Source organism: Populus trichocarpa, chromosome 9, assembly GCF_000002775.5.
Source record: "Populus trichocarpa isolate Nisqually-1 chromosome 9, P.trichocarpa_v4.1, whole genome shotgun sequence".
In the NCBI taxonomy this organism is placed as follows: Eukaryota; Viridiplantae; Streptophyta; class Magnoliopsida; order Malpighiales; family Salicaceae; genus Populus; species Populus trichocarpa.
The window spans coordinates 7537155-7608117 of record NC_037293.2 but is presented as its reverse complement, the minus strand read 5'-3'; the positions used below and the strand labels follow the sequence as shown (position 1 = coordinate 7608117).

Below are 70963 nucleotides of genomic sequence, written 5' to 3'. Positions count from 1 at the left end.
TGCAATGTCACAGAGGCAAGTATTAGGTGTGGTGCCAGAGTCTTATACTTTGTCCATGAATATGGTGCTAAAAAAAAACCCTGTTCATAAATACATAGAAAGTCTGGTAGCTTTTCTTTTCTGGCGGATGTGGCGTCAACTGTGATCAATGATATGAAACATTTAGAGATATTTTTGCCAGTAAGGTTACACGGCTGTAAGTTTTTTGATCAGACAAGCCTACACATCATCATTTGAAATCCAGTGGTGATGTGTTGTTGAGATCATCTATTGAGAATATTGGGTGATTATTAACTTTACCGATGGCATTCTTGCAAGTATTGCAGTTCCTTCCTCAAGCTTGCTGCCTCCCTTTGCCAAAACTAAATGAAGCACACATCATTTGACAATCAATAATTCATGTAGAATAGAATTTGATGAGAGCTGCATTAAGAAGTGACTGCCTTAGAAATTTGAATGTCACGCAACAATCTACACACAACACTCGGGGTGTATTTGTCATTTTGCTGCCAAACCTCCATTTCAAGAATATTTTATTTTATTTTTATTTTGCTCAAACTTAATTTTTATTTTGTATTTTTAGATGTGCATGTTAAAAAAAATTAAAAAAAATTATCATGATATATTTATAAATAAAAAAACATTTTGAATCACAATTACAACAAACAATATGGTTATTTGTGTGCAGGGTTTTGCACACAAGGTAATGAAATGTTTTAAATTTGTAGATGTTCCTGTATGGTGATTTACTGCCATAATTGGTTGCAGAAAGTTAAAAGTGGACGTTGCTTGGCCCGTTACAAGATCGTATCATTTATGGTGACCCTCATGCATGTTATGATAATGATAGCTCAGAGTTGATGATCTTCTATGCTTTTTTATTGTATATGACTTGGAACCACAATGATGCCATCCGATGTTTAGCCTTGGAGCCATCTCCTTGGCATACAATTATTATAATCTATCTAGTGATTGTGAATGACGGGTGCCTTAGATCCAAATCCCTAATATCTGGCTGACTGTGCTCTATTTGTGGAACCAACTGCTCTGAGGCCTGTTGATGCCAACTTTTGGCGTTCTTTTTTTTCTTAAGAAAAAAAATCAGGGGCAGATTTAAATCCCAGTAAAGTTCCCCTATGGGAACGGTGAAAAACCGTGTAACTAGTTATAAATTTTGTTCCTGTATAGATTGACCTTTAGAGCCCATTGACAGCAATCCTCCTGAAGTAATTCAACTACTCAAATGCATATGCCACTATGCATGCTGTAAAAGCTGCCAAGTGATAGGGGTGTTTGGTGGGTACATACCTTGACTTCCGAAGCAGGATTTAACAGCTGCTGTTGCTCCTCCTTCTGTTTGTTGTAGCGATCGATGATGGACTTCATACTGAATGAGAGCAAGAAGTTCAAAAAAAAAAGTCATGGTTTCTTCTTTGTGGTGATAATTCTTCGAATTTGGCATCCAGGAATTTCATGAACTAATGATACTAGTAAGGTGCAATCCACAAGTTAGAAGCGGGACGAATGCTCACAATTGAAAGAAAACTATAGCGCATCTGATGTTATGTAACTAATTGATGCCCCCATCAATGCCTTATCAAATTTGCATGTGAAATTGGGACACTGTCTCCATATTTTCTGGTCACTGTTCGAATGATCTACAGTTTAGATCCAAGTGAACAAATGAGAGTTGCTGGCGCACCCTGTCTTTACCTGTCACCTCTCAAGGCTGTAACGGAAGTATGGTGTAGAATATTGCCCTTTACTGGCCAGGGTCCTAGGACCTTGGTCTCAGTTACAGGCAAAGAGAAGGTACTCAAATATCTTTCTTGTGGCCCCCCTCGGTCTTCAGCGCTTTGATTTTGTTTTCAACGAGCCCAAAAATGAACAGTTGCCAATATTTTCGTTTTTTTGTTTTAAGAAACTAAATTTGGCAACTGATTGGCTTGATTTTTTAAATAAAAGAGTGATTTTACTAACAATACCTGATTTTATCAACGTTATTCAATTTTTCATCGCTGAATACAGACTTATTATGTCAACTGGTGACCGCCGCCACTGGGCCCACCTAGCCAACGCCACGATTGGCGGGTTGCAGCAAGCTAAACTGCGACCTTCCTATATGTTACAATTTTCACCGGTCACCACAGTTAACCACGCCAGCATTGACGCTAGTAATCCAAGGTTAGGTGCTTTGGTGAAGTGTTTGGCTGGTTGCTACCACAGCCAAAGGTCAGTGGGGGCTGCCATCACCGCCATCACTTGGTGACCACTGCAATTATATCGTAGGCTCGTTTATTGTCACTACTACAGATATTCAAGGGGCATATGGCCCAACTACCGGTGCCACCAACCAGTATCTTACTAGTTGTTACCATCACCACCATATTAGCACCCGTCCACCACCAGCAACACCAATAGTCACCACCACCTTTGGCGAGTATGCACCGCTATGAACTAATAACAACAACTAGTAATTACCATCACTTCTGGAAATCAAAAACTAAAAATTAAAACCATCATACTAAACGAGTTGCTGCTTTTGACAAGACAAAAAAGAGGGGGGGGGGGGGATCAACATGGTAAAGGAGGGAAAAAAAAGGAAGTGATGCAAAAACAGACCGTTAAAGTTCGCAAATATAAGAAATTGAGGATGCATATACTCTCTTGGATATTGGTATTATTATAACTTGCTAGATATGGGAACGACATTGATCTTCATGGAAGAGGTGGAAGCGACACAAGGCACTCAACGTCAAAAGCCCTTTATTATTCTTCTTTATCTAAACAATTTTCTTGATTCCAATCTAAATTAAATAAAGTTGCACATACATGTCTATATATCTTTTAAGTGAAAATCAAAGGCATCCTTTATTTTTCGTATAAACTATAAAGACAATTAAGTATCTTGTGGTAAGTTTTATATATATTTTGAATCTAAATTATGAGAAAATTTTGGAAAAACAAGCAGCAGTCGAAGGATAGGTTAGTTATACTTTTTTTTTGGTACATGAAATATAAATATTATGCATATATCACATCACTCTTAATCACTCCTATTTAGAGACCAAAGCTTAAAGGACATTTTTTTTTTTTAGAGAAGCTACAATTAGACGTGGGGATTAATGTGAGACTCCAACGCTCAGCCTCATGGATGAGTGTTCCATGTAGGGGTTATAAAAAAACTGATAAACTAAGAAAACAAAAAAAAAATTATCCAAAAAAACCGATCATACCGATTAGAATATTTAGAAAAAATCTCGGTTCGGTTTGGTTTTCGATTTTGTAATGCAGAAACCGGTTAACCCGAACCGAACTGGTTCAAAAAACGATACTATAGTATAAATAGAAAATTTTGCCCCCTCTCGCCTCTCCGCTAACCCTAACAAAGCACCCACCCCCTCTCACCTCTCCCTCTCCAATCTCCTTAGACTTAGAAAATAGAAACACAAAGATCCAAAACAGTTTTTGTTTCCATCATCACTTACAAACACAAAGATCGTTAGCTTGATTTGCCCAGTAACCCTAGCTACCAGCACCCGCCCCCTCTCGCCTCTCCCTCTCCTTAGACTTAGAAATAGAGAGATCCAAAACAACCAGACACACCAAATAATTGAAATTTGAAACCAATCAAGTCTCTCAAAAACAGATCGACGTTTTTCATAACCTATCCATTATCTAGTTGGCCTTTCCTCTTCATCTACGTAAGATCACATGGTACTCCACAGTCTCCACTACTCCTTTGTTGAATCAGTTCTATAACAGTGAGTTTTAATTTTGTTTTTTACTTTTTAATTAATTAATTAATTAACTAATGGCTGCTCCTATTTTGCCGAACTTTATCATCTATTTAATTTATTGTATTTGCTTTTTTTTCAATGCAGAGGTCAAAGATACAGTTGCTGTTTTAAATGCTCAAAAATCCATTTATAAGGTAACCATTTGTATTTTTGAATGCTCAGCATGGTATAGAAGGTCAAAGATACAGTTGGTTTATTTTTAATTTATTGTATTTTTTTTGCGTACACTATACAGTTGCTATTTGTGCTTGTTTTAATTGGGTTTTTATTCTTGAGCACTAAAAGGAATGTATATATTTTGATTTAGTGCTTGCGTCTTTGTTTGAGTCACAACTTGAACTGATAAGAAACAATGTTTTACTGGGTATGCTGTGGTTTGCGTCTTTGTTTCTGAAACACAGTAAACTATTCATGTTTGATCCTGCTCTCAATTCAAATTCTTAGGATTATTTAGTTTCACAAAAGTTGGGTTACAAATTTGTTTTACTAGGTATGTTGTGGTTCATGGCCTCCTTTATTTTTGTCACAGTTGATTGTTTTCTTAGGATTATTTAGTTTCGCATTGCTTTTAACCTGCCTGTTGTTGTGGTCTGGCATCACAACACAATTTCTATGAAGCAATAATAAAGCATTTTCTTTTTATGTAATTTTATCAGTAATTTTAATTTCCACTTAAAAGCAACAATCAAAACTAACCCTTAATTAATAAATAGATAACAGACAGTTGACTCCACACTTCACTCACTCACTCATCACCCTATCGGTTTTTTAACCAGTTGACTGTAGTGTGTTTGTTTTTAAGTTTAAAACGTGTTTTTAAATCCTTTTTTTCAAGTCCAATTGACTGTCTATTACTTCTTCTGGTTTGTGCAGTTTAATTTCAGTTTGGTTTAATTTCAGTTTGGTTTAATTTCAGCTTAGCTAAATCTATTACTTCTTCTAGCTATTTTTGGGGTTCTTTTACCTATAGTTGTTGGCTGTTGCATCATTGCTATATACTGCATATTCCAACATGCATAAATATTAACATGTTTGCATTTGGTAATTACAGATGGAAAACCTTCAAAATCAAAATGCTTTATCCACTGGCACTACCCCAACATCAACCAATGTCTCAACTTCAAACACTAACCCAACATCAACTACTGCAGGATCCGCCACGGATAATAAAGGTAAACAACTTCAAGTCCTTACATCAAGGAAAAGAAATGTTGATGATAAAAAAAAAATCACAAATTTGGGATCATTTTACAAAACTTGATGGTGATCCTACAACCCCTAGAGCTGAATGTAATTATTATGGAAATGATTATGCATGTCATACTATTATTAATGGGACAAGTAATATGTGGAGTCATTTAAAAGTATGCAAAAAGTTTTCTTTTGTGGTTGATAAGAAGCAAAATTTTTTGATATTAGAACCTAATAAAGCAGGGGGTGAATCAGGAGATCGAAGTGTGGGAACTCTTAAGGCAATAGGTTATGATTATGATGAATGCACACAAGCACTAGTAAAAATGGTTATAATTGATAAGTTGCCTTTTAATTTTATGGAGGGTAAGAGATTTAGATTATTTTCTAAGACCTTGCAGCCTAAATTTGACATTTCTTCTCGTTTCACTATTATGAGAGATTGTTTGAAACTTTATGTTGAAGAGAAGAAAAGATTAAAGAGAGCTCTTAAAGGTCAACGATTATGCTTAACAACAGATACATAGACATCAATCCAAAACATTAACTATATGTCCTTAACGACTCATTGGATTGATAATGAGTGGAATTTGCATAAAAAAATTCTGAATTTTTGTCATGTTTCCAATCATATGGGTGAGACAATTGGTCAAGTTATTAAAAATTGTTTGTTATATTGGGCGATTGATAAAATTTTAACTATTACAATAGACAATGCAAGCTCTAATAGTGTTACTATTTCATATTTAAAGAATGTAATGAAAGATTGGCCAACTAATATATTGCCAAATGAACATTTGCAAGTTAGATGTTGTGCACACATTGTAAACCCTCATTCTGTGTGATGGTTTGAATGAGATTAATGTTTCTGTTGTTAAGATTCGAAATGCAATTAGGTTTGTGAGATCTTCACCTTCTAGGCTACTTGTATTTAAGAAGTGTACAGAAAAGTTGCATATAAAGTGTAAGAAATCATTGTGTTTGGATGTTGCAACTTAATGGGATTCAACTTATTTTATGTTAGAAGCTGCTGAAAAGTTTGAAAAGGTGTTTGTGAGGTTAGGTCAAAGTGAACCTAGGTATATGAGTTACTTTTTGGAGGTTGATTCAAAGGAGAATAAAAAAAACATAGGGCCACTTAGTTTGGAGGATTGGGAAAATGCTATAACTTTGCTGAAGTTTTTAAAGATTTTTTACATGATTACATTGAAATTTTCTGACTCATTACATGTCACATCAAATTCTTTCTTCAATGAATTGATTTATATGCATACAAACTTGTTGCAATTGTGTAAAAGTAGAGATAATCTTTTGAGTGGAATGACGATGAACATGATGAGTAAGTTTGAAAAGTCTTGGGGTTGTGAAGCAAATCAAAATTTTATATTGTATGCGGCTAATGTTTTGGATCCACGTCTTAAGTTGAAATATGTAAAATTTTGTTTTGGTGAATTGTATGATTATGACAAAGCACAATTGCTAACAAAAAAAAGTGAAAGATAATTTGGTGAGCTTGTATGAGTTTTATTTGAAAGCCGATAAAGTGGTGGATGATAATAGGCATAAACAAGATGTTGATGATGCTATTGATGACATATAGGTAGATGTTAACACTTTAGCTCGATTCAAAAGGCACTTACAGGAGGAAGATAGTGTGAAAAATAGAAACAAGGTTGAGAGGTATTTGTTTGATGGTTGTGAGTATCCTAATGATGCTAAATTATATATTTTGGGTTGGTGGAAGATTAATGCTTCAAAATATAAGATACTTTTGAAAATTGCACAACATGTTCTGGCTATTCCTATATCCATAGTGGCTTCCGAATCAGCCTTTAGCACAGGCGGTCGTATACTCGACCAATTTCGAAGTTCTCTTTCTCCAGCAACAGTTCAAGCACTTATTTGTTGTCAAAATTGGTTGCATCATGGTTCAATTCCAACTGATAATAGAACCTTGATGAATGATTTTGAAACCTACGAAAACCTTGAATCAAGTAATGTTTTTTAAAAACTTACACCTTTTATTTTATGATTTATTAATTTTAATTTGGTAGAAAGTTGCATCTAGCAACGGATGATAATTAGTTCGCAAATTGTGATGCATTTATTGAAAACGTGTGGTAAAAATACTATTTTTTTCTTTTTATATCTTCTAATTTAATTTATCATGTTATAATTTTATATTATGAATTTCAGGAATCAAAGTACAATGTTCTTGAAGTGTTTTTTTATTGAGACGATGTGCAAATGGAAATTTATTTTTTTTGCTTGGAGTGTTTTATGATAATGTTATTTGTTGTTTTTTCTTTAAGCCCTTTGAAGGCAATGGTTTGTAATTTGAATTTTAACATATTGGTGTGTGACTGTGTGTTATTTAAACTTTTTTGAAGCAGAAAAATATTAGAAAGGTAAAAAATATATTGAACACAAGATTGACATTAATAATTTAATATAAATAAATATTCAGTGGCCAAAAAACTTAATAAACACAAGATTGACAATAACAATTTAATACAAATGAATATTTAGTGGTAAAAAAATTAAATATACTTTGGAATCTTTAAAGAAATTAGACAATATCAACATTAATTCCAAGCCCATCATAAAGCTCATTACAAAGCCAAATAAAGCCCAAAAAAAGCATATGGGTTTTTTCGGTTTTGGGCATCAAAAACCAAACCGAAATCAAACGGAAACCGGTCGGTTTAGACCGGTTTCGGTTCGGTTTTTTTTTCGGTTCGGTTGTTTTTTATGGGTAAAAACCAAACTGAACTGAACACCTCTAGTTCCATAAGGTGTTCACTCATTCATTATCATTAATTATATGATTATTATTTAGGAAAAATTACTATTAGGCTCTAAATTCTAATTATTTAAATTACTTTTAGTCCCTAAGCTCTTTTTATTTCTTTATAAATAAGGAGATTTTCATCATCCGCACGGAATATTGATGAAACAAATCTCAATTATGCTTTAACTTTGTGTTCTACAGGTTTATTTATCTTGCCTTCTAATTTCTTAAACGTACGTTTTTCTTATACCTGTTGCTATTCAATTTTCACTTCTAGTATTACTTGACAAATATGACCATCTCCTTTGAATTTGACTGATTGATCGTTGTCTATCCTTTAAATTTCATAATTAATTCAAGTTCATGAACAATTTCTATATATACTGAACCTAGCTCGCAAAGGAAACTAAAGAGGAAATATAAATATGAATAAACATAATGAAAATGATAAAGAAGCGTAGGTATCATGAAGAAAAAAGGTGTAAACTATGAAGCCGACAAAGCGTAATTGAAAATTTAAAAGGTGTTATTAAAAAAAATGTACGTTTGATTAACATTCAAAGATGATAATTTTATTACATAAAATTCTCTATATTTATTTTAATTAATCCTATGCAATTGGTAAACTTGTTTAAGGGTTTGATTCGGTTGATGTACGTGTATATACTATATTGAAGGTGCATATATATCATTGTTTCCCAAGTCCCAGCACACAGGTGTATCAACAATTCTTCTCTTGAACCATGCACCCTATAGTCCTGGGTAAAAACTTCATTCTAGGACAATTTACTTTATACCTCTCAGTTAAAAAAAAATTTACTTTATATCTCGATAATGGTTAGGCAAAAAGGCCCGGAATCCTCACTGTCATCAAGGTTCTTTACCGTGATGCAAGTTTTCGATTAGCAGTTCTGGAAAAACCTAATGCTACGCATGGTAACTAAGCTAGCCCATGTACGTAAAAGCTTTCTCACTATTAGATTTTACACACTGATACACACACACGCAGATATATATATATATATATATATATATATATATATATATATATATATATATATATATATATATATATATATATATTTGTGTACGTTGGTCTTCCAAGAAGCTTTTGTGTTGCATACCGTTGCTATCCTAGCAAGAAAAGAGCATTGCCTAGCACAATAGTGAAAGAGAAGGTTTGCAATCTAAATATCCAAGCAATGCAAATGATCTTGTAATTTAGTGGCACTCTTGCAAAAGAAAGTGGGATTAACAAGAGCTGGATTAGGATTTATAAGCCTTGAAGGCAAAGATGTAAAATACTATAATCGAATTGAAACAACTACAAATCCCACTTTCTTTTGCAAGAGTGCCATTACATACCGGAAAAACTAAACATGAACCACCCCTTCACTGTTCATAGAAATAGTGAAGAAGGCCCTCTTTTCTCTTTTTTTTTATTTAATTTTATTTCTTAATGTTAAGTTTTGATTCATTTTTGTAAACCACTGTAATTGAATTGAACTACAAATCCTACTTTCATTTGTAAGAATGCCACTACATACTGAAAAAACTAGGAATGAACCACCCTTTCATTGTTCATATATACAGTGAAGTAGATTTTTTTTTTCTCTCTCTCTTTCTTGTTTTTTTTTTTAATTTTATTCTTCAACATTGAGTTTAGATTCACTTTTGCTTTATTCTTCAATATTTAGTTAATTTTGCATTAGTCTTCATAATTTATTTCAGCTTGTTTTTTATGAGATTATCACAGTCTCAAACAAACATCCTTATGTTTAGTCTATGCTCGATTTTACGAGCATCCATTTTTGTTATCGTATAATTAAGTAAAAAATAATTTACAATAGTTTTAAAAAAATAGTTACAGTAAGTTATTAAATTCATAACCTAAGTCGCGGGTTAAGCTGCAAAGTCTAGTTGATCTAATATATTATTATCTTATATAATATTAAAAAAAATTATCACCACGATTTTTTTTTAAGCCAAACCATATTTTTTATAAATTATTTGGGTTGTTTTTAGACCTATCAAATCAATTGATTCAAGTTTAGATAATCTCTATATGATTTAATTTTAAACTTGGATAGGGTAAAAAGATAAGAATATCAAATAACTTCCTACTACCTAAACACCTTTTCTTATATTCATTTTTTTTATTTTAATCCAACCCGTAAGTGTAGCACGGCAAATATACTAGTGTAGTCTATACTATATGGACGGATGAACAAACTCTCAAAGAATAAGAGGGTAAATGTTTAGATACGACAAGGGTAAATTTGAAGAATTAAGATTAATTTAAGTTATTATGAATGTTTTTAAAAAGAGGGAGGGGCTGTAAGGAGTCACATCTAAATATCAATTTAAATATTTCCCCACAACAGAGTACTGTTTATGCTAGGTATTTCTGTATGGTCTTGTAAAATTATACTATATGATTAATTGAGAGTTTAATATATCTTAAGAGGTTGATTCGATGGTTAAAAATGTGCGCATTCCTTAATTCCTCAGTAATATTTAGATAATTTATTTTTTTAGTACATTGAGTCGATATATATAAGAAGTGCACTCTTAAAGTCATTTAAAGAGAAATTATTATTGATTGACATGTAATTAGTTGGAGAGCAAAAATCGACTCTAATATTAATGTTTTTACATCATATATATATATATATTCACTTGTATCTCCTCCTCGAGTGAAAGTGAAATCCACCGAGGCTTGAGACATGCATGATCCAACATACCTGATATTGAAATATTAATTTAATTAATTTGAAGAAAGAATATGGGCAGTATCCAAAAACCCGGAGCTTGGAGTCGAAGAGTTTGATTCTTAGATGAAAAGTGAAGAACGTATATTGATTCTCATGGAATTTGTTATTGTGTAAAATTAAGGGATATATAGAGGAGATTTAATCTTAATTGTTGATTTATCTTAACAAAACAGATGTTCGTGTCAGTATTGAAGCCAATATATACATAATGTATATCTAAAAAGTAACTGTTAAAACACTATTGATCTGTACTGTGGCTATACAGTATCTAGCCAGTAGATGGTGAATAACATTAAAACCTAGTAAATATAGGTTTCCCTTCCTGGTTGTATGTTGAATTGCAACCTAATTAAACTTTTGATATTTTTTTAATTTTAAATTATATTTTTATATGTGTTTTTAGATATTTTAATATGTTGAAATTAAAAATAAAATTTTAAAAATAAAATATTATTTTAATATATTCTAAAATAAAAAAAATATTTTAAAAAACAATTTTTACCGACACTCGGAAACAGTGAAACAGTGTTCATAAGCTGCAGCTCCTTATTTTTCAGACTCAAACTACAGCCATTACCATCTGCAATAAGCTGCTTATGTGCCTAAACAAAATGAATGTGAATCAACAATAACCTGCAGGCTGATCACCTTGAATCCCTGATGAGAAAGGTGTCGGCCGGCAATAACATGCATGCGTATGAAAAAGGTGGTCTTCGGGTTGGAAAGCTCTCGCGAAACAAAGTTGTAACTTTATTTTATGCAATAACCTTAATTATCTCTATGAACCATATTTTAGAAGCTGTATTTTATGTAAAAATTAAATTCTAATTACCTGAGCATGGGAACTGCTTATCTTGTGAAAGAGGAGGAGAAAAGGAAGATAAAGATGGAGATGGAGGACAAATTAAGAGCAAGCAAATCAATACATGGGAACTAATTACTGTTAATTAAATCATATATACTGTATAAACCAAATATATAGAAATAGAAGAGGGGAGAGAGAGAGAGGTCTGACCTAGTGTTTGCATAGTCATAGAGTTTGCCTGTGCTGGAGAAGATAATAACTCCAATTTCTGCATCACAAAGGATTGATAGCTCCTTAGCCTTCTTGAGCAACCCATTTCTTCTTTTGGAGAAAGTTACTTGCCTACTCGTCGAATTGTCGATCCTGCGTATCACAATCTTTCCTCTCCCCATCTTGCTGATCTTGGGGTTTTCTCACTCTTCTTTTATTGCTAGGTAGATCCAAGATCTGAATTCACAACTAGGTCAATTGTCAAAAACATTACAGGAAAAATCCTTCTTGAATTAATATATTGATTAGTGCTGATATATAAAGAATCTCCAAAAAACAAATCGATGGTATAGATCAATAAAAAGATGGGATCCTTCCAAAAAATACTCCACAAAAAAAAAAAAAAACCTAAAGTGAAGGGGTCACAAACTATAGGGAATGAAACAGTAATTTTTTTTTCAAAAATAGAAATGAAGACGTGGTATTAATTAGTCTAGATATAGGAGAGTAATTGGTCTATTATTAAGCGAGAATAAACGGAAAGTAATTTCATGTAAATAGATAATTAAAGAAAAGTCTATAAATAGGGAGTTTACAATTTATCAGGGGGAAAAGAGCAAGAAAAAATAAATAAATAAAGGAGAAAGGAGAAAGGAGAAAAGAAGCATACTTGTGCTGGAGGAGGTATGATGGAGAATGGATGGAGGAAGAGCAGCTGCTGCTCCTCTTTTGGAGAAATGTTGAGGATGCCAATCTTTTGCTTTATGTGGAAAGTTGAAAGTGGGTGTTTTGGCCTTTGATGAGAGATTAAAACAAATTCTTTCTTTTAATTAAGTGGTTAATCCAACCAAGGTGTCTTAATTGACCATTCTTCAGGGTCAAGAGAATCAAATGAGGGGTTAAGAAGAGACACGAGATTGTTAAGGACAAATGTCGGTAGTTGAGAGCGAGTATGATTGATAGCGCTACACCATCAAGTGGAGAATATGATTTCCTCGTACCTGGGTCCCCGATTCCCTGCTTAGCTGTCTATCTAATAGATTATCGACACGTGCTGTTACCAAAACCGGGCCTTGCCTTTTTTTGCACTTTTTTCCTTATCTTTGTATATATTTTTTTTCTTATTTTAGGATAGCAACTGCTCAAGTATTCTTCCTCGGTTTAGACCCTGTATTTGTCCCCAATCAGTAAAGTAGCCCTTGAGGAAAATAATCTTGGAAATTTGACTCGATCTTCTTATTCAAACAAATTAGTAACAAATCTTGAATTGCTCTTGCTTTCAGCCATTTACCCTATCTTTATCTAACCTACAAAAAATAATCATTTAGTTTATATTACTTCAAGCTCTTTTTATTTTCATGTTCAGATTTCTGCGCTTGAAGGGGGCCAGCATGAGAAACATGCAACGACCAATATGAAAATAAATACAAAGTAGGAGATAAGGCTACAGGTGTAACAAGTTAACTTCTTAGAAGGTCTTTACCTGAGAAATCACAAATATGAGGGTGGAAGTTAATTTAGTTTCTTAAAGATCTGGGAGGCGGCCATCATGAATCCCTCGCCGCCTAAGCATTGAAAATTACATTCCGTCACTGCAAGTCTCGATGAGTATTAAAGAACAATAGACGTCCTCGCTCTGTTACCAAATGGTTGGAATGGCCTGAAATTGACAAGTATAGGGTTAAATTGACTGGATTTTCTCACAGGGTCTCATTCTTTCAATTCATACAAACACAACGGCTACAGTGAAGTGTTTTTCTTTCTTTCGAGTATCCGTTAGAATATTACACAACACGATAGGCTTAATCCCCCCCCCCCCCTTCCTCCTCTCTAGTATGGACTCGCATTTAAGTCTCAAATATTCACTAGTTTTTTTATCATGCCTTCGCTGGATCAGAAGTCTAGCTACTAATATTCCACGACCCATTTAGAAATATTTGACAAATATATGTTGCTTGAGCATTTCTGGCTTCCAATTAATTGGAAGCGACGAGCGGGTGTTGACCTTTCAAGAAAAAGAAAAAAAGAAGAGCTAAAAACACGTTATCACATATAGATCGGAACCAAAAGACACCAATTAGGACCAGGGATCGAAGAAGCTTGTGCAGAATGATTTACGGCATGTTTGGCGACTAATGCTCCATCACATTAGCTGTAGCAGTGGCTATACAGGAAAAGTAATGTAACGAGGCTATAGTATGCTTCGAGGGGAAAAGAATGTATTAGCGTAATTATCAAAAAGCGAGTTAAAAACGCCAAGTTGTGAGATCGATGACAAAGAATTAGCTTTGGTATGGTTACCAAAACAGGCAAAAAGATAACAAGGATACAGAAATTCGGAAGCAGAAAAGTAATCTGCTCTTTTTTGTTTCCAAGGCTGTTGGATGGCAGTTGCAACTGTCATGAACAAGCAACCGCTTGCACAACTCCGAAGCCAAAAGGAACAACAAGAAAACACACAGAGATAGTGTAGCTAAGTTCTACTCTTTTGGTCACTGCATTAAGTACTTAAAAAAGATACCCACTAGTTTTCTTTTTCATCAAAAAGGGAAAAGAATTGCTTTCTGGTGATCAGAAGATATGACTAAGGCAGAGAAGAATATGTTCTCCACACATATCTTCTGATTAATTCTGTTTATGCTCGAGCTCATTATGTTCTTACATGATGAATAAGTTAATATCTCAACTTGTTATTACATCTTTAATTCAACCATTGACATCCCTCAAGATTTCCTAGACAAATGAAAGTGTTTTGTGTGCAGATCACATAGCAAATCTCAGTGGTTTAAGAATCTTGATAAAAATATAAATTAGGAACTTGACATGCATATAAAGATTTCCATCATGCTTAATTTATTCTAAGATTTGAATGAATTAATTGACGTGTACAATATTATTTTTCAATGAACTTTGTACTTAATTTCAAGGAGACACGCCATATATAAAGTTGTAAGCAGCTTTTGGGAAACGAGGCAGATAGAATTTGAGAAATTCTGCGGTTCTTAAGATTATAAGTTATACAGTTTTCCCAGTGCTTAATTTGGAGGAAAGAGTAACTGAATATATAATAACTAATCAGATTATTTTGAATAGCTAATTAAATCACGATTCTTCTTCGAAAACGTTTTGAATCTCAGTAAGGGCTCAATTCTTTATGGTATATATATATTATCTGTGTGACTTTGTCCAGGTATTTTATAATGTTTTATCATTGAATACCATAAATTGCTTGCATGAGTCACGCTTCTCTCCCACTCTATCGGCTTGTAGATCGGAATATCGACATCATTTTTCATCCATTTTTTAAAGAAGGCCCTCCGGACTTTATGTCGATGGGGGAGGTTAGGTGTGCCTATCTGGTTATAAACAATATATTCCTCTTTTTCGCAGGTTTCATGACCTCTTGCACATGTTTAACATGGTCCATCTCGTTAATATATGATACTACTGTCATGTCTAAAGAACATTAGCTGCGTGTACCTTAATATACACAATCTCTCGTTATGATATTGTTATCTGGCTGCCCTATAGCATATTTACATTCAAATTATAGATTAAATTATTATTTTTTCTAGCTAATTTTAAGATTGGACTGGATTAAAACTGGTTCTATAACTTGTAGCGTTGATTTATCCTGGGACGTGTTGGTGTGTTTGTTTGTGCGTAAACATGAATGAAAACGCACTTAATATAAGAAGAAGAAAAGGGGAGAGATAAGCTTAATTAGAATGCTAAACCAATTCAAATCTCGAATCTTAAAAGAAAATTATCCCTCGGTACGTACCAAGAGGGATGCAAAAAGGAACATTATCGCTCAAGAAACACCGATGATCACTTTATTCAGTACCCACACAGCCTTAGGCCCTTAGGTGATGACTGCACCAACCAATACACCAAGAGATTATTAAATATGCGACTTGGTGCAAGTCTTGAGAACTCAACCTTTGATTGGATGAGACCACGTGATGGAGATTCCGCTGTCCAATAGAGATACGATGTTTCCTTAATCGCCACTTAGGTCATTGAATTAACCAAACATGGAGTACTTAATTAAAGGTAATTAACAAAGCTCCATGCTTTGCAGGTAAGAGATTAGCCAAGTGTCCATCATCAACACAATCATTGATCAGTGCATTGACCAGCTACGAACGTGCGTGCGAGCCACAACGTCTTTCTTCGGAAAGTCCCCAAACTAGAAACTTGAACTAGAAAGCCTCTTCACCCTGGAGAACGAAAAAAAACTTGAGTTCTTGCCACTTGTGGTTGATTTGCATTTGGCTGATTTCTCGAATTGCTCATCGAAGTGGAATAACGTTTTGTCTTAATTACCACATATGTAAATCTGTAAGCTGATCAGAGTTTCTTGCTCGATGGGCGCTAAGTTCATGACAAAATTAGTATTAACAGTATTATCGTTGAGAAAAATATGTTTCTCTTAATTTTGATTTTTTTATTTAAATTAATTTTTTTATATATTTTTTAATGTGTTAATATTAAAAATAATATTTTAAAATAAAAAATATGACTATGATGTATTTTCAAGTAAAAAATATTTTAAAAAACAACTATTATCACTCTCTCAAATATCTTTATCACTGATACTAATCTTTTTATTTTTTTATAATAATAAAGATATTATTGATGGAATCAATTTGCTAATAAAATTATGAGAAACACGAATTTAAAATATTAAAGGATGCATAAAATAGAATCATTGAAGAGCTCTTAAATCAAGAACACTTCACTTATTATTACGTGATATTATTGATGCTAGCTTAACATGCATTAAAAAGCCATACCACTGAAAATTAAAGATATATAGTGATTTATATTATGATTATTTTTCTAAGTGTTTTTTTTAATATATTAAAATAATATATTTTTATTTATTTTATAATTTATATTTGATATTAATACATTGAAACAATTTAAAAATATAAATAAAAATAAATAAAAGAAATCAAATCCTGCAAAAATCGCGACTGTCTAATTCAAGAGAGTGTGGGGGTAAAGTTATTATTATTACTATTATTTTATTTAGTTTGATTCCTGACGTCCAAAACTAAATATAAAGACTCACACACTACTGGATCTTTGTTTATTAGTGGGAAATGAAGGCGAAAAAGCCAATTTCTACTTCAATGGTCGGCCAATAGAATGGCTGGACAGGCTTTTTTTATGTTTTGATTAATCATGGATTTACATATACTTTTGAGATGTGCTGGGGTGGGGGGGGATTGTATGCTTGCAAGTTCATTAAAATAGATCGAAGGCGTTCACATTTCCCTGACCACTAAAATAACAAGCACTCGCATTTGAACAATTTAAAATATAGAAGGATTTAATACTAACGGATTTGAGCTTGAATTAATTATATATATAATTATAGCTTGTCACAATTAAGGTTCCCCTCCAGGAAGTGGCATTGTTAGCTTCTAGCAAAGGTCTTTGTTCAATAATGAAAGTGAAATCCTTTTTCTGACATGAGATACAAATTTATTTAACTGTTAAATTTGTTAGGATTCGTTAGTTTTAATATTCAAGTGGAGAATAGATTTATTAGGATACTTAATTTTGGATTCTATTCTATTTTTCTATTTATATTATAGTTTTTTTTTTATTTAAATGATTTTGGTAGCATTTTAATGAGATGATTTTCATGAATAAAAATTAAATATTTTGATTTATAATAAATTTTATCATTTATTTTTATACGCGGACCGACAAAAGAGGCTGAAGATGGAAACTCATCCCTTTTCATAGTACAAGAATGGTGGTTTGGAAGACCAGAATTCGAACCAGGTAAAACGAATAACCCTGAAAAAATTACAAGACCAAATTCTTCTTTCTCTTGTTTCTTACTTGCAAACAAGCTGAAAGTGCTGCCAAGCCTGGCAGCATCTAACCTTTTTTAAGGTAAATAAAAATATATAGAATAAAAAAGAATAATTAAGGTATGTTTATTTGCATGTGCATATTTTTTTATTTTTATAAAAAAATAATTTTCTGTTTTAATTTTTAATTAATAGCTCTTCTTTGATTTATCAATTTATAAAATTTTAATGTACTATACTAAATACAAACATCATCTCTTTATTTTTTTTAATTTAAAATGTTTATAATGTATCCATAACACCGATATTTTATTTTTTTTATTATAAATTAATTTTAAATTTTATTGTTCATGGCGCTACTTAGAGCTCGTTTGGGGTAACAATATAGCCAAATTTTAATAATATTTTAAATTAAATTTTTTTAATATTTTTTTTATTATTTTAATACGTTGATGTCTAGAATAAATTTTAAAAAATAAAAATAAAAATAAAATATACTTTGCCTAACATAGCCATCTTGCAAAACAAGGATAATTTAAATAAAAAAATATTTTAAAAAATTACTACATAGCCCTCTTGCAAAACAAGGATAACTAGTTGGGCTTCCTCGTTAACATTTTTGTCCATTTATTGGGACTTAAGCCCATAACAGTCTGCAATCACATATCTTTGATCAAACAATCATTGTTGGGCCTCCGGCTCAATTTATTCCTTTGTTTCCAGCTGGAGAAGGTGCTAAGATAACTCTTAAAACTCCCAAGAGTCCTTTTGAGAAGTCTCTAACAGCGTATTTGCAATCCTTTAAAATTAATTCAATTTATAAATTTTAATAAAAATCTTATGTTTATAATTATTTTAAATGTTATGATAAAATTTAATTTCAAAAAATAATACAAAAATAAATTAGAGGTTAAACTCTTTGATTTACAATTAAAAAAAAATTAATGTTAAAATTAGCTTTTGTAAAATATCTATTTACCCATAACTTCTTTTAAGAAATTTTTTAAGAAATAAGATGATAGTGACAAGGATAATATAAAACATAAAATGAATTGAATTTTATATTTTTTAAATATATAAATTCAATGTATTATCAATTAAATTTAAATTAAATATTATTATTGAATTCAATTACAATAAAAAATTACTTCCGAATAACATGTAAAAGTTTTATTTATTACATAACCTTAAAACTCATGCTATTTCAAAGGGTTGGCAAAACATCAAAAAGGAAAAAAACATGAAATGGATTATTCCAAGTCATGGCAGCCTGGTGCCCACAGTTCCTTCTATTGCATTCATTCAAATAGCAGCTTTGAAAGTCAAATGCACCTGAAGTCAACTACGTATTACATCAGTTTTAGGCTTTTAGCATTTGCGAAATAAAAATTCGTTCTTTTGGTGCTATAATGGCCGAACACAAACAGGAGATTTTTGGGTAGGACTGGAATCATCCTAACTGGGAGAGATGGTTGCCTTGTCCAAGTCATACACCCACCAGCCATAATCACCAGAGCGATGAGTATGGTAGACACAATTTCTCTTGCATCCGACTTTGCTTGCGGACACAGACATACAGCAGTAAGAGCCCAAAAACAATGTTCGATCTCCGAGGCTCTCCATTTTATTCCACGTGAGTTTGTCAACATCAAGCTGGTAAACTTCTACCGAATCCACAATGTTGGAAGATGCTTTAGAGATAAGAAAAACTAGCAAGACTTCTTCACCGGATTCGACCATTAATTCTCGAAAATGCAATGATGAGTCAGAAGGGATGGCTCTTTTCTTACCCAAAGCTGTAATCCTCAAATGAGAATCAATATTTTCTATAACTGCAAGAGTACTTCCTTGTAAACTCAAAGCGTAGAACTTTCCCTTGAACCCAATGGCATTCGTAAATCGCATAAAATGACGTCGTTCGGACGGGTTCGAACAATTGGGATCAACAATAGTGCAGTCTTCTTTTATCCATGCATGCTTTTTCCAGCCCCCACAGATTTGGTAGAAAACAAAAGCTGGATGACTGATTCCTGTCAAAACTAGAACAAAACATTCCATCTTCAGAGTATATTGCCATGGTGATGCAGACAAAAACGCACATATAAATGGATTCCTGGAATCCCATGGTGGGAGACGCCACCGTGAACCGTCAACTGGATTCCACACATCATGACCTTTAGCCACTAATATACCATATATGGGAAGATCCCAGAAAATGTAACTTAGGATATCGATCAAAATCCCAGCACCTTTTCCAATACCAAAATCCCAACTTCTTAAATGCAATGTTGAAGATGTGAGGTTGCTTTGCAGCACCTTTGTTGTCATGAAAAAAAACTTGAAGCCATGGTGGAGTAGGATTTCTTGAACTGCACCTGTAAGATTCTGCTCTCCATGACTTCGTCACACCCTTGTAACAAATGTTGCGGAATGAAGTCGACTCACGTGCTATTAATTAAGTGGAGAAGTTGCTGTGGAAGATCTGGCCATAAATTCTGGCTATTGGCTTCTTTGTTGGACAATGGAACTTGTTTGATCTTGCTCTCCTTGTTTTCCTTGAGTCCCATTGCTGCGGACAAATGTGTTTGACAGAGGGAGAAAGAGAATGATCTCATGAGATTCATGCTCTGAAAAAAGTCTTGATAAACATGTATTTTACGTGGCCTCCAAGCTCTCTGATGACCCTTGGTCAACAAGTTTACCCACCCAAAACCCTTCCACTTCCTTGCCCCCCAATCTCTAATAAAAAAACAAAAGGCCATAAAAAAGAAAAGAAGACACTACAAACAAAAACTCCAAATTCCTGAGCAATAAGGGTGTCCTGAAGAAGAGCCTCTACTTCAATGAGAGTCTGCAATGATTCGAAACAAAAACAGGACAGTAGAAATTGAGGCCATTAACATCAATTCCAACAGAATGCATTTCAATACAGGCAATATCTAACATGATTTCAAGTTTGTACAGCACTGTGATTAATTACTTGTTAGGACATTTCAGGTAAACTCGTGAATAGTAGAATAACGAGTTGTAAATTTAGTAAAGAATCTACGGGTTAGATGATGTAAAACATCTGATAGATAACATTCTGGTCTGATTATTTAATGGAAATGAAATACCAGCTATTAAAAATTGAATGGAAAAATTATTTTCCCCTGAAGCTGATTTATGGAACCTTGTGTTAATCCACAAGGTACACCTTATCTCCATTTTTATGAGATTTGAATTTAGTACACACGTATCATAATTTCCAAGTTAAATTCTTGACGTAAGATTTATTTCATTCAAGATTGTATTTAACACTGAGATAATAATGGTTTTTTTCTCAAATCGATAGTTGCATTCACATGGGATAAAGCATAAAAACACTTTTCAATATGTGGCTGCACTGGATGACTAAAAATCTGGTCCAGAATTTCATAAAACCATACGCGAAACTTGGAGAAATGCTAAGAGGATTTATCTATGGGAATTTCAATTGATCTTTCATTGGGATTAATGACAGGAATAATCAATATAACAACTTTGCAACTGCAGCATATGAGATTTATTTTTTCAGGATCGTGGATGATCCCAAGCTGGAGAAATTTCTGAAGGGCAGATTGCGATTGTGTCCAGTTATACCTATGGTCATATCCACTTGGATAGCGAGGCATGTGGGGAAGGTTGGCATGTGGGGATAGGTTGCATTTTTCAATCAAACATAATGGTGATCAGATGTCATCTCAGTGTTAAATATTCAGACCAATCATGCAAAGATTCAAAGGTTGATCGCCAAAATTAAACCCGGGCAAGAGTATCGGGTCTTGTCTCATAGAATGTGCTCGAGGGTGGGGAACCTGAGCCCTGTCCTTAACCCATGGGCAGCGTTAATTTATTTTCCCGAAACCATCACCTTCGATTTGGATAAGTTAGTTCCCTTCCTCAATTTATATTTTGAAATATTTTATTAGGGTTTGAAATATTTTATTTTAAAAAAATTAATATTTTTTAAATTGATTTGATGTGTTGATATTAAAAATAAATTTTAAAAAATAAAAAAAATATTTCAAACAAAAAACACTTTTACAAAAACAATTGTTATCACTGTTCTAAATATCCCTAAAAAGAGTTGCATCTGTTTAGTAGGGAATTTCCCTCCAAAACTATTTTTTATTTTTAATTCTTTTTATTTGTTATGTTTCTCTTCTCTTTATGTATATAGACATAAATCTATTTTTTTACATGTATTATGTTTTTACTTAACGTGTTTATACAAGGGCCCGTAATTTTTTAGTTTAGGGCCGGGACATGTCATCAATAATTCAATGGATTTTCACAAACACGATATACTAGAAAAAATTTAAAAATTGACGCATCCAAATAAAAAAAAAAAAGCATACCAAATATGTAATAATTGCTATCATATAGCAACACGCATTGACAGAATTAAAAACCAATAGAAAGATTTTCTCTAGCTGATAAAATCAATGCATTATAGAACCAATTTTGGGACACAACATTAAAGCCAAGGAAGGGAGCCAGAATATCAGTGATAAAGGCGACAGGCATATTCCGAATTGAAGAACATAGTACTGATCAGAAAGAACATATATGTTAGATGAGAAGCTCGGTACTATGATCTACAAACATGCCACACGACATAAACTCCAAATTCCTGAACAATAATAAGAAGAATATCCTGAAAAACAGTGTCTATATATTTACAGTAAGTTAAGGAGAGTCAGCAATTGTTCGATGCAACAAAAAAAAAATTATAATGAAGGACACAAGAAATTGAGCCCACGAACATCAATTAAAACAGACTGGATTCAACACAAGTAATTATCACTATGAATTCAAGTCATTAAACAATTAATGTACTGCACTGCCATTACTTTGCTGTTAAGAAATTTTAGGCAAAAATATGAATAATAGAGTAAAGGATTATAAATTTTATAGCATCTGATATAAAGCATTCTAGTCTGGTTTACTCATCCATGTTGGCTATCTGTTGAATTACAAATGAATTAGCTTAGTTTGCATCTGAAATTTAACTCCAACAATGACTAAGAGCCAGTTTAATACTATACAAATAATTATTTTTTAAAATATTTTTTATTTTAAAATATATTAAAATAATATTTTTATTTTAAAATATTTTTTTATTTTTAATATTAATATATTAAAATGATATGAAAATATTTAAAAATAATTAAAACAAAAAAAATAATTTTTTTGGACGTATTGTACTAATTAATAGCACCATTAATTATACATGTCACGAAATAGTTTAATTAGTTTTTTTTTTACTAAGGGCTGTATGGTAATTGACATAGAAGAACATACATGTGTGTGGTAGAGCACGTGATAACATAAAGCACCTGGACCCTTCAGATCATTTTTGACACGTAGAGGCAAAGGCATTGAAAGGCATCGACCTTCCCATCATGGTGCAGGCACTCTAGAACGACCCAAATCAAACATCTTCTGCTGCCGTGGCCTCCATGCAATTTTTTTTCTTTCTTGTCCTCCAAGCAATAAAACTTTACAGAATTTACGAAATACATTTTGTAGATTATAGGGGGGAATGTCCCAATGTATATCTGACGTCTATTTGCCTGTTTCTCCTTTACTTGTTTTACTAGAGATTGGGGGGCAAGGAACGTATAGGAGTCCGCATTAGATAAAGTATATACATGTACATGTACAGGATATATACGTCTAGAAGACCCGAAAATTATACTATGAGTTACGACATGAGTAAATAAGTAGGACCCACTTTCTAATTTTTTAGAAATGTTGATGATTTTATTTGGATTCGGTTCCTCTTAAGTTTCTTGATCTTTATCTGTTGAATTCAAATGGACATGGGTAAGATTTGTCTTATAGAGTAATTAGTTTAGTCAGTAGTTTTAACTAATCGAGTTTCTGTCTCTCTCTCCAGATTATTAATAATCGGTTTATTATTCAAAACATTGGTTAAGGTTGTCACGATTCAAAACTTTTTAACTTTAATTAGGTTGCAGTTTTTTTTTTTTTTTGCTTTTTAAGTTATCAACATAGAAAATTTAACTATTTTGACAGTTTAATGGAATATTGTTTTACTAGAAAATTCATGGAATTAATGAAAATATTTTACAATTTTATGATATCTATCTATCATAACAACCATTTTAAAGAAATATGGTGTGGTAAATTAAATTGAAAGATTTTATAGTGTTCATGGATAATTAGTGAAATTGTATTAAATACTTTAAGTAATTTTTTTTTTAAAAAATAATAAGAATATTTCCGTTTAGTATTTTTCTTGTTCTTGTTCTTGTATTTGTATCTTTTTATTTTTTTAAAGTGAATATCATATAATAATTATATTAATAGAATGTTATTTGTTACTTATCGTAAAATCACCAATTATATCTATCTAACATTTTTTTTATTTTGTTTTTTATGATGAAAATCTTAAAAAATATTTATTTTTATGGATAAGAGTGAGATGGGAAGGAAGGTCTATTAATTACAAATTAAAATAGCAGTGGCCTAACAGTGCAAAAAAAAACAAAAAGGCTAAGCTAACGTGATAAATAATGTTCCGAATGTATATATGAGAAGATCCCAATCTCTATTTTAGGTCCACAACCCACCATCTAGGTAATCTGTGGAAAGCCCAAGAACATGAACTTTAGATTGCATCTGAAATTGAACTCCGTCGAAAATCCACTGTGTGCTTTTTTCTTCCTCGAGAAATTATCAGCTCCACAAGGCAACTAACAAACAGTTCAATATACGTACGGGAGGATTAGAAAAAATTGCACAACACCGATAACTAGTAATTGGAATATTGGATAAGAAATTTGTTCTTACAAAAAAAAATAAAGACAGGAAAAATCTGGACATCATGTCAGTATTGACAAAAGATCGACTTCGCATTTCTTTCTCGAGTTCCGCACAGCACAAACATGAATTAATAAAAACAACAGACAAGATTTATTTATTTATTTGGTCATATTGGTTCAGCCCAAGCTAGAGACTTTTCGGAAGGACGGATCATAGTTATTAAACCCGGCTCGGGGGTTGACCTGGTCAAGGAGCTGAGTCCCGGGTTTCAGGGGTCAATCCGGGTCAACTCGGTTCAACCCGGAAAAATTAAAAAAAAAATAAAGTTTTAATATTTCATATGAAAAAATCCATATAAATATAGATTATACATATTATGAAGTTTAAAAGAATATTTTAAAAAGTTTTTTATCCCACATTAAAAAGATATTATGTTAAGCTTTTAAGTTAAAGTATTTAAACTAAAAAAGTTTTTTATCCCACATTGAAAAATCATAACTTTTTCCTTGGAAACATAGAGTATATATACTAATGGGTTTCGAATCCCACATTGAAAAAACATAACTTTTTTCATTGGAACAAAGTTTTTTATCCCACATTGAAAAAACATGGTTTTTTTCATGGGAACATAGTGTATATATATGAAAGGGCTTCAAACCCCACATTGAAAAGATATTATGTTATCTTTTTAAGTTGAAGTATTTAAACCAAAAGGTTTTTTATCCCACATTGAAAAGACATGATTTTTTTCATGGGAACATAGTGTATATATATGAAAGGGCTTCAAACCCCACATTGAAAAGATACTATGTTATCTTTTTAAGTTGAAGTATTTAAACCAAAAGGTTTTTTATCCCACATTGAAAAGACATGTTTTTTTTTCATGGGAACATAGTGTATATATATATATGAAAGGGCTTCAAACCCCACATTGAAAAAATACTATGTTATCCTTTTAAGTTGAAGTATTTAAACCAAAAGGTTTTTTATCCCACATTAAAAGACATGGTTTTTTTCATGGGAACATAGTGTATATATATATGAAAGGGCTTCAAACCCTACATTGAAAAAATACTATGTTATCCTTTTAAGTTGAAGTATTTAAACCAAAAGGTTTTTTATCCCACATTGAAAAAACATAACTTTTTTCTTGGGAACATAGAGTATATATACTAATGTGTTTCAGATCCCACATTTGAAAAAAAAAAAAAAAAACCGGGTCTCGTCCGGGTTCGCCCGGGTCGCCTGGGTCCCGGGTCGCCCGGGTTTGGCCGGGCTGTTGCCACAGCCGGTCTTTTGTTAAACCCGGACCAGTCCAGCCACCGGGTCGACCCGCCGGGCCGGGCCGGGTTTAATAACAGTGGGACGGATTGTACCTTGGCCCAGATCATATATCCACCACCCAAAATCGATGGTTAAAATAGACAATTTGCATGCCGAGACAGACATGCTGCTATTAGTTCCGAAAACAATGTTCGATCACCAAGTTTATCCATTTTAATCCAATTTAGTTTATCAAGATCATGCCGGTAAACCTCTGCATGATCAAAAAATTTAAAACTTGATTTTCTAGAAATAAGAAAGACTAGCAAAATCTCTCCCTCTGATTCCAGCACACACTCTCTAAAATGCGTAGATTAAACAGAAGGAACGGCTCTTTTCTCACCCAAAGCTGTGATTCTAAGATGGGAATCAGTGGGTTCAATAACTGCAAGAGTTCCTTATGAACTCAAAACATAGAACTTTCCCTCGAACCCTATTCCATTAGTAAATCGCATTAAATAGCGTGGACAGGATAGATTCGAGCAATTGGGATCGATAATTCCGCTGTCTTCTTTCACTCATTTATTTTTCCCCTTTGCACACACATATTGTAAAACACAAAAGCAAGATATGAGGAATCCCTGTCAAAACCAAGAAAAAGCAATCTCTCTCCAGATTCTTCGACTGGAAAGACAAGAAACCGCATAAAAATGGATCCTTGAAATCCCAAGGTGGTATCTCATAATATGAGTTTTCAACGGCGTTCCGTAGTCAACTTCCTTGAGCCACCACACTAACATGGGAGGATCGCAGAAAATGAATCCTGGGATTTCCAGAGAACGGCCACCGCGAGCAATGAAATTTGATGTGGAAGACATGTGGTTGATTATCAACACTTTCATCCGAGATTTGAAGCCATAGAGGAGTAGATTAACTCTTAGAGAATAATATAAATCATATCCTGGAACCTTATCTAACAGCTTAAGCTATTGGGTTGAGTTGGTTCTTTGACATGGTATCAGAGCCTTGATAACCAAGTGGTCTCGAGTTCGAATTTCATCATCCTCATTTATTTGATAAAAATTAAGCACAAGGTAATGTGGGCCTGTACAAGTTTCAAGCCCAAAGGGCTTTCACTTGAGGGGGTGTGTTAGAGAATAATATAAATCATATTCTGGAACCTCACCTAACAAATGTTAGTGTGATGTAACAAATGTCAGGATGAGCTGGTGATTGTGATTTAAAGTATTTTAATATATTAAAATAATATTTTTTATTTTTAAAAAGTTATTGGTGATATTAAAATATTTAAAAATATAGAAAAATATAATTTCAATCATATTATTACTAATCTTATAAATAAAACAAGTTATCATGATATTTTTTTTTATTAATGTAGGTATTCGGATCAGCTTGTGCATACCTCGACTAATTTCTACGAGCCCTGAAATTAATGATCATGTAAGCTTCCAATGGTCATGAGAAAACTCGAACTCATGATCATTGAAGAGTAAACTCAAAATTTGACCAGTTAAGTTGCCATGATTTTTTTTTTTAGATTAACATAGATGTCCGGGTCAGTTTACCCATACCTCGACTAATCTTACAAGTTCTGAAGTTAATAACTATATAAGCTTTCACAAACTCTAAAGTTTATAAAATTTAAACTAATAATTTTTTTAAAAAAATTAAAACCGAGTAAATTCTTCATAATTAATATGATAACTTGCTTAATGTTGCTCTTTTGCTTTTCGTTTTTACCCATATTTGCAGTTCTGCGCACAAATTTGTGTGTGGAAAGAAAGCGGGGATAGAGAGGAGCGTGACACTCGATATCTCGATCAGAAATTAATAACCGTATTAATGTATTGCGTGGCCTCCGAGTAAACAGAATAATGAATAGAATTTGCTAAAAGGATCATCATCATCATGTCTCCCCTCCTGTCAAAAAACCGTACTAAAGTGTTCTTTTTAATATTTTAAAAGAAAAACATTAAATTAATTTTTTTTATTTTAATATAATATTATAAAAAATGGGTTGTGTTTTGTGGTTTCAAATCCTTTTAAAATGTTCTTTTTAATATTTTAAAAGAAAAACATTAAATTAATTTTTTTTATTTTAATATAATATTATAAAAAATATTATTTTAATATAATTTTAAAATAAATAACACACTTATTCACATCTACAACACATCACTAAATGAAATCAAATGATGATAATAATTTCAGCTATAAAGATTAATTTTATAATGAGTTGATTTGGAGTTTAGTTCGGGTTAAATTATTTTGAGTGCTAACTCAATTAAATTTAGTCCATCCACTTAAATTAAATTAGTCCATCCACTTAAATCAATTTCAAGAATTAAAAAAAAAAAACAATATCATTTCATTTAAAAATTAAAATAATGTAACATTTTTTTTATGAAGCATCAATCTGGATATACAAAATTCTCCATATTATGTGTAGTTTTAAAAAACATCAATCTTGCCTTTTACTGCTAAATAACTAGCAAATAATATTGATTTTTCATATTTTTGTTTTGTTTTTTTCATGCTTCCCTCTCATTTTTCTTCTCAAATCCCCGTGTATATCATACAACATATCTTAAAAACTCTTTAAAACCTGAACAAAAGAAAAAACAAAGTTAAAGAGTCCGGGTGGCCTTTTACGTGTTCTTACTTTTACTGCTCTGCTTTAATGCAAGGTAATTAAAAGTGTTTAATAAAGATTTTAAAAATTAATTACTTGGCTAAAATAAAAGAAATTGATTTTAAAAAAAGGATTGGCTATTGTCACGGCAGTTTTTTCAAGTGACCAGCATAACCTTTCTTTTCTACTGAACTCCTAGCTAGCAATAAAGGACTCGTCATTAACATGGGCAACGATACTCCGAACTCCATTGTCCAACCAATTTGAAGATGATTGCGGACACAAATTGTTAACCACCGAGATCATGAGGATTTTGATGCCGAGTTGAGATCGTTTCGATGGGGTGGTGAAGATCAGATTTTAGTTGAATTTGGATTGAATAGCTTTTAAAACTAGAACAGTTATTTTATTTATTTTATAAAATTAAAGAGACTATTTTATAGTTCATTTCAAAATATTATGAGAATTGTGATATTATAAGTTTTGTCTTGTATGATTTATACAAATTGGTTTGAGTTATTTTTTAAAAAATTATTTTAAAAAAATCGTAATATATTTTGGAAATAATTTTAGACTTGTAATGAAAAATTGTTACAAACTTGAATAAAATTATTTATTTAATTTATTTAAAGTTAAATTTTGATGGGATTCTAATATATACTGTCTTATTTTAAGAAAAAAATTATTTTGAATTGTCTTATGAAACTCGTTTCTAATTTAACTTGTTTTTATTATAAGTTATTTATAACAAATAACTTCAATACCATAAATTGAAGTTAAAAGTTGTTCCATGTCATATGATTTCAATTGAAGGTCTCGCCCTACATAAAAAAAAAGTTACTCGGGTTGATGGGCAGGGAGTGTCCGGCTTATCTCTGCAATCGTACTAAAGCAGTGTTTGACTGAGAAGGTGATTGGTAGTGTGATAGCGGTTGCTTTTCAAATAATTTTTTATGTCAAAATACATGTCAATGATGTTTTTTTATTTTTTAAAAATTATTTTTGACATCAACACATCAAAATGATCCAAAACGTACAAACCATATTAAATTTTAGAAACAAAAATTAATTTTTTGGGAACGCTGTGCAAAACATATTCTGAAAATACTTTTAAAAAAATTAAAAATATTTATTTATTTTACTTTAAATTAATATGTTTTTTTATGTTTTCAAATCATTTTAATGTGCTAAACTTAAAAATAATTTTTAAAAAATAAAAAAAAATATTATTTTAATGTGTTTTGCAATGAAAATCATTTTGAAAAATAATCGTTATCATACTCTCAAATACTTTTTAAGTAATGAAAGTAGCCACGAGTAATAGCAATAACAATTATTTTTAAAAATATTTTGTATTTAAAAATATATTAAAATAATATTTTTTTATTTTAAAAATTTATTTTAATTTCAACATGTCAAAATAATTTAAAATTAAAAAAAAAACATTTTTTACATAAACATTTATCAACAGCAAAAACAAATTTGCTCTAGCATGTGTCACAACCACTCTGTTTTTGTCCTCATTGCATGTTCATGATGTCACTAGAGGTGAGAAGGCTTCCTTTCCTGACTACGACAATAAAACAAGCCAAGAAATGAGAGTTCAATTTGAGATCAATTACATAAAATTAATGTTATTATATGTGATAAGGATTTCTATTTTAATTTATGAGTACATTGAAGGAGTAAATGAAAAAAAAATGATAATGTTTCGATAATTCAACATCCTTTTATCCAAAAAATAAATTTTGTTTATATATATAATTCATTTTACTTTATTTATAAAGAAGGTTCGTCACAAGGAACAGATTAAATATTTTATAAAGTAAAAAACAACTATCTTTTACATGAAAAGATTTTTTGTTTGTTTAAAAAATTGTTGGGACGCCATTGTATGGACAAACAATTTTTTTATGAATTTTTGAAAAAAAATTATTCAGTTAAAAATCTTTTTATTTATTTGTTTGTGTGGACATATTTTTTTTATTTATATCATATTTTTTTGAATAAAAAATTATCAAGATTTGAAAGCAAATTTTAATTAAAAAAAATACGTGTCTTGATATGCGATTGTATGTGAGAATAAAGTAATAATTATTTGAGATAATTGTATAAGAATCACTATTAAAATATATATATATATATATATATATAATATTTTATTTTCATTGAATATCCATCAGAAATTTTATTTTGAGATTGTATGTGAGAATAAAGCAATAATTATTTTGAGATGATTGTATACGAATCACTATTAAATAAATAAATAAATAATATTTTATTTTCATTGAATATCCATCAAAAATCTTAAAACAATTATGTATTAAAATTCATATATAATTATTAATAGAGAACATTACTATTAAAAAAAAACTCTAATCTTGTTATATTACCATCCTATGATTTTTTAAAAAAATTTCAAGTATCGTTGTAATTATTTTATTCAAAAAAAATATTTAAAAATATATAAAAAATAAAATAATTAGATAAAAAACAGGGAAGGGTTAGGATAGTCGAGCCTAATTGTTCCATACTTGAAAGGAGAGGTAAGGCTCTTAGCCTTGAAAATTCTTTTTGCGTAGTTGGGCTTGGAAGACTAGGTTAACGTGTTTGACCTTTTAAAAAAATACAGCGGGCGATATATTATTTGTCGAGGTAAACATACTGTAACACTTTTCGAGCACCTTCAATGTTGAGAAATCAAGGTTTGGGTTTTCTTTCACCAGATTTCAGTATGTTTTTACTTGAAAATAAAAAAAAAAACAAATTCTAGAAACTTTTGCATCCCTATTTTTAATTCCAAGACACACTATAATTAGTCAATAAATTCAGGTTAACCAACCAAACTAAAATATATTTTTTTGGATTTTAATCTAATTTTTTATATGATTTAAAACACAAACTCAGGTTAACTAACCAAACATGAATCATAAGACCGGAATAATTATATAAAAAGCAAATCAAAATAATTTATGAAACTAAATTCACAATCAACCAATGACGAAGGGTGATTAAAAAAAAGAATTAAAAAAGGGAAATAAAAAAATCATTGAAGTCAACAAAACAAATTCGTGACTCGGGTCATGAAATTACGATAACCTCATAAAATGCAATCCGAAATAAATTATAAAGCCTGGATCTCAATCAACCAATATTTAATGATGAAATTAAATAAAAAAAAGAAAAAAACCCTAAGTTAACCGGCCTAACTCATGATTGGGTCATAAAATTGTGATAATCATATAGAAAAAAAATAAAAAATATATAAATCTCAATTCTCAATCAAGTCATTTATGAAGGATTGGATTGAAAAAATAAAATAAAATAAATACAAAAAATAACTCGTGGTGGTATGAGTTAACCTGTCAAACTAAGGTCAAAAAATTAAGATAGTCACATAAAAAGCGATTTAAAAAATATTTTAGAGTCCGATTCTCAATTAACCTAGCGTTTAATAATGAAATTAAAAAAAAATAAACAAAAAAATATTCAAGTCAACATGGTTTATGAAAATATATACCCAATAAACCCAATAATAAAAAATCAGGACCAATATATACTATCATGGCAAGATAATTAATTAAAAAAATTTACAATAATGGGTCTATAAAGCTATCATAGTCTCCTAATATAGGTTTAGTAGGTTAACTCAATTTATTTTTCTAATTGAATTTTGTTTTTAATTTAATTATTTAATAATAAGTTGATTGAGAATTTAGTTTAATATTTTTTTATTTTCCTTTTACATGATTATTAGGGTCTCATTATCTGAGTAACATATTTGTTGAATTAACTTAAATTAATCCGAGTCAATCTAATATATTACTGTTTAAATAATTTTTTTTAAAATATCATCTTAATTTTATTAGTTAAACTATATTTTTATTGACTATTCAAATTATTTTTTGATCAGTTAAATCAATCATGCTATATTAAATTAATTTTAATATGATTTAATTTTTTTTATTAAAAACATATTAATAAAACTCGGATATAAATATTCATTCAATCCACGATGAGTAGAATGATCTAATAAGTTTCTATTATTAGATTATTGGATATGTTAGAAATGGTAATTTTTTTCTCGAAGCAAAACAAAGAAAAAAAAAATCAAGCATGTGGAAATTTTAATAACTTCAATAATTGTTTTCTTCAAAAAGGAAATCCCTCGATTTTATCGCTTATAGTTCGGTTCCTGATATATACCCCTCCTTTCGCTCGTAGTCACACACACGGACACTCCCTCACTTACCCCAGCACACCAATTTCTCCCTTAGCTGTCTCTGTATCAAGGCTCTCTCTAATATAGACGAAGGTCACCAACAACAAAACTTCTACTTGCCTAATGAACGTGGTAATTTTACTCCTCAAAACACTAACGCCTTAATTACAATTTGGCATATCCTCCGTCTCTTTCTTGTTTATCATACAAAAAGGATTTCCATTTTTGATGGGCAATCATTGGTTAAATGGTCATGGTCATAAGTTTTGAGAGGTTTCGACATTTAATTGAAGGATATAGAACGAGAGGATTTTACTAGTATTGGACCCACATGCGGATTCTGGGTTGTGTTTGTTAGTTGATTGTCACTTGCTCTGTTCTTGAATTGTTCAAGGGAATCTTGCTGGCTTTTTTAGGGCTGTTTATAATGGATTGCGTATCATACTTGAAGGTTCTGACTCAAAACGGTGGATTCAAAGGTGGGTTTTTTGTGTTTAGGTATTTCTCGTCGGTTTTCAATTTTTTGTGGCTGTTTTTTATGTTTTGTTTAGGGTTGAGGTTTTTGCAGTTTACCTGGCATGGTAAGTCTCTGGTTCAGTTTCTATGTGGTTTTAGTGGGGAATCGAGTGATCCTAAAAATGGGTTTTGTTCAAAATTGGATTTTGATAAACTGTGTGATACAAAGATTCCGTCTTGCTTGGAGAATTCAAAAGCAAAAAATGAGGACAGTTCAATGACGAGAAAAGAAGTTGTGAACGATGGTGTTCTTGACGATGATGATTGTGAAAGAGAATATAGTGTTGAAGACGAGGAATATGATGTGACGGCACTGAGGAGATTGGTCAAGATTGAGAGGCTGAGAGCAGATATGGCTTATGCAGAACTTGAAAAGGAGAGAATGGCTTCTGCATCAGCGGCTGATGAGGCTATGGCAATGATTTTAAGGCTTCAGAATGAAAAGAGTTCAACGGAGATCGAAGCCAAACAGTATCGCCAATTGGCAGAACAGAAACAAGAATTTCTTCAAGAAGTGATTGAATCATTGCAATGGGACATAATCAATCTCGAGCATGAAAGGAGTGAAATGGAGGAGAATTTGAGACTGTACAGAGAAAAGCTGAGGCAGTATGTGAAGAGTGATGAAGTGGATCAATTTGAAGCGTCTGGTGCAAGGATGAACTATCTTCGTTCCGCCATGGAAGATGGTATTGAAGATGTGCCGAATCTATCTCTTGACAACATGGACTCTTCAGTTCTCTGAGTTCTTGATGGCACCTTGAATAATTGGTTAGTGCAGGTTTTCACTGACTTGTATTGAGTTGATCAGGGTGAAATAAGCCCTTTGTAGAAATGATACATGTACTGGAAAGCATTTACAATACACTTCTATTACATCTGTATTTTCTTAATGTCTTTGGATTCAATGTATTCGTGTAATTCTGTAAATGCATTTCATGGAAGCACTTGATAGTGTTAGACAATCTGGGGTAAATACATTTCACTGTCTTTTCAGCTACTGTTGATGTCATGTTGTTTCCTAATTCTAATTTAATCTGCATGGATTAATTTTCTTGATAATGTTAGACAACCTGGGGTAAATGCATTTCACTGTCTTTTCAGCTACTGTTAATGTCATGTTGTTTCCTAATTCTAATTTAATCTGCAACGATTTATTTCTTGGTAGATGTTGATGTATTAAAATAATATATATTTTTTTAAAATTTATTTTTGATATTAATAAATTAAAATAATCTAAAAACGTAAAAAAATAATTTAAATTAAAAAAATTTCATTTTTTTTAAATGCTATTAAACCGCAGTACTAAAAGTGTCCAGAAATCCTCTGTGGTAGAATAACATGCCCTGTTCATGGATCATGTGCTTCGTGCTTTCGTCCTACGTATAAGAGATCCTTTTTCGTAACTTGTGTATCATTGGAACTACAATAAATCTTAGGCTGCTCATTTTTTGATATCATTGGTACTGCAATCAATCTCGGGCTGCTAGTTTTTTGAATGGCCATGAAAGTTAATGTTGCATCCCCAGTTATAGCCCCATCTCTGATTCTTTCTCAATAATCAACTGTCTATGCCCACCGGCATTGACCCTGGACCACAATTCCTTACAAGTACTGGAATATGTTTAACTTATAATGCTCGGAAAACTCAATTACGCGTTATAATCTCAACCTGTGAAGCAATGGCTGCTTTGCAGAATGTGTGTGGATACGACTAGAATGATGTGCAAGAGAGGTAAAAAATTGCCACGCCAATGGCACCTGGGGCAGGGAAGTGAAAGCCATTTTTTTTGGTTCTTGATTTTCTATCGTCTTTAAGAAGATGGACAGCTAAACTCCATTACTGCAAGATTTTTCATTTGCATCTTAGCATGTATCGTCAGGAATCACAGGCAGGGAAGTGATATGATGCCTGTGATTCCTGACAAAATTAGCTCTCTTTCGGTTCTTAATGCTTGTGATATTTCATTTTCTTTCCACTATATGTGGCACAGTGACAGCAACTAAGGGAAGAAACAAACTGTATGGGCCAACGTTCTTGTAATGCAGAACGATGATGTACATCTTTGAATTTTTGAACTACCGTTGTGTTTGTAATTACGGTGGCATTGTTTTTAAAGTGTTTTTTTTTATAAATATATTAAAATAATATATTTTTTATTTTTTAAAATTTATTTTTAATATTAACAAATTAAAATTATATAAAAAAAATCTATTTTTTTTTGAAGAATGGTTGCTGGTAAATTGTGATGGTACAGTGTTTGTATCATGCACATTACAAGATTCACACGATCCATGCATTTTAACTGTTCATCCAACTGAAAGCCGACAATTGTGATGATTAAACACTAATTTTATTCATCTTATCCTTAGAATTTAGTCCAAGTTAATGTATAAGTTAGTAAAAAAAATTTAGTTTATAATCGCTCACAATAATCTCTTTTAGAAAGTAAAAATGAAGATAGATTTTTTTCCTTTTATAAAGTAAAAAAAAATTGCACTTCATCATTTGTAACTATAAATATTATATGGTAATTAGTAAAATTACAACATGATTGGACACAATTTCAGTGTAGCAAGAAGGTGTAACTAAGTAAATAACCATTCGTAATTAATTGCAGTAACTTATTACAAGATGGAAAACACCTCTCTTCTTCTTTTTGATTCATAACCGCACTCTATCATTCATGGGTCATCACTAATGCAACAAGAAAATGAATAATTGGCGCTGGTGATGATGTGAGGAGATGGGTTGGTTGGCGACTGTCTTCAGTTAAAATGTGTGTGGGAAGATGATGCTGGCAAGGCTGGGTGGTGTTGATCGATGACGATGGTGGTGGAGTGGGTTGATGTGTAGTTGTGGAAGAACAATAGTTGTGACTAGAGAGGTGGTTGTGCTTGTTGGAGAGGGAAGGTTGCTTTAGTGCGTGAGAGAGGACAAATGAAGATTTTTTTGGTGGGTGAGGGAGGAAGGGGGCTGATGGTTTGAGAGAGTGAGGTGGTTCTGGCGGTGGTGGCGAGGTTACCATTGTTGGCGTTGCTGATTTTTCTATAGTGTCGTTTCCTTCTCTTTTTTTTTGTCCTCTTGTTCTGTCCCTCTTGTTCTTTCTTATAAGGGTATTTTAGGTACTAGATCAATAATAATGACAAACCCTTAAATTTCAAGATTTTTTGTGGTTGATGTAATTATCAGCAACAAGTAAACCAAAACTGTGATTTGAAATGCGATGTAGAATTAGTTTTAGCGATGTTTATACATTCAGTTTCAACATATTTTTTATTAAAATTTATTTTTTTATTTTAAATTTATTTTTTATTTTTAAATTATTTTCATATATTAATATTAAAAATAAATTTTAAAAAATAAAATAAATTATTTTATATATTTCTAGAAAAAATACTTTACCAAAACATCATCTTAATAAAAAATAGATCAAAAGAATTTATTTCAAAATTTTTAATATTAATATATTAAAATCATAAAAAAAATATATAAAAAATATATTTAATAATTTTCAAAACAAAAAAAAACAATATTACAAGGCAAATACACACCAAAATGCACTACAAGTAATTTTACAAATCGCCTCATCCAATATTCCTTCCAAAGTGCTGTTTGTTTGAAACAGAAAAAATGCCCGATAAATCCGCTGCACGCTCCTCAAGTACCCCACCTCAATTTACTCAAGCCAAACACCAGACTTTGGTTTTGCCCAAAACTAGCTAATTACAGTTCCTAACTCGTTTCCTCTACAAACGGTTCGTAATTCTTCTGCAACACTGATCTATGCAATATAAAAAATTCAAATTCCCTAGATTCGCCGGACGTCCTTCTCCTTCGATTACCGTTCGATCAATTTCTCCTGTAAGTTTCCGTCACTTTTATCTGTGCAGTTTGGTTACCGAGAAAACAAGAAAAAAATTGAAGGAGAATATATGTTGAGTTGTGCTGACACTTTGATAAACAATTGATTCTTGAAATGCTAATTAAGTTTTCAAATTTGTGATTGTTTTACTTGGCACTGTTTGCACATAACTTTTTTCCCTACTTGCTACCTGTTTGGTTACTGTGAAAATACAGGAACTGGAACTAACTAAAATTGTGATTCTAGAGACCATGCAATGGATCCCTTTGTAAAAAAAGAAAGTGAATTCAAGTCGTCATTTTATTTTCTAGTTTTGTTGTACGTGAAGGCAGAGAATTATCTTGGCAATTGTGGAAGACAATTCATCCAAATTTGAAGATATGTTTATGCGATAAATATTATGCTTCGTTGCAGGTCGTTTCGTTTGTATATTAATGACGGATATTCAGAGTAGTAGTGGAAGTGGATTGGATGAAGCTCAAATGCAGATGCAACCACCTCCTCCTGGAACTTTTGTAGATCGTGAAGAACTTATACAACATGTTGGGGACTTTGCTGTATCTCAAGGATATGTTGTAACCATCAAGCAGTCCAAGAGAGAAAGAGTAGTGGTACTTGGCTGTGATAGGGGAGGTGTTTACCGTAACAGGAAGAAAGCTGATGAAGAGACTTCGGCTGAACGGAAGCGCAGAAAAAGATCTGGTTCACGACTTACTAACTGTCCCTTTGAAGCTGTGGGTAAGAAGGATGATGGGTTGTGGGTGCTTACTATTAAAAACGGAACACACAACCATGAGCCACTGAAGGACATTACAGAACATCCTTCTGCTCGTCGCTTTTCTGAGAGTGAGATTGTGTTGATTAAGGAGATGACAGAAGCTGGATTAAAACCTCGCCAGATTCTGAAGCGACTGAGACAAAGCAATCCAGAGCTTTTGTCCACTCCAAAGCATGTTTACAATGTTAAAGCCAAACTTCGACAAGGAAATATGACAGGCAGGTTACTTTGCAAATATTTTATTATCAAGCACTCTTTTTCTTTTTTCCTTTCCTTTTTCCCTTACTATAACCCCTTTCATTCTGCTTTGAACATATTAAATGTGTGCAATCAGTCATTGTGAAACCTTCATTTCATGATCCAATGAAGTTGGACTCTCTACATTTTCCAGGTATTTGATGAAGAATGCCAATGTTCAGATGATTAAGTTTGACCTTTATGAACTTCATGCACTGTGACTTTGGCTGCTTGAACATATTATCGTCACTCGGCTGTTTTAGGTTTGATAATTTTTTTTTGAACCTTGTCAGACTCTATTTGCTCCCCCATTGACTTGTACCAAGGCTGCTGCTACAATGAATTAAGTAACTATTAATGATTAATTATGGTTCCCACACCATGAAAACTCTTAAATTGAGACCTGAAAGTGGGGGGAGCTGCTGACTTCTTACGCTTTCATGTCTTTAACTTAATTCATCCTATTACTACAGGGATGAACCCAATCTGTGCATTAGTTCTTTGCTCAGAGCCCCCTTCTTTGGTGGTACCTGGGAGCACATTTTCATGATGTATATCTCACCACCTTAATTTATACAACATCACAGCATCTTTTGATCTTGTTGAAGAACATTGTATACAGTTATCTACTGGCAGGTGGCCTTTATTTAAGCGCCCATTTCCTTACAGTGGGTGATTGATTTTTTTTTGGTGCAGTGAGAAATTTCAAGTCATTGAGACCTGAGAAATCTGCTGGAAGGGACAAACATCTCTCAATTGCTGAGCCTTCTTGGAGGCAGCGCTACCCCATGGTAAGCCCAGACATAAGTAGAAGTAACTTAGACCTACAGAAGTCATCCCAGCTACCTGGATGAGAGGCATTAAGAAATTTCTACCTTTTGAGTTATGCTTTTTGTTCTGCTCCTATTTGGTGGGACTTTTCACTATATTCATGCTGGATTTTAACCTACTAAGTATTGTGTGCCAGAGGGTTCCTAATTTTATTGGCGGTAGACTTGTTAATTCACAGTCATTTGCGTCCATCGATGTCATAAATCCTGTGAGTTTAGTTCCATTAAAAGATCATTTGGATTTATGTATCCAAAGTTATTTAGTCAATAATTATCAAGTTATTTGTTATGATTATGCTATCCAAACATGACAGGCAACACAGCAAGTTGTTTCTCAAGTTCCTCTAACTACAAATGAGGAGTTCAGAGCTGCAGTTTTTGCAGCAAAGCGAGCTTTTCCACAGTGGAGAGACACACCTATTACCACCCGTCAACGCATCATGTTCAAGTTCCAAGAGCTTATTCGGAGAGATATTGTAAATTTTTGGATTTATAAACTTCTAGCCTGCATATCTGTCCAATTGATGTGAATTACTACTTTTTTGCAGGACAAACTAGCCATGAGCATTACTACTGAACATGGAAAGACTTTGAAGGATGCACATGGTGATGTATTACGAGGATTAGGTTAGTGTCTTATCTGTTATCTGTGAGAAATCTCATTTGTTGACACTTTGCTCTACAAAGTCTTGGATGTTCCCTCGTAGAGGTGGTGGAACATGCTTGTGGATTGGCATCTCTGCAGATTGGGGAGTTTGTTTCCAACATATCGAGTGGAATTGATACCTATAGCATTAGAGAACCACTTGGTGTCTGTGCTGGGATATGCCCTTTTGAGTTTCCAGCTATGATCCCACTATGGGTAAGCTAGTTGAACTATCATTTGTTATTACCTGCCCATCTGATATGGACTTCAGGTTCATTTCAAGTATCTGATATGTCAGATCACCATTGTATCTGCAACTTATGTGCTTGAGAAATAAAAAATGAGATCATGGTTATGAAAATAAACTTATTTTTTCACATTTTATTATTATCTGCTTATTTAAAAGAAACCATTCCTGGTTCAAAGCTCTCCAGGAACATTGACTAGGGAAATTACATGGTTTAGATATGACCACTGATGGTTTTGCTCTTTGTTTTTAAATTTTTTGTTTGCAGATTTTTCCAATTGCTGTCACATGTGGTAATACCTTTATTCTAAAGCCATCGGAGAAGGACCCAGGTGATTGCCAAATGATTCCTGGTGGTTATGTCTCCATTTTCCTGATATGGTGTATTAGATCATGGTAGCTGAAACACGCATTTTAATTTCATGTAAAGCTTTTTCACTATCTTTATTGGTGCATGAAGCACATTACAGGTGTAAACTGTTGGATTGCAAATCTGCCAGGATTTAAAAAACGAGGGTGCCTAAATGTAATGGTATAGGGGCACGTTTAATAAATAAAATAAACTAATGATGTTTATAGAATGGTAGTAATATCTGGCAGTGCAAAATGTTTATTTCCTATGAAATAATGGTAAATTTGAATAGTGTCAATAACTTTTAGGACTTGCATAAAGAAATTTTTAAAGTTTTGGGGCACCATGAGCCCATGACACCCCCAAGATATAAGATAGTTCTGCCTTCCAAAGTGTTATGCTATTTGCAGCTCCGCTCCCAAGATTGTAGGTCAATTAGAGTTTCTGTATCTGCTTTTAATACGACTTGAAAGATTTTTTACTAGACATTTGCAGGTTACAAGCAATATGTTGGTTGGTGTTATTTCAGGGGCTTCTGTGATGCTTGCAGAGTTAGCTATGGAGGCTGGTTTGCCTAATGGTGTCTTAAATATTGTCCATGGCACTAATGTAAGGTTTCACTTTAAATATTACAATTTTGGTTTTGCACTTTTACTTCCAGTTTAAGAATTGCATGCAGGTTATTGCTTGCATCATTACATGCCTTTGTGGACCGTATGAATAGCATAAGAGGATCGAATTACATATGCTGAAACAAATACAAGACATTTGCTTTTAACTACTCAGTCTTTTTCAATTGAAGGCGTGACAAACAAGACCTTTTTTTTATGTCTACCACACATGACTTGTTTGCAATACGTCCTTGGTTTCATATGAACTTTAACTAAACTGAGCTTGCTATGTGTTTGCGTCACTGCCATGAGCGCTGTTATTTTGATTGCAGTGACTTTTCTTATTTTTTTAATTCTCATTTTCTAAATTTGATATGGGCAGGAAATTATTAATGGTATTTGCGATGACGATGATATTAAAGCTATTTCATTTGTCGGTCCAAATGCGGTAAGTAATTTCAACCTGTCAAGTTTTTGCACTAAGTTGCTGAATCTGCATCTTTTAGGTGTATATTATCACAGAATTTGCTATTTTCCCTCAAGTTGTGTTGATGGATTCACTGATTTTTGTTGGTTTACTTTGGTAAAAATTAATGACTTCCCGCTTAAGCTGCTTTTGGTTCTGAGCTAAACTAGTGTAGGCGAATTGCTATAGGAGTAACTGTAACGCCGCAACTGTGTGAAAGTTACAAGGATATTTGGTTTGCTATTAGATGGAAGGATAAGTTTTTAGTGGAAAGAGATAAAAACATTAGGGATGAAAAGGGGGATTGTTACCCTCTTTAAATGCCCATCTCTAAATTGTACCAGAGAAAGAGGATAATGGTTGCAGGGGTAATTTGAAGCCCTGCATCAACATCACCTTAATTTGTATTATTAAGTCAAGGTCAAGGTTGTGGATTTATTATTTGACGGTTTACTCCTTGGGTGGGAGCTAGACTCAGCAGTGTAACTTACAAGAAGTATGGTTCTATTTGCCTTGTTTGAATGTATTGTTGAAGAGTATTTTAATCTTGTCATTATGTTCTCATAGGTTGGTGCTTATGTGTATGCAAGAGCATCAGCTAAAGGAAAACGTACACAGGTAACTCCAAATAATGCTTTTAGTAAGTGTGCAGTTCATTTTATGAGGCTATATAGATGACATGAATCGTTATTGGACATTAACTGCTGGCTGACCTTTTTACTTCAGTCCAATATTGGAGCCAAAAATCATGCAGTTATCATGCCCGATGCAAGTGTGGGTGCTACCATAAATGCTCTAGTTGCTGCTGGCTTTGGTGGTGCAGGACAAAAGTGCATGGCCCTGAACATGGCTGTCTTTGTTGGAGGCCTAGGCCCATGGTATTTTTTTTTATACTTGTTTTAATTTCTTTGGATTTTTTTATCTAAAAAAAATACCTTGGATTTTAATCTGGTAAAACTGAATCAAAGTTGTTGGAGGTAAAAGTTGTAAGCATTTGTGGAGAATTTTTTGTTTAGACCTACCAACTTATATAATTTGTCGCAGCGATTCTTTATGGAAGTCAGTGGTCCTAAACCCCCCTTAGTGGTTGGTAGTCGATCATGTCTTTGTTTACCCCCTTTCTTCAATGGAATGTCTAGGAAGTGATTTATTGGCTGCTTAAGTGCTGGTCCAGGTGCACCCCTATCGTGAAAACAATAGCAATATCCTTTAAGTTTAATAAAACCTTGTTTGAATTTTGAGGTTACATTTCTTAAAAAAGAACTTTTGCCAAAGCAAAATGTTTGAAAGGTATGGGGTGAATTATCTCAAACGAAGGTAGTGAATGAAACCATAGATATCAGATATATGTTACAATGTTACGTTCTTTTGTAAATTTATTCCTTTATTTTTTCCCAATTATGATTCAGTAGAGAATACTGGCATTTCCTTCACTGAGTTTGCTAGACCTTTTTGCCAGGGAAGAGAAGTTAGTAGAGCATGCCAAGGCACTTAAAGTAACCTCTGGAACAGAACCGGATGCAGAGCTTGGTCCAGTTATTAGTAAGCAGGTGCATAGTAGAGTCAGATTCCTGACCTATCAAGTTTTCCATTCTAGATAGAGTAATTTTAAGTTATTGATATATAATAATTTTGATCATGAGAAATGCCCCATCATCTATGCGATATTTGAGAGAGTTGCAGCTTCTGCTGTGTATATGAGAAATTCACTTTCTTCATGTATATTTCCAACTAGTGACCTTTGTTATTCATCAATATTGTTTTTTACTCAACAGGAAAAGGAACGGATAATCACATTGATTCAAACAGGTGTTGAAAGTGGTGCAAAGCTAGTTCTTGATGGAAGAAATATTGTGGTATCTAATTTTATGTTGTCTTCTATGGTCTCAACAGTTTTCTTGATAAGCTTTTGCTCAAATTTATAGTATGTGTTCTTTTTATCAACAGTAAGATAAGATAATTTGGTTTAATTTACATCTGCACATGATTTTCACAGTTTAAATAATTAAATTATTTATAATGAATCCTGCATAAATGTTTTGAATTTTAAATGAAAGCTGTGATGTGCTTTAAGCAATACTGAGAAGCTTGCCAGTAATTGTGTTTCTGCTCCGGAGTTTTTAAATGATCAAGCCGATCATTTTTTTATAATTCAGTTCATTTATTAATGCTAGGTTGCAGGATATGAAAATGGGAACTTCATTGGTCCTACCATCTTATCGGATGTCACAGTCAACATGGAATGTTACAAGGTAGTTTATGTGATATTTACAGAAGTGACCTTGGATGGTTTCCAGCAAGCTTGACCGCATCATAAACTAAATGAGGCTTATTGCTTGTGCAGGAGGATATTTTTGGCCCAGTTCTTCTTTGTATGCAGGTTTGCTGCTACCCATCCATCCTCCTATTTGTCTCACCAGCTATTTAGTCCAGGACATTAACACGTGTTTTTCTTGTCTCTCAGGCTGATAGCATCGAAGAAGCCATAAACATTGTTAATGGAAATAAGTAATCTCAACTATTACTTTCTCCCAGTACATGCATAGAATTGGAATGTATTGAATACTTGTCTCATGGTCTATGCCTGAGCCCTGATTCTTTCTTTTAGATATAGCAATGGAGCTTCTATATTTACAACATCTGGCGTCGCTGCAAGGAAATTCCAGACTGAGGTTGAGGTTGGGCAGGTAAGATAGTCCTGTGCAGCCTGTCATGGGTCTGCTTTTAATGGTAAAAGATGAAGGGACAGTGAAACCTTCATCTGAATGACTTGTGTTTCACTATCAAGGCCTCACATGTTGCTGTCCTTTTTTTAATTTTTATTTTTTTTGAAATAAGATTACTCCAATCTGCAAGCTTTAGTTTCTGAAGTATTGTTGCGCATGTGAAACCTTTGTTTGTGACAATTCCCTTTATTCATTAAATTTTTTATGTTTGACATGAACTGGAATTTTTTTAGGTTGGGATAAATGTTCCTATCTCGGTTCCGCTGCCATTCTCCTCGTTTATTAGCGCAAAACCATCTTTTGCTGGAGATGTCAGCTTTGACGGTAAATATGTGTGGTTTGGATGATTTCTATGTGAATTGCCTCCTATTTGAAAAGCTTTCACATTTAGGGGATCTTAGTTTCTGAAGTTTTAAAGCAGAGTTTCATAAACTGCCGCAGGAAAAGCTGGAATTCAGTTTTACACCCAAGTTAAAACAGTGACTCAACAATGGAGAGATTTAGTGAGTGACGATTCGTCATCTCACCAGTTGCCAAGCTCCTAGATACCATCCTAGATAGAGACTGCTCCAGAAATAGCAGGGAGAAGAGACAGAAATTGCTAAATTATTATTATTATTATTATTATTTACCTTCCTGGACTAGGGCGAGATTGTACCTTTTGTTTATAATCAATCTCGCCTTTGGGTCCTGGCACATAGTGGTTTCATTCTCTTTGTTTGCCTGGTTGTTTCTTCCATGCGACAGCAAAAATGCTATGGTTCCTGGATAATGACGACCCAGTGTGGAGCTATAGGTGGTGATGAGGTTATTTTCAATCAAATGCTATAAAGTGATGGCCATGGTTCTCTCTTCTGCAGCGATTCGTTTGTGTGGCCTTTTAGAACGGTGACGTTTTTAAAAGCAATTAATGCTTCCTTCCTTCCTTCGATCTGTGTCTTCATAACAAGACCATGACAGCAAACAGATAGATTTCAGATTATACCTTCCTCTTTGACAATTATGTATCTAGATTTTTACGGAGTCTGGTGGGGACGGCCAATGGGCATGATTACGGTTTCTGTCACTAGCGTACTCCATGGTTGGATGATATAAAGGGAGATGAAGCTTTTCTTTCTTGGGGTTCTATGGTTAGAGTAGTTTTGGATCACCTTTCCTCGGATTTCAAGTAGGTCAGCTCTCCTTCTTTTTTCTTAAAAAAAAAAAAAATAATTTAAACCGAATTTTACCACAAGGGGCATTAATTCTCCCTACCAGCTCTTCAGTGTGGATTACTGGATGAATTTGCCAACTGCTGAGTACGAAACGCAGCAGTATTTCTAACTTTTTATTATTATTATTATTATTAATATGGGCTTTGGATTAGTTTGTTCGTATTTTTATTAATTTTACAAGTTTTAAAATTAATAGTGATAATGAGATTTATAAAACTCGATGCAGCTGAGCTACTGTTTATTGACTTGGTAGTTGCGTGCACGTACGCTTTGTTAAGAGGCGTTTAAGTGGAGGCTTTTTCTGTCAAATCAACTTCTTCTTGAAATGATATATTGTTTTGACCAAACAGAAACAAAAAACAAGATCCACTCCTCCCTTATCTCAAAAAAAAAATTTAATTTATTTTTAACACATATTTAATAACGTTATTATTTAATAATCAATATTATTATTTTTAAGAATAATTTTTAATTATCTGTTATTTATAAATGAACTTTAATTAAAAATATTGTGGTAAAATATATTTTTAAATGTTAATTAAGTATTTATTTGGGAGCGTGGTGTGTTTGAAATTACAGTTTACCTTGACTATGATTTGTTTTTGATTAATTAATATATATTATAGATTTGTATAAATATAATAAAAACTCTCATTTATATATTTTTTCTAAACATGCTTTTTGGACGGCCTAATAAAAGTTCCCAAATGAGAAATAAAAATAGAAAGCGGGACCAACATCGCTGATAGTAGGGAGTAAAATTTGTTCCTTTCCTTCTCTTCTCTTCATGCTGGTTGCTAACTTTCCCTGCGGATTAGGACTGTATATCTGTTTGGTATGTTTGAAAAGTATTTTGGAAAAAAATATTTTTATTTTTATTTTTAAATTAATATTATTTTTAGTTTTTTTAATCATTTTAATATATTCATATTAAAAATAATTTTTAAAAAATAAAAAATATTATTTAAATATATTTTCAAATAAAAAATACTTTAAAAAATAATTAAATACTCCTAATCACCCCTATATATATATATAATTTATTGTTTTTTTTTTTTTTTGATTTACGTGGGGTGTCCGGACCAACTTACGCACACCACGACTATTCCCCACGGGCCACTGGACATCCTGCAAGCCCAGGAGCAGGTAAGGCACCGCGGGAGTGACAGGCGTGCATATAAAGGGTCGAACCCGAAACGAGAATGGAACAAGTCACACAATTGACCACAGCAGCTAGACCCTCGTGTGCAATTTATTGTTCTTCTTGAGTACACTGGTAATGGGTATAGACAAGGTGTTGAAGAATAGCAATTAAATAAGACCTTTTTCTTCCTATATTTACAATTCTGCATTTGATAAAATCAAATTTTCATCCTTAGAATCTTTGCTCAACTGAATTTATTTGTATGTTAGCATTTTCCTTTTTTTTAAACAAGGCAAATTAGGAAAACTTTTTCCAATATGACTGCCACGTTATAAAATAACTTTTGAATCTCCACCGTCAGATAGCACGTAACTCCAATCCATCGGCTCACATCCCAACAAATCATTGTCTTCGGATCTCAACCCGTCTGCTGGTCACAACACTAATCACTCTTTTACTAGCATGCAAAAAAGTGAAAAACGGATATATATATATCTTATAAAAAAAGACCATTTATCCTAAAAACATAAAAATCGTTGAATCAAAGAAGAAAACCCCCCAAAAAAAAAACTATGTTGCCTCTTAAAATCTCGATTCAACGAGGTAAGAAACTTGCGCAAGATGATTTCATAACTAATCATCAATCAGTTATTTAAGCCGTGTTACAAGGTAATCCTGATTTATTTTGATCCTTTTGTTTTGTTTTTTCAGCTAGAAATCTAAAGGCCTTGAAGCCTTCGATCTTTGCTTTAAGAAGCTCTTATTATTTTTCCACTGGTGTTGTTGAGCCTTCTTCAAGCCTCCGTAGCCCTCCGGTAATACACTCTGTATAAATCTATACATACATACATACGGTGTATATACGATGCTTTATGGTCTGTTTGGTCTCTTAGAAAGTTCTTCTAAAGCTTGAGAAACTCTAGTTCACTTATCTAATTTATACAAGATTATTATTGCTTTCTTCATCTCATTTTTCTGATTTTTTTTGTTGTATCAGAGAGTCCCGAATCTTATTGGAGGAAAGTTCGTTGATTCGCAATCATCTTCAACCATTGATGTGATAAATCCCGTGAGTATATGAACTTATAATGTTCTCTCTCTCGTTTATTGGAAGTTGTTGTGGATTGTGGTTTTGGGTTTAATGGATTGACATTTGAGGATAGGCAACACAAGAAGTTGTATCACAAATTCCTTTGACGACGAATGAAGAGTTCAAAGCTGCAGTCTCTGCAGCAAAGCATGCTTTTCCGGCGTGGCGTAACACGCCAATTACTACCCGTCAGCGTGTCATGCTCAAGCTTCAAGAGCTTATTCGTAGAGACACTGTAAGCATACTAGAATTTGTTCTGTCGTATGTTGTTGCGTTTTATTCGTATTATTTTTTATTGGCTTTTGTTTGATGATTAGAATCACTTTGATCTTGTTGTAGGATAAGCTTGCGATGAATATTACTACTGAACAGGGGAAGACCTTGAAGGATGCTCATGGAGATGTTTTCCGTGGGCTAGGTTAGTCTATCTTTTATTCCCTTTCCTAAAATCTCTTTCGGTGAAAAGATTGCAATTGATTGCTTCTATACTTTCTCAATTTTGATTGTTTTCTCATACAGAGGTGGTGGAACATGCTTGTGGAATGGCAACTTTGCAGATGGGAGAGTATGTCCCAAATGTGGCAAATGGAATTGATACCTTTAGCATCAGAGAGCCACTTGGTGTATGTGCTGGGATTTGCCCTTTCAACTTTCCGGCAATGATTCCTTTATGGGTAAGCCTTCAGCATTCTTCTTCACAATTTGTTTTTTCCATGCATTTACGATGCCTGCATATTTCATTATCACAAAGGTGGAACTTAAATTTTGCTGTTAAGATGAAAACATGCAGTTAACCAGGCCTACTTCTAGCTTCATCTTGAAGTTGATCATGTTTCACAACTGTACTAACATTTAAAGGATTCTCTTGTTGTGAACAAATCTTGAGTTCTCAAAGAAAAAAAGTAATTTAAAAACGTGCACGCTACCTTATTTGCTGCAGATGTTCCCTGTTGCAGTTACATGTGGCAATACCTTTGTCTTGAAGCCATCGGAGAAAGATCCTGGTGAGAATTTACTTGTCCATACTTTGTGTATAAGGTTTGGAGCACCTCTTCATGGTACCAAGTTGTGCTATATTCAGGCAAGAGAGATACTTACTATCTTCTCTGGTCATAGATATGTGGTATAAAAGCTTTTAGAAGTTGGTTACACTGATAATGTAATAGCTTCCTATGGGTATTGGAAGCACCTTTGGCCAAGAATTGTGGGACTTTCCATCAGGTGACCTCTTTTATCCAATTAGAAAAGTGTTTGGAAGCTTGAATCTTGTGTCAGATTTTCTGCTCCTGCCATAAATGGTGTTTGCCTTTCTTTTTCCTCTTATTAAAAATAGCTTTCCACTTTGAATAGTTAATGGAAATTGTTCAAAGATTTGAAAATTGCACCTGGCATATCCATAGGATGCTTTCTCTTGCATTTTTTAGTAATGTGAAGAAATGTAGTTTTGAAAGTCCTGGAAAATTTGGGCAAACAGCATTGGTCTGGGACAAAGGCAGTCTCTGCCTAGATGTTCACTAATCATAGTTCCAAATCAAGGCATTTTCTGCACAAAAGAATCAATCATCATACTTTTATCCATAGCAGTAACTTTGTTCTTCGGTGGTGAAACAGGTGCTTCTATAATACTTGCGGAATTGGCAATGGAGGCTGGTTTACCTAATGGTGTCTTAAATATTGTTCATGGCACCAATGTATGATTTTGCTCAACAATAAGCTCTTTTTAGCTAATTAATCTCTATTGTGATTTATTAGCTATAGCTTCCTAAGAAAATAATCTTGACAAATAGGATTTTGTTTAATTGATTCTAAATTAGTAAGATTTGGAGTTTCATTGGCAGAGTTTTTAGTAAATCTACATAATTAAAGGGCTGTGACATAGTGGAAAAACAATTATATTTGCTGTAGTTATTTATACCTATGATACGGACTTGTGGTTTTTGTTAATTGATTTGTCTTTTACAGCATTGTTTTTATAGCGTGTTTCTATTTGTGGCAGGATATTGTTAATGCTATCTGTGACGACGACGACATTAGAGCTATATCATTTGTGGGTTCTAATACTGTAAGTTACTCGGCACGATATCCAGGTTTTCCTAATTAATGTTTTATTGTCTTACATTTCACTCCTCAAGCATTCTGAGAAAAATGAAGATCCTGAACAAGATCAGTTTTTAGGTGGATAACCTTTAAATTATTCTCTTGCTATTTTTGGGTGGGCAATGTTCTGGAGATAATTGCATTTTTCTGCAAAATTGATATGTTATTATCTACGTGATAGTCACATTAGTACTTGATGTTTTGTTATCATATTCACAGGCTGGAATGCACATATATTCAAGGGCATCAGCTAAAGGAAAACGTGTACAAGTGAGTTCACATCATTTCTTTAGTAATAACTATTCAGTCTCTTGGGATCGATATGATTTCTTCACAATGGTTGGAAGTTGGAATTAACTGGCTATCTGGATTCTTTTGTGCAGTCCAACATGGGAGCTAAAAACCATGCAATTGTCTTACCCGATGCCAACACTGATGCCACTTTGAATGCCTTGGTTGCTGCTGGTTTTGGTGCAGCGGGACAGAGATGTATGGCACTGAGCACCGTAGTTTTTGTTGGAGACTCACAGTCATGGTAAGTTTGTTTCCAATTAAAATCCACAACTCGTTGACTTAATAACTTCTAGCTGGATTTTTCAAATAATCTGCTGTCAGTTAGCTAGCTGCAAAGGAAAATGCTGTTGAGAGAATGATTTTTCAGCCATGTCAAGGAATCTGGATCAGTTTTGGTAGCCAGAATAGGACACGGCTCCTTTGTTGAGAGTTGGCACATGCATGTCATCATGTTACTTAGGGTGGCATTTGTCTGTGTAGGTGGGTTCTGAGGCCGCACACAAGATTTGGCCTTTATCACTGTTTGCACAGTTGTACATAGATCACATCCCCTTGCAAACTTTTACCATGTTGTTTTATAAAATTAGAAAATAAGAGTAACTTGGTGATTGGCCGAGACGTAACTGTATAACATAGAACCTTTTCAAACTTTTCTAGGGAGAATAAACTGGTGGAATGTGCAAAGTCTCTAAAAGTAAATGCAGGAACAGAACCTGATGCAGACCTTGGTCCAGTGATCAGCAAACAGGTATCTTTAAGAATTATTCTTAACCTGTTCTGCACCACCATGATCAAACTTTTACTTGGAAATTTTCTCTGTTTTTGCAGGCCAAGGAACGAGTATGCAAATTAATTGAAAGTGGTGTCGAAAGTGGTGCCAGACTTCTGCTTGATGGAAGAAATATAGTGGTATTTTATTGCATCTTTGTTTTGTTGATGGGACCCAATACTTCTTTTTTATATAATGTTGAGTAAACCCTCCTAAATATGCATGTCAGACCAGAAGCATGGAATATAGTGGAAATGATGGATTAATTTAGTAATTGCTGGAAGAGCAAATAGCATTTCTCTTTGTAGTAAGGAGCTGAAAATACATTAGGACCAGTAGTCTTGTACCATTGGCTCTCTTGTAAAGCAAGATGGATAAGGTACTGAGTTTGAGTCCAGCATTTGTTAATCTCAAACATCCATCAGTTTTAAATTAGCTTTGTGCTTTTTTCTTTCCTCCTCCTTGCAAGGGTGCTTTTGCGCCTTTTATATCCTTTATTCTCAATTAAGTTATAACCGAAAAGAGACTGTTCTGCATACCATTTTGTTTCTGGTGATAAACAGGTTCCAGGATACGAGGATGGCAATTTTATTGGTCCCACCATCTTATCTGGTGTCACAGCTGATATGGATTGCTACAAGGTTTTTTTTTAAGTGATTTTGTAGATCATACTCCAAGAAATCTATAATATATTAAATTCCTAAGTGTATGAAGATGTAGACTTCAAATTTTGGTGAAAAATTGACTGATCTACTCTCCATACATTTCCTTTGAAGGAGGAAATTTTTGGCCCAGTTCTTCTTTGCAAGGAGGTGGGTTAAATACTCCTTTTGTGTTTCTGTGATAATTAGGCCTCTGATCGATTAGCATGGAAATGAATTAACTTCTTTCTCTTAACTTTAGGCTGACAGCTTTGAAGAAGCCATCCACTTCGTGAACAGAAATAAGTACTTTTTTGTTATGACTTCTCATTTGCTTGTGTTATCGTGTTTTTCCTTCAATGAATCGTATCTGGTTTACATGTTTGTAATATTTTTGTCACAGATATGGCAATGGAGCTGCCATATTCACTACATCCGGTGCTGCTGCAAGGAAATTCCAAACTGAGATAGAGGCTGGGCAGGTAAAGAAACGAAGAAACACTGCAAAATCATCAAAGAATATTTAAGGGATACAACTGCATAATTTATCTGTTAAGGGCAACAATTTTAGCTCCCCACTTTACTGATCATTCTTTCTATGGCAAGATTTGATAGCTCAAACCACATAAGAGGAACTTTGAAAATTACTTCCAGGATAATTTAACGTTCATATTTTGTTGAAATAGGCACCTTGGGAAATGCATGCATGCTTAACATAATTCGCTATTATACAGGTTGGCATCAATGTTCCTATACCAGTTCCCTTGCCATTTTTCTCATTTACTGGCTCCAAGGCATCTTTTGCTGGCGATCTCAATTTCTATGGTAATGCTTACATCCTCTAAAGCCTTGCTCTTGCGTTTTGAAACTGTACCATTCCTATTTTCTTCACCAACATACTGGTTGTATAAAGCTGGCGGCCATGTAAACATCCTTGAGATGGTTAATTTTTTTTTCTTTTTATAAATAATTGCAGGCAAGGCTGGGGTTAATTTCTACACCCAGATCAAAACAATAACACAGCAATGGAAGGATCTACCAGGTGGTAGTGGAGTTTCTCTAGCAATGCCGACTTCACAGAAACTATAAAGATGCCATGTCTCTACCAATTATCATCTGCAATGCATTTTTAAACCATAAATAAAGTAATTCGAGGTCTTCTGCTCCCCCCTCCTTGTCGTTTTTAAGCACATGTATCTCTCTTCTCTGGCGGGTTGCCAAAATCCTCATCGTGTCAATAACAAATTATGGGCACACATATTAGGCGACAGAAAAGCGAGGAACCTTTCACTCGCTTCCAGCCTTCCCCCCTTTCCGTTCTAGAGACGGGAAAAAAAAGACGGGTATATCGACACCAACACGAAAGCAAAGTGAAAAAGGAAAGGCCAGTATGGTATTTCTATGGAGTAAATTATTTAAAGTCTAGGTTTTATTACGTGTTTGCTTGGGTTTTTATTTTTAGATGTATTTTTAAAATACTTTATATTTTTAGATGTTTTTTTTTATAATTTTAATATATTGATAAAAAAAAATATGAAAAACACTTATTTTTATACTTTTACAAGTAAAAAATTATTTTAAAAGATATCATGCATTTTAATACCAAACACTCCTAATGAAATTAAAAACTGGTCCTGTGAGAAATTCTAAAAGTATTATTTTCTTAAATCTAGTGTGTTTCGATAATTTATTTTTACTGAATTCCGAAAAAACCCCGCGCTGAATTCCGATATCCTGTAACGACATTACCTGTGACTTTGACTTCAATTTGTGAGACAAGATCCTGTAAAGTAAAAAAGGGGTGGGCGATGTGAAAGCCACCCTCGTTCCCGAACTTCTGAAACTCACCTTCTATATGTTTTTTAAAAAAATTATTTTTTTTTATATATTGAAATTAAAAATAAAATTTAAAATAAAAAATATTATTTTTATATATTTTTATATAAAAAATAATTTAAAAATAACTTTCACCACGTTTTCTAAAGGGGCTCTTGTTACTACACCTTTATGGCGTTATAACTATTGTGTTTTTAAGTTTATGAAATAATAAAATAACATTTACAATGCAATAAGATTAAATATTTATTAACTCATAGTCAATTAAAAATGATTTAAATAATATTTATTCTTCTCCAAGATAACAAAAAACCTTTTCCGTTGAAATAATAATTAACTGGTTAAACTATCATAATTATGGAACAATGAGCTAAATTATAAAAAGACCAGATGGTTCTTTATGGTTTATATTAGCTTATTATTTATTATTAAGTGAATAGTAGTTTTTTTTAAAAAATTATAATATATGTTTTGTGCTGTGATTGTATAATCATAGTTTTTAAACTTGATTTGGGATAGGCATTGAGTTAGGTAAGTTGACCGTAGTCAACTCAGGTCAACCTAATTTTTTTATTTTATTAAAAAAATATAAAAACAACATTATTTTTAGAAAAAAATAGAGAAAAAAATGAATCAATGATTTTTTATCGGTAACCTAATCAGGTCACTGATTAACCTAGTCAATCCTTTCTTTATTTTTATTAAAGCTTAGCTCGGTTTCAGTCTCGAGTCACGGCCAACTTAGAGGCAAGTTTTAAAACAAGGTGTATAATAATATTAATAACCATTATATTACAGAATAATTAATTAATTTATTGAGTAGTAAGATAAATTACTAAGACATAATTAATAAAAATATTTAAAAGTTTATAACTTGAAAGCACTACACAGCGACTTGGAATATCCATGGAAATGAGGTTGTTATTTGATTGAACTACATGTACAATACATCGCGGTTAAAGAGCAGGTTTGGAAATCTCAAGGACTAAAGTATAACCACGCAGAAACACGGGGACTGGAATCTAAATCATATTTATACCGCATATCAAGCCCGTAGACACGATAGGCTCAGGCCCTTTTCATCTGGGCATGCCATCTGAAAGAAAAAAAATCCTTTGCTATAATTAGAAAGCCCCATCTCCACGATGGCTTTATGTCGTTCCTTTGTCTAACTAGTATTTTCGTAATAAGATAAAGCATTGATGCTGAACTTACACGAGAAGGAAAGAACAAAATCTTATCAAGACAAGTACTCACAAAAGGTGGAGTTTTATATGCAAGACTTGAGAGAATTGCTCTTGTAAAATGTATAACGTCGAGTATCATACCCTTTTTTATATCCTCCCAGGGTGTTTCCAATACTGATATATATAGACGGAAGCTAATAGGATCGCAATAATATAAAAATTATATGAATTTTAATGAGCAAAAAAAATTATAAATGTAAACTTTCAATTCATATTTTTATTATATATATATATATATAATTTGATTGTTTTCTCAAAAAAAATTATAAGATTTTTAAATAGATTAAGAAAATCTGTGTTTATTAGGAAACAACCTAAATTAAGTTAAAAAACATTAAAATAAAATCTGAAATAAAAATAATAAATCCAAAAAATAACAAAACTAGCTCTTGTAGATTTAATTTTGGAAGATCCAAGGTTTCGACAAATGACAAAATCGCTTCCCTTAACTATAGGATCCCCATTGATAGAACATAAATACATCATTTTTAAAAAGAAGATAAAGAAATAGGTAAAATACATTATAGTAAAACTAAGTGTGTGAAACATAGATAAATATAGGCTAATGGTTGTATGTTCGATAGTTTTTTTAGTGAAATAAATTCGAGTTTTTACGACCTCAATTTATTTAGTTATTTATCCTCTAAAAGTCCAACAAATCTTTTGATGGAAAAAAAAAAAAAACCCCTTAAAAGTGCCAAAATCCGTGATCAAGTCTCTTAATATCAATTTTAATTGTTGAACTGAAGAATTAGTCAGATGCCATAAACAATACGTGTCCTTAGCAATTTTTTAACTGCTGATTTTCAGAGCACAATTAATTGCATCATGTAATGGAATAGCTGCATGAACTCAGTTGGAGCTCCAAGTTGATGCAGAGGACTTGCCGGTTGCCAGGTAAGAAGAGACAGTCTAGCATGAGAAAGAAGAGGCTGTCAGCATAGCCAAGATGACTGCCCAGAACCAAAGAAAAGTTCTACACTACCATATGCTTGAAAAACTCTTTCAATGGAGTGGGCAAGTCATCCTTGGCTACCAAACACGACTCTTATCTTCATGCAAGACTTGACTTCCTCTCAAATATTCATCCTCCAATGAAATGACATAGCAAAGAAGAGCTTGTCAACCTAGCCAAGGAGACTGCCTGAAACCCGTAATGTGGGTTTCTGCCTACTTTGTCCAGAACATATCCTTAGTTGCTAGGACCAGGCAAGCCGTCCTTGGATAGCCAACAACTCTTGTTTTTATGTTAGGCTTCTCTTCCTCTTGTATTCACGTACGCTGAAAATGTGATGGTTTTGACATCCTATTTTTAACCAACGAAAGAATAAAAATCTGATTCAGATTTGCTACATTATTTGGCTTCACCATGATCAATTTGCCTCAACCACATGACCTTTCATTTCTCATAGAGCTAGCTGCCCATATTGGAATATATTCTCATCATGGTTGCAAAGATATCCAAATGCACAGTGCACCATGCTTCATGAACTTTTTGCTCAGTTTTTCCGGGAAAAGAATCATGACCTTTAAATCTATCCTGCATAAAAATGGTAATCAGCCTTCAGGGATAGCTGCCATTTCTTCATGTGATTTCAATGACACGAGGATGGCAAATTTGGTGACCACATTTTAATTTGGTTCAAGTAGTTGCTAACTCCATGGCTAATTCCCAATCATGTAGCTAATTAAATCGAGAGTAGTTAGGCTTTGAAATATTTAACTGACTCTCTGTTGCTGAATGTTAGGAGACAATAATTTTTACCAATCCTAATCAACGAGTTCAGATACTGCACGAAAATCATAAAAAGGTCGGTTTTTTTCCACAAGTAACTGGCCCATATTGGTCTTAGGCTCCATTGAGATTACTGACCAATTCATTTATGAACACCATCTTAGTTAGACCTATTAAGAATATTGAAATATTCGATTCTCAGGCACCATTGAGCCGAGAGAAAGACAGTTGCCTAATGCATGCATGAGCAGATTTATCCTTGCACATTTTATGGGACTCTTTGACTTCCTTTATATATCGCCGTCTATTCTCTGCTAGTTTTTCTGACCTTCCCAAACACTCTCAAGTTAGAGAATTTGGACCCAGTATGAACGGAAGAAGCATGAAGTCTACAAGAGCGAATGTATGTGGACTTTTGACGAAAGAGTAACTTGAGAGGTTCTCTTTGACATAAACCCTTGCAAATATGGACAGAGCTCTCCTATCCAACACTCTGGTTCTCTATCATGCACGGGTTCAGATTCCATTGTCAAAATCGTCAATCCATTTGAGATGCTCGCACGTCAACAGTTGATGAAGTCAATGCCTACGCCAATAAATGAGGGTTTTGCGTGACAGATTTCCCCCCCTTTTTTCAGCCTTCTCTTTTATCTGAAACCTCATTTTCAGTTTTGAAAATCATTGGGTCGGCTAGTTCCCATATGAAGAAGAATTCAACGAGCAGTCCATAGAGGTCCGTTATTAACATGCAATATGCAAATGGAATCATTGGCTAGTTCTCTGATTATTTCTCTTGTAATCCTATTTGGATTCTTGCTTTTGTCAGTATAAGCTCCTACTTGTTTCCTTTGGACCAATGAAACTTCTTTCATTAATAAACGCCTTCAATTTCAAATGCTAGCCTACATATGCCTTCTAAGTTTTTGCCTTCAGTGGTTGTTTAATTTTTATTTGTCCGGCGACCCTGAGTCGTGTATACCATGGACCGAGGGAAAACATGCTTTCATCTTTATACCATGACACGCTTGCCTTGAAAAGTTTACTTGTGTAACTAGAAAGCAAAAGATGGATTCAGGGATACAGAAAGTAATTGGGGGCTAAGATCTAAGTGATTAATTAATCTACAGGTACCTTGGATGCTCACAGCCACCTTGACCTCCAGATTAGAACGTCTTCTGCAATAATGGTATGAGCATATTTAGTGACTCAGGCATGGACACCGCTTCCAGGACCATCCAATGCTCGCATCCTAGTCAAGTGCTTCTTCGCATTAAGATGACTTCGCATGTTTCCTTCACCGGTGCAACTTATATTGCAGATTGTACACCACCACTTAGAATCTCTAATCTCTACAAATCGGCTCTTCATCAGGTTCTCTAGCTTCTTCGCTTCATGTATTCTATTTTCAGGTGGAGTACTATTGTTGACCGTACACTTCTCTGCCTTGCTTTCAGGAAAATTAGCGTTCTTTCCCACTGAAGCAGGGGAAACATTGCTGTTTGATGACTGGTTCTTGGAGTTCAGCAGCTCACAAGCTTTCTTGTGTCTTTTTCCTTGAAGATGTGAGCTAAGATCTATCTGATTTTTAAGTGTTAACTGACATACAACACAAGTAACATCAATCCCGGTTGCTGTGGTAACATTAAATTTCTTTCCCTCTGAAACAGGGGGAACCTCGCTTTTTGGTATCTGATTCTTGACTTTTAGCCGTTCACAAGCAGCCTTGTGTCGGTTCCCTTGGAGGTGTGAATTAAGAACTGTCTCACTTTGGACTGTCATTTGACATATAGCACAAGTCCATACATTTAGGACTTTCTCGGGAGGTAGTATCTCGCAAAGATCTCTGCCTCCTTCTGTTGTTGTTACTGTGTTTATGAACTCCAGAGGTGGAAATGTACTGTTTTCTGTCTGACTGATGTTAGATTCTACTTGTCTAACCTGCAAATGCGGTAAATATAGATGCTTAGAGGATGTCACAAAAAATGCACATGGTAAATATACAATGTTTACGAGAACATTGACTAATAAGAAACCAATAAAGAAAGGTAAAATTTCAAATCATAGAGGGGAAGGAAATTTGTGATACCCAGAAAGGGAATTTTTGAAAATTTTATCAAATAACACAAGTTCCAAAGAAGTTTTAGATTGTTTGGATTGAAGTACAAATATTATATATTTTAATTTTTGTTACATCCATTTACTTCTGTTGGGACGTATAGGTGGCCAATACTTGTTTTAGTTCATTGGGCCTTGCCAACATTCCTGGATTATTTTCCACAAAATTTTTTGTTCTTTCCTACATATTTTTGGATATTCAAATTTCTATTAGGCACTGACATTTCACAGTTCATAATACTATCCAACTGTTGAATGAAGTTAGTTACCTGCTTGGTTGATGTGACTTCCCTTTTCTCTGTTATTTCCGCAGCATTACTGTCTTTGAATAGAACTGGAAGTTTAGGTTGTTCAAACTTCAGCTGCATGAATCAAAAGATATTCAAATTTTGCACTAGGAAGCAACATTTCGTTCACAGTTCATAATATTATCCAAAAAGCACAAGTGGACTTTTTCTATAAAAAGTGCTGAATTTTTCAACTGTTGAATAAAATAACCTGCGCAGTTGATGCAACTTCTTTTACTTCTTTTTTCTCTGTTACTTCCACAGCGTTACTGTCTTCAAGTCGAACTGGAAGTTTAGGTTGTTCCAACTTAAGCTGCATGAATCAGAAGATGTTCAAATTTCTTATTAGGCAGTAAGATTTCGCAGTTCATAATATTATTTCCAAAAGCACAGGTTGACTTTTCCTTTAAAAGTGCCCAAAATCCCAACAGTTGAACAAAATTACCTGCTTGGTTGATGCAACTTCTATCTTCTCTGTTATCTTGACAGCATTACTGTCTTTATATCGAACTGGAAGTTTTGGTTGTTCGGACTTTGGCTGCATGAATCAAACTCTTGATCAGCTCCTTTTTTTTTCTTTCTTTTCAGATGGTTGAAAACAGCTAATTTGATTGCTCAGAAATAAATCCCTGTACTTACCACAGCATCACACTTAACAACCACTCTTCTACAAGAACATTGAATTAGTTCATAAGTACGGACTTCTTTTCAAAAATAAATAATAACAAATGGATAATAAGGAAACATGAATTATGTGGTTGCTGCTTTGATCGAGCTCTCATTATAAATACCGTTCCTACAACACCATTAGCTGAGGTGTGTTTCTACATACATCTGGGTCGAGGAAGTCACGTAAAGAGACAAAAACAATATACAAGTGAAATTAGTGGCCTTACCCAATCCTCTGCTGCAACTGCCCTGATCTCGTTCACAGCGACATTAGGCTTTGCACTCATTTTCTGGAAGAAAGCGACAGTTTTTGGGAGGGCAGCAATGATGAGAAAGACACATTTATTACATCAAGTATAGACAGCATCTATTAAACTAATTTTATTATCACCCTGATTCAATCCAACCATAACATGCATGCAATTTTATGCACGTTATAAGAAAGTAAAATTAAATTAATCCAATTGATTCCAGGTGCAAATCAAAAGATTTCCATAGGTCTTGTTGCCATGAAGAAGGATGTATACCGTGGAAGCAATGAGATCCTCCAAAGCATCAGAGCCATTTTCCTTCATATACCTCTTCACCTCAACAAGAAAATCATCTTTCTTGAAAAATAACTTCAGTTTGTTGAACTGGCAGGTGATAATTCTAGGGCCCATGGATAGACATGGAAGAACAAGGTGTTTATAGACATGAAGGGAACCATGAAAGTAAGGCAGAACCAAGCAGCCGACAATCATCAGCTTGATGTATGGCCAGAAGGCTAGCCTGCATATAGAGATACAAAAATAGAAACTGAGTTAGGAGATTCAGCAGTAATGTACTGCCTCTTGTCCTAATCAAGTATAACACAACATATTTCCCTGTTCCAACAATTTGAACCGATGTCCAAAATCATGTTGAACACATAAACCCCCATTAATTGATCGTAGTCAAGAGTAATTACAGAACAAAAAAAAAATCCCCCTAGATCGGAAACTATACTGAAATTGTTTCGACTTGCAAGAGATCATGTTTTTATTTGTTTCAATTGGCTACAAAAACAGAGCTGCATAATGTAAAACACAGAAAATAAAATAAATTACCACTGAAGCTGAAAGGTATGCTCAAAGAGCAAAACCACAGAAATGGATACCCAATATGTGATCAGCTTCTGGGTGTCTGAGTTTGAATTAGTCTCGATCGCTAGAATGGAAGCACATCTGTTCATGTACGGGTAATTAGTAATGTTTAATCACTTCTTCGATAAATAAATACCGACTTGACATTCTGAATAACATAATTGAAACATCATTTGAAATTGTATCGTCAATAACATGAACACACACACACACAAAGTCAAACAAAGAGGGGAGACTTACAAAGGATAACCCAAACCAAAAACAGGCCTGCAACCACATAACGGAAACAAGTGATCATCACAGTCATGAAAACACAAAGCAAAGGAAAACAAGACGTTCCTAATTAATTGTTGGAGCAAAAAAAAAGTCGCTTAAAATCAAGCATTGCTCATAATCAATCATAAAATATGAAATTGAGACTTCAGTTTGTTAGAAGTAACAAAGAGATGTAAGAATTCAGAATCAAGTATCAAGACCATATTATAAGTATGAATTTTCAGTACATTTGTACGTATTGCCAAAGTAAAGATACACATACATATGCATACCATGCAAGAATATCAAGGCATTTCACCGCAAATTTCAAAAGCCCTACAGAACTCATCATGAACGCAGGCCTCTTCGAGAAGTTTTTCTCAGCTTACTTAATCTTCGCAAGACTTCAGTTCAGATCTTAACTAATAAGGAACCATTGTTGAGGAAAGCGAGGGTAGAAAGATTTTCCTAGGAGAGTGAAGGTGTGAAACGAAGAAGTCGCTTTTGTAGCAGTTGATTTACGAAATGACAAATATGTCCTAATTTTGTGTGCTGTGATATAGTTACTCGCTTGAGTACTCGCCTTCTGTAACTGAAACGTGTCCTTTGATAAAATATTAATATTCTCGTTGAATTTGGCGAGTACTTGTAGATGATTACTGGCAGCGGAAACATAAGACAGCATAAGTTACTGGAGTACAGATGTGTACGCGAACAAGACTCGGTTGCGCCCTGTTTGGACAAGAAAGGGAAGGGGATTCAATTCGATTGAGTTTTCTTGTTAGTTCAATTCTTTTGTTTAAATAAATACTTCTAGAACAATAGAGTAAATAGCATCTATTTCTGTGGGGGCAGGAAAATACCATGACAGTAGCTTGAAATTAATTCCCTGGAAAATTATCCCTCTTCCATTCATCCCGATTCGTCTTCTTCTTTTTATTTTCTTACCACTAGAAATTTGGGTGTTGTTGAAGCACAGGAAGGATATTGTTTACAGTATGTTTAGTATTTAGAATATTTTTTATTTAGAATTATATTAAAATAATATTATTTTTATTTTTTAAACTTTAGTATTTAGAATATTTTTTATTTAGAATTATATTAAAATAATATTATTTTTATTTTTTAAACTTTATTTTTCAATTAGCAAATTCAAAACAAATTTTTTTTTCCAAAAACACTTTTAAACTTAATCTCAGTCGAAAAGCTAGAACATGCAAATGCCTTTTTTATAATGTCTCCAGATTAACTATACAAGGACACGTTACACCAATGTGATCTTTTCCACCAAAGTTTTGAAAGCTTGTGTAGCATGGCCACCAGGCGCAGATGCCTTCAATACAAGCTCTTTAACGGCTTGGACTCTGCTCCGAATTCTTCTCCCCTGTTCATGTTGCAAAATGAGGTCCAAGCTCTTGGCAACTCCGGTCTTCGTAAAAACACCTCCATCAATTCTCTCACCAATTCTCCAAACGTCCACTATTAATCGTGCATTCAGTTTATTGTCCGCAAAAAATGGTCTACAGATCATTGGAACCCCATTTGCAATACTCTCATACACAGAATTAGCTCCACAATGTGTCATAAAGACACCTGTTGAGCTATGTGCCAATACTTGGGTCTGAGGTGCCCATGGAACCACCTTTCCGTGCATTATAGTCCTTTCTAGGAACCCATTTGGCAAGCAATCCTTTATATTGTCCCTAAGAGACCAAAGGAATGGAATTCTGCTCACTTCAAGAGCTTCTGCTAGTTCTTCTATCTCACTTTGAGGAATATTCGCTACAGTTCCAAAGCTGATATACGCCACCGTCTTAGAGTTTTGGCTATCCAACCATGATAGACAGCCTGTGGTATCTTCAGTTGACGGTGGCAACGATGGTGGAGGCATAGACAAGCTAATAAAGCCGACATTTAGCAAGTTCGAAAACTTGGATTTGAGATCATTTAAGAGGGGTTTAGGGTAGAGCTCTAGGTAAAAGTTCACAACTAGAGTATCTACTTTTAGCACCATGTTTCCAATTTGACCTAACAAGCAAGAAAAGGGTGTTTCTTGTGCATCTCTTGGTAACACTTCTACAGGTAAATCCGCAATGTGCAACTCAGATAATCCTGGGATTTCCAAGGTTTTTTCTTCAAGCTCTACATCGTTGCCATCTCTGCAACTATTGCTGCAACCATAACTAAGAGAATTGGCGTAGTGTTGGCGAATCATATCAGTATAAATGTGTGTAGAGAGGGAATGGGGCACTGGGATCCAAACTGGGATCCAAGGAATGCTCAAATCCTCAGCGACTGATCCGGAAAAGGACAAGAACGCATCTGCTATCAAGCAGCTTATTTTTTGGCCAGTTTCTGCCACCGCCATGTCCAGTGCCATCTTAAAGTTTTTTGGCGTTTCTTTTATGAATAGCTCAACTCTTTCTATTGGATCTCCTGAAAATACATGATTCAGCGGCACGCCATCCGCTACATTGTAGGTTTTTATGTTATCAGGCAGGTTGGTTCTTGATGCTAAGAAGATTGAATTATTGGATTCTTCTGTGTTAAGAAAGGAAAATTGTGTTTCCTGCGCAGCCCTTGCTAACTTCTGCACTAGATTAATTAGAGAAAGAGCATGGCAACCAAATGGGAATGCAAAGACGGCAACATGCATGTTTTCTCACTGTGTTTAGTTGGTATTACAGCATTTGATCAACTTCAGTTGAGACTAATTAAGAACGGAGAAATCACAAAAGATTTCTGTGATAGGTTGTAGATTATTAATTTGTGTCAAACGATCCATCTATGGATAGGAAATGGAGATCAAATTATATACACACACACACACACACACACCGTATTAAAGTCGAGGGTGTTGGTTTGAAAACCATGGATAAAATTGATTCGATGAGGATGTTGGTTTCGCATAAATAGCATTAAATGAATATTAGAAAAACTTCTCCATTAAAGAGGAGAGTTTCCAAGAGATGAAAGTAACTGTTTGGACGCATCTATGCCTAGGTTTTGCTAAGAGCTTATGGGCACTTCGTGTTGGAAGCCCCACATCGTGGAAAAAAGGAGAGAGATAACGAAGGACCAGCCTCCAAATCGTCGAACAAAGAGATACAGCCCATAAAAAAACCCTCGCTGCTTCAAGCTTGCAAAAGCCCAACAAACATACAGTCCGGCCCACAAAAATAAACCTAAACACTCTTGCTAAGGTACGTTACCGGCTATGCTTTTCACCTCACATTTGAAAAAACAAATTTCATGAATATGCTACAAGGGAGGGAAAAAAAAAGTCTCATGAATGTTTGAATCTTGCTATGAAATGACCTGCCTTACCCAGGAAGAGCTTTAGAAAATATCTACTTAACTATTAAAAAAAATGCAGCCAGATTTTTGTCGATTTCGCATACTACAAACATCAGATAAAAAAAAAAAATTGAAACTTTAGTGGAAACCGGATGAGGTTTATTGCTAGGAAATAGGAATCGTCGGTCATGAAAATAACCTACAGTACTGGCACCATTGAAGGACACTTTAACGGCCTTTCTTTTGTGATGTTTTTTTGAGGACACCATGTAAGAACCCTTTTGAATTGAAGCTTAACTACAGAGAAAATTATAACTTGATTCAGGTTGGGTTCTAAATTGAAATAGAACAAAAGTGATTTCAGTTTACTTGGCTAAATCCATTTTAAATTTGACTAGCTTAATATTAAAAAAATAAATTTATAAAAATAATAATTATGAAACAATATTATTTTAATAAAAAAAAATCAGGATTGACTGATGACCTGAAAATGAATATAGTGATTTACATGTTAACTAAATAATACAATGAGGGGTGAAACTGGAAAATAAAATTAAAAGGAACCAAGTCAATTGTTTTATTATTTAATCTAAAACTATAAATATTATTAAGAAAAAGGTTAGAAAAAAAATTCATTGCAGGGTCGGGATCCCTACCAACCCCCTATCTCCGCTCCTGAATTTAATAACTCGAATTTTTTTTAATGTCAGTTTTCAAATCGGGCTGATAATTATAACAATAACTCCAATGAGATATTGTAAATATCACAAAAATTATTATACACTTGAATATTCAACAAAAATCTTCCTTCACGTTTTAAAAAAAAAAATTGTACAGACCACTTCTCGAGTCCTGTTATGCTTAAAATGTGTTTAATTACTGTAAAAAAATATGATTAAATTAAAATCTAAAGAAATTAGATAAAGAATATAAAAAAAAATAAGAAATGACTTTTTGTAGTACATGAACAATATTAGTTGCATTATTTAATCATAATTCAAAGTTGTTTTGAGTTTCCTTTTTAATATATTTTTTTAATTTAATTATTTTTTTCCTAATAATAATTATATAAGGGCATTTTGGATATAATAAAGCTCAGAAAGAGTTCTTTATGATATTTTTTTTAAAACACGAAGGAGGTTTTTAATTTGTCCAGTGTTCAAACTTTCAAATGGTTTTTATAATCAGTACTATCTTTTCCAAGTTATTGTAATTTATCCTTGACGTATCATGATTGGATTGACCCTATTTATAAGACTTTCAAAATTTCCATCACATTATCACATTAATGGAATACTAGAGAAGCACGTTAATTAATTATGAGTGAATTAGTGTAGTGGGTTAGAATATTTGACATGGTTGGCATGATAATTGACTCTCGATAAACGTTGATGGAACACGATCCTAGAGCTTTGGAAATAAATTCTTCAAATACGAGCAGTGATTAATTTGACCAGGGAATTTTGGTGATGGTAGCAGGGCTTTCATGGCCTCTCCGTTTCTTCAGCTGGAAAACAAATATATTCTTCACTGAATTAACGTTTCTTTAATATATACTCGATTATACTAATCCATGATCTAGAGTAGGGAGGATTAATGGACATGCAAAGAAATTTGAGTTTCGCCTTGTTTATCATTTTTATACATTAACAAAATTAATTAGGTCAATTATTTATATCAATTCTCGAATAACCATTAAATTAAAAACACCGCATAGATATTGATATGTTGATCTAAGAACAAAATTGATTTCTCTTATATATGTTAAGTATCATACACGTAATTAATACAGAGAATATATATAATGATAAATCAAGAACAAAAATCACGCAACACGGTAACTTAGAAGTGGTTCGGCTATATCTATATCCACAACTATAGTCGAAATCAATAAAGCTTCCATGATCCTCTTCAACTAGAACACAATAGTTCAAAAGAGTAGACAATTGTCCACGTAGGATAAAAAAAGAGAGGTGATCCTTTCACTTTGCACTTGCACTGGCGGGCGTCTCACTACTGCGATATTGGCATGACTTTTAATTGACTTTGTTATACCCGGCCCGCACCCAAGACTCGTGGAGCTGTAATAACAGATACCGAGGGGTTCAGCTATTTGCTGCAAGCCAGTGGCGAGGCTGCTTTCCCCCGCATGATGAACATCTCTTTGTAAGGTTGCCATTCTAGCTTTTACCGGCCACAATCTCTCATCCAATTGTGTGTTTGTGGCTCATTTAAAGCTTCACGGTCGGTCTACAGTCGAGAGACGTCGACAAAAGATATTTGGCGTCTCATGGAAAGCTAGTGCTTTTAATAATGTTTTCCCACTTTCATGTTATTCGAAGCCTAAGAATGCCTCGAGGATCGATGGTGCCTATTTCGAATTTCAAGCTCTATCTTTATTCATTCTCCTTCGTCGATAATTGTTTACTTTAATTATGGACATTTAGTTTTTTAATTCCCATCGATAAAATTTAGCAGATTCCTCTCGCAACTTTACTGTGTTTATATTTTTAGGGTTGTTACGTGATCAAATCCTTATTAACTTCCTAGCAGCTAAATCAAGCAGTAAATCTGGAGCTATTTTTCTTTTTCTTTCCAGTGATTGAAATATTTTGTTTTGTAAATTACACAATGAGGACTTGGATCGACCCAAATAACATATACGGTATACAATCGCCCTTGAAACTGCATTTTGCTCGATGACCAGTCTAACATCGGCCAACTCTACTAGCTCAGAGTTCTCATTACAAAATCTAGGAAAATTCGGGATGCCAATCCATGATCATCGAGAAACACGTTTAGACTTTATGCGGTCGCCTGTAAGTAAGCTGCCTCTGGAGGTGGTAAATATGTGATCAGGTTTAAATGTCTATGCTGTATGGATCATAGGTGGACCGGAGTGGCGGAAGGGGACTGCAGCACTTCTAAAATATTTTAATTTTAAAATGTTTTAAAATAATATTTTATTATTTTTTTAAAAAAAATATTTTGATATCAGTATATTAAAACGATCAAAAACATAAAAAATAATTTTTTAGAAACATTGTTTGAAACGCAATTCCAAACAGCCCCTGAAAAAAGTGTTCCTTTCACTTTGCACCATCTCATAGAAAAATTCATTTTATAAAATATTATTAATTTTTGTAGTTTTTTTTCTTTCAATATTTAGTTTATTGAATATTGAACTTCATGATTTGTTTGCATTTGATTTCTATTAGTTTATCCTGACCTCATGACTCAAGTCGTGGATTTGATAAATTAACATGATTTTTTTTAATTTTATTTTTTAATATTTAGTTTGTTAAGGATTGACTTTCATGATTTTTTTCAACTTGTTTTCTAAGAGGTTATTCAATCCTTATGATATGGATAGTGGATTTGACAGGTTGACTCATGTTTTTTTTTATTATTATTTGTTAGTTTTTTTTTCAATTTCATCCTTAATTGTTTATTAATTGAGAATTAAGCTTCCTGATTTATTTTGGTTTATTTTCTATAAGATTATCTTGGTCTCATTACCATGTCATAAGTTTGGCGAGTTAACTCATGTCATTTTTTTGTGTCATTTGTTTAATTGATTTTTTGTTCAATTTCATTATTTAACATTGGGTTGATTGAGAATTGAGTTTTATAATTTATTTTGATTTGCTTTTTATGAGATTATCTTAGTCTTATGACTCGAGTTGTGAATTTGGCAAATTAACTTGGATTTATTCGAGTTGTTTTTTAGATTTTTTTTATTGAATTTTTTTCAATTTCAACTTTCAGCACTGAATTGACTAATAATTAAATTTCATAATTTACTTTTTTAACTTGGGTTGATCTGAGTCATTCTTTAGTGTTATTTTTTTAATTGATTTTTTTTCAATTTCATTAACATTCAGTTGATTAAGAATTGAGTTTCATAAGTTATTTTGATTTATTTTCTATGAAATTATCTCATTCTTATGACTCGAGTTGGTGGTTTAACAAATTAAACCGAGTTTATCCATGTTGTTTTTTTAGAATTTTTAATTTTATTTTTTAACATTGAATTGATTAAAAAATAAATTTTAAAATTTATTTTAATTTACTTTTTATCTTTCATTTGTTTATTCATGAAAGGAAAGAAAGAGCACAAAACTTTTGAGTTCAAGGTTGACAGCGGGAATTAACTCATGCCTCTCAGAGCCTCTGTGAACTGCCTCTCTGGCTTCCATGCATATGAAAGTTGTTCCATATATTCGTCATTCTCCACTAATATTAGTGACGTCACTTATACATGCATCTCCTTTCATTCTTAGCTGTTCACTATTCATAAATCTACATAATGGAATTTAATTAGACCCCGGAAAAAGAAAGAATTTCAAACTTATATAATTAATACAGCATTTAAAACCACCAATTACCAAATAACGAACGGCTTATCAATGCCTTTCTTTTTTCTTTTTCTTTTTCTTTTTCTTTTTATCTAGAGAGGATGGACGGGTCATTTGAACATCTTGATGACAATGATTTGTCTTATCTACGATTCTACAGTCGCCCCATGTTTTCCATTTACTCGTTTCTCTCTCCTTCTTTCTTTTTAAAGAATATACAGGCATGGAAAAGCTGACCGCAGGCAGTGCTTAGAGAATTGCTTTACCTCAGGGGTACTTTGGTAACGCGGATAAAACAATGTTTCACATTAAAAAAATAGTTTTTTTATATTTTTAAATCATTTTGAAAACAGCTTTTAAAAAATAAAAAATACAAAAATTATTTTAATTAATTTACAAGCAAGAGAACTCACTAATAACGCACTTTTAAACAGCACACGTGGCATGATGGGACATTAAATTAATCAGACACGTGTACTGTTGTACATGTTTTCTAAATGCACATCACATCAGCCTCAACCAGCCATTCCTCCTTAAAATAAACCCTTACATTTTTATTTTCTTTAACAATTAAAATTATAAACCCCTGTATAAAAATGTAACATTGAACTATCATCTTAGGAAGCCGGAAACATGAACAACGCAGGTGGAAGATTTTATCATCTTCAACCACCCTTGAGCAATCTGGGCAATGCATATTTAGTGCTCCTGTTATTTATTTATTTATTTATTTATTCATTCAACAGCATAAACACATAAAACGTGTTTGAATATCATTGTGCTTTCATATACACACACATAAAGGAGAAGGAGAAGGAGAAGGAGAAGTGCTTCTAGTTAAAAATAAAAGGGAATGCTTATGTGTAAGTAGTCCGGGCAGCGATGCCTAAAAATTCTGTTGCTTGTATTGTTACGTGGACCACGGCACACGGCACGTATCGATTGGAAGATACGGAATCCAGACACGATACGATCTTTAAAATAAATCATACTGATGGACAATTAATTTATCCATCCACGGGATTCCTTATACAACTAACAGAAGGGGAACACCGTCACCAGAAGAAGAAAAAGACAATGGGACACCTCACGTCACAATCCACAAAATATTTCGCAGCCCTGCACGAAAGGAGAGAGCGACCGTATCCGTAAATGCCACATTTTTTAGGTCTCGAGAATTTGGATTTCCTTCTTCTTTTTTTCCAAACGTAAAAGGCATTCTCTATTTCTAAAAGAAGAATTAACCATCTAGGTTGTAAACTAATGATAAAAGCTTGGAATTAAGAGATTTGTTTTCTCTGTGGTCTCAGGTTTGAGCCTTGTGGTTGCTCATATGATGGTCACTGGAGGCTTACATGGTCGTTAATTTCAGGGTCCGTGGAATTAGTTAAGATACGCGCAAACTGGTCCGAACACCACATTAAACTAAAAAAATTAAGAAGAATTATAAAATCATTCGTGTCATTTACACACGTGAGAGACAGTACATGTCATTCAGGCGTTAGTGGGCATGGGATATCGATGCCCACAATCTTGCAGCTGCGGCAGTGAAAAACCCTTAAAAATCGTATTCATTGGGAGCCAACTATGAGTTCAAATGGCTTTTATAATTGTGATTTAAAAAAAATAGTTTTAATTATGTTTTTAAAAAATTATATATTTTTAGTTAAAATTATTGTTAGATGAATTTTTGTATGTAAAATAAATAAATAAAAATACGCTATTTTAACTTTTATAATATTAAATTTTAAAACACATGAGCTATTTGGCTAGTTAAATATTTTTTACTATGTAATTGGGTAAAAAAAAAGATATTATAATACAAAAAAGCCTATGTTGTAGTACTTGAGTTATTAAAAAAATATGTTGAATCAAAAGTAGGTGGTTGATAACTTTTCTAAAATTATAATTTTAAAAACTCAATACACTTAAAATCCATAAAGTTGAAATTTAATATGTTTTCAAATCAACGATATGATTTTAAATGTAAACCATGGTTTTAAAAACGCAATACATTGAGCAAGCCAAAAGCAACTCCCGATTCCATGTTTCGGACCAAAAATTCTGACAATTTTCTACTACTAATTTTAATTTAAAAAAAAATTACTCGGCTCTGATGTTGGTTATAGGATATGAACCAGTAGAAAGTCCAAGCTGGCGTGTATTCAAAGGTGATTCACTTGAGTGTTTTTTTTTTTTAAAAGAAAACAAGTTTGAGCTCATTCAATTGATTTATTAATTGTCTTGATTGATAGTGAACAAATTCTGGCCATACACGTGTATCAGCACCATTTGCTCATAAGTGCACGTGACTGCGACAGTGTGATAGAATATCACGTGGTAACCTCCACGTATGTCAACCCCGACACGTCGAAACTAACTCAAATTTCCATACAATACTAAATTACAAATAAATCTCCCAACTTAAATTATAGTGTATTTCATTTCATAAAAAAAAAAATTATAGCGCATTCCCATGCTAATTTACTATAATACCCTCCGTTACATTTTTTTTGCTCAAATAATTATAATTTAGTCCCTCCACGGGCATACCATGCACTTTAGTTTCTTCTTCCTTTCCTTTTCTTCCCCCCACGTATTTTGGAAATTTGCAATATTAGCTCCTTGTTTTATAGAATATTTATAAGTTACCCTATAGTGCTTTCATCAATGATGCACATTTTATTCTCAAAAGTTGTTCTGGTATTTTATAATAGAAACATTTTCACCATAAAAGGAAATTATTAGACATGTTGCCCTCGCTTTGCCGCGGGTTAAATAATAATGTTTTTATATAAAAAACTAACAGGTGCAAAAAATTCAAGTCCAAGGTCATTGATTAAGGTGACAATTTAAATAATATAAAAAAAACAAAACACAACAATAATAAATAAATTGATCAAAAACAATGAAAAATAAATAATAAAAAACAATGAAAAATAAATAGAAAGAACCACACCCAAGCCTGTTTGGATTATCAAATAACCTGATGTTAATCTAAATGAAAGAAAACTAGAACAAAAGGAGTCAAACTTCAAAACAATTATAAGAAAAGAAAACATCCTCTTTAAAAAAAGAGGGGAAACAAAACAATCATAGATCAGCCTCTTAAACCTTATTTAATCTAAAAAATTCACAACTTATTAGATCATGGACCCGA

At 33.2% G+C, this 70963-nt stretch overlaps 7 protein-coding genes across 29 annotated transcripts in view; 4 read left to right on the top strand and 3 right to left on the bottom strand.

Moving 5' to 3' along the window:
• LOC112328617 (uncharacterized) overlaps positions 1 to 1615 on the top strand; it is a 9648-nt gene extending 8033 nt beyond the window's left edge. For 11 of the 15 annotated variants that reach the window (XR_008060128.1, XR_002983635.2, XR_002983633.2 and 8 more), the window contains one exon: positions 1 to 299. This exon is cut by the window's left edge. Coding sequence is in view for 2 of the 15 variants with exons in the window: in XM_052455886.1 (XP_052311846.1) it covers positions 780 to 1019 (240 nt within the window). In the remaining 13 variants the exon portion in view is untranslated. Of the gene's footprint in view, positions 300 to 728 lie in introns of those variants that run through there. The other 4 variants (XR_008060129.1, XR_008060127.1, XM_052455886.1 and 1 more) reach the window with 3 other exon arrangements.
• Positions 1 to 12404, bottom strand: part of LOC7478776 (MADS-box transcription factor 23) — a 15079-nt gene extending 2675 nt beyond the window's left edge. For 2 of the 4 annotated variants that reach the window (XR_008060126.1, XM_002313922.4), the window contains exons 1-4: positions 12242 to 12404; positions 11572 to 11808; positions 1309 to 1387; positions 301 to 362 (exon numbers count right to left, since the gene is read on the bottom strand). Coding sequence is in view for 3 of the 4 variants with exons in the window: in XM_002313922.4 (XP_002313958.3) it covers positions 301 to 362; positions 1309 to 1387; positions 11572 to 11753 (323 nt within the window). In the remaining variant the exon portion in view is untranslated. Of the gene's footprint in view, positions 1 to 300; positions 363 to 1308; positions 1388 to 11571; positions 11821 to 12241 lie in introns of all 4 variants that reach the window. The other 2 variants (XM_024608192.2, XM_052455885.1) reach the window with 2 other exon arrangements.
• Positions 12405 to 32348: 19944 nt separating this feature from the next.
• Positions 32349 to 33872, top strand: LOC7454828 (protein FLOURY 1-like). The gene is made up of 2 exons (XM_052455884.1): positions 32349 to 32835; positions 32908 to 33872. The coding sequence occupies exons 1-2, from the start codon at positions 32784 to 32786 to the stop codon at positions 33615 to 33617; spliced, it is 762 nt and encodes a 253-aa protein (XP_052311844.1). The 5' UTR covers positions 32349 to 32783; the 3' UTR covers positions 33618 to 33872.
• Positions 33873 to 36457: 2585 nt separating this feature from the next.
• Positions 36458 to 44484, top strand: LOC7478777 (methylmalonate-semialdehyde dehydrogenase [acylating], mitochondrial). 4 transcript variants are annotated; one of them, XM_052455883.1, is made up of 20 exons: positions 36462 to 36737; positions 37153 to 37738; positions 38454 to 38544; positions 38721 to 38792; positions 38898 to 39059; positions 39132 to 39210; positions 39291 to 39445; positions 39745 to 39808; positions 40358 to 40437; positions 40822 to 40887; positions 41473 to 41523; positions 41632 to 41783; positions 42365 to 42455; positions 42681 to 42761; positions 43080 to 43157; positions 43250 to 43285; positions 43370 to 43413; positions 43514 to 43592; positions 43865 to 43955; positions 44073 to 44484. In XM_052455883.1, the coding sequence occupies exons 2-20, from the start codon at positions 37173 to 37175 to the stop codon at positions 44174 to 44176; spliced, it is 2142 nt and encodes a 713-aa protein (XP_052311843.1). In that variant the 5' UTR covers positions 36462 to 36737; positions 37153 to 37172; the 3' UTR covers positions 44177 to 44484. The 4 variants fall into 4 exon arrangements, 3 of the variants coding, with proteins under 3 accessions (XP_052311843.1, XP_002313216.3, XP_024464727.2); XM_002313180.4 differs by having other exon boundaries at positions 36463 to 36737; positions 37153 to 37734; positions 38450 to 38544; XR_002983808.2 differs by lacking the exon at positions 44073 to 44484 and having other exon boundaries at positions 36458 to 36737; positions 37153 to 37734; positions 38450 to 38544; positions 43087 to 43157; positions 43865 to 43935.
• Positions 44485 to 46420: 1936 nt separating this feature from the next.
• Positions 46421 to 52047, top strand: LOC7478778 (methylmalonate-semialdehyde dehydrogenase [acylating], mitochondrial). 2 transcript variants are annotated; one of them, XM_002313181.4, is made up of 19 exons: positions 46421 to 46592; positions 46701 to 46804; positions 46987 to 47058; positions 47153 to 47314; positions 47419 to 47497; positions 47599 to 47753; positions 48020 to 48083; positions 48691 to 48770; positions 49076 to 49141; positions 49396 to 49446; positions 49560 to 49711; positions 50128 to 50218; positions 50299 to 50379; positions 50803 to 50880; positions 51016 to 51051; positions 51143 to 51186; positions 51284 to 51362; positions 51615 to 51705; positions 51857 to 52047. In XM_002313181.4, exons 1-19 carry the CDS (start codon positions 46562 to 46564, stop codon positions 51967 to 51969), a joined length of 1629 nt encoding a protein of 542 aa, XP_002313217.2. In that variant the 5' UTR covers positions 46421 to 46561; the 3' UTR covers positions 51970 to 52047. The 2 variants fall into 2 exon arrangements, with proteins under 2 accessions (XP_002313217.2, XP_052311842.1); XM_052455882.1 differs by having other exon boundaries at positions 49076 to 49153.
• Positions 52048 to 56685: 4638 nt separating this feature from the next.
• LOC7478779 (uncharacterized) lies at positions 56686 to 60637 on the bottom strand. 2 transcript variants are annotated; one of them, XM_002313924.4, is made up of 9 exons: positions 60442 to 60637; positions 60134 to 60160; positions 59858 to 59974; positions 59297 to 59540; positions 58997 to 59059; positions 58546 to 58638; positions 58312 to 58413; positions 58083 to 58175; positions 56686 to 57636 (listed from the first exon to the last, which is right to left on the bottom strand). In XM_002313924.4, exons 1-9 carry the CDS (start codon positions 60498 to 60500, stop codon positions 56905 to 56907), a joined length of 1530 nt encoding a protein of 509 aa, XP_002313960.4. In that variant the 5' UTR covers positions 60501 to 60637; the 3' UTR covers positions 56686 to 56904. The 2 variants fall into 2 exon arrangements, with proteins under 2 accessions (XP_002313960.4, XP_024463771.2); XM_024608003.2 differs by having other exon boundaries at positions 60432 to 60634.
• A 775-nt stretch (positions 60638 to 61412) lies between these two features.
• LOC7454829 (kaempferol 3-O-beta-D-galactosyltransferase) lies at positions 61413 to 62804 on the bottom strand. Its single transcript, XM_002313925.3, has one exon. It carries the CDS (start codon positions 62802 to 62804, stop codon positions 61413 to 61415), a length of 1392 nt encoding a protein of 463 aa, XP_002313961.3.
• Between the last annotated feature and the right edge of the window lie 8159 nt (positions 62805 to 70963).

Excerpts from the sequence above, each read along its gene's own strand:
- LOC7478779 (XM_002313924.4), bottom strand. The coding sequence starts at position 60,500 with ATGATGAGTTCTGTAGGGCTTTTGAAATTTGCGGTGAAATGCCTTGAT. Across the intron at positions 59,975-60,133 it reads TTTGGTTTGGGTTATCCTTT|ATGTGCTTCCATTCTAGCGA; the intron begins GTAAGTCTCCCC and ends GTACATGAACAG. Across the intron at positions 58,176-58,311 it reads AAGTTGCATCAACTGCGCAG|CTGAAGTTTGAACAACCTAA; the intron begins GTTATTTTATTC and ends TGATTCATGCAG.
- LOC7478777 (XM_052455883.1), top strand. The coding sequence starts at position 37,173 with ATGACGGATATTCAGAGTAGTAGTGGAAGTGGATTGGATGAAGCTCAA. Across the intron at positions 39,446-39,744 it reads CAGCTATGATCCCACTATGG|ATTTTTCCAATTGCTGTCAC; the intron begins GTAAGCTAGTTG and ends TTTTGTTTGCAG. Across the intron at positions 39,809-40,357 it reads GCCATCGGAGAAGGACCCAG|GGGCTTCTGTGATGCTTGCA; the intron begins GTGATTGCCAAA and ends GTGTTATTTCAG.
- LOC7454829 (XM_002313925.3), bottom strand. The coding sequence starts at position 62,804 with ATGCATGTTGCCGTCTTTGCATTCCCATTTGGTTGCCATGCTCTTTCT.
- LOC7478778 (XM_052455882.1), top strand. The coding sequence starts at position 46,562 with ATGTTGCCTCTTAAAATCTCGATTCAACGAG. Across the intron at positions 47,754-48,019 it reads CGGCAATGATTCCTTTATGG|ATGTTCCCTGTTGCAGTTAC; the intron begins GTAAGCCTTCAG and ends TATTTGCTGCAG. Across the intron at positions 48,084-48,690 it reads GCCATCGGAGAAAGATCCTG|GTGCTTCTATAATACTTGCG; the intron begins GTGAGAATTTAC and ends GTGGTGAAACAG.
- LOC7454828 (XM_052455884.1), top strand. The coding sequence starts at position 32,784 with ATGGATTGCGTATCATACTTGAAGGTTCTGACTCAAAACGGTGGATTC. Across the intron at positions 32,836-32,907 it reads TCAAAACGGTGGATTCAAAG|GGTTGAGGTTTTTGCAGTTT; the intron begins GTGGGTTTTTTG and ends TGTTTTGTTTAG.